The sequence below is a fragment of the Hippocampus bargibanti genome, linkage group LG04 (genome assembly GCF_051943395.1).
Source record: "Hippocampus bargibanti isolate YZ-2025 linkage group LG04, ASM5194339v1, whole genome shotgun sequence".
NCBI classification, from domain to species: Eukaryota; Metazoa; Chordata; class Actinopteri; order Syngnathiformes; family Syngnathidae; genus Hippocampus; species Hippocampus bargibanti.
The window spans coordinates 25782896-25851790 of NC_142737.1; the positions used below are offsets into that span (position 1 = coordinate 25782896).

The 68895-nt window shown below is 42.6% G+C and overlaps 9 protein-coding genes across 13 annotated transcripts in view; 7 read left to right on the top strand and 2 right to left on the bottom strand.

The window, feature by feature from the left end:
- The window catches only part of LOC148899548 (SMAD family member 2), an 11357-nt gene extending 10505 nt beyond the window's left edge, over positions 1-852 (top strand). Inside the window, exon 11 of the mRNA XM_088994879.1 lies at positions 1-852. This exon is cut by the window's left edge and continues 1051 nt beyond it. The gene's annotated coding sequence lies outside the window, so the exon portion shown is untranslated.
- A 244-nt stretch (positions 853-1096) lies between these two features.
- On the top strand, positions 1097-4147 carry LOC148899549 (immediate early response 3-interacting protein 1). The gene is made up of 3 exons (XM_088994881.1): positions 1097-1234; positions 2314-2415; positions 2496-4147. Exons 1-3 carry the CDS (start codon positions 1144-1146, stop codon positions 2549-2551), a joined length of 249 nt encoding a protein of 82 aa, XP_088851007.1. The 5' UTR covers positions 1097-1143; the 3' UTR covers positions 2552-4147.
- Positions 4148-11833: 7686 nt separating this feature from the next.
- Positions 11834-15783, top strand: LOC148899550 (uncharacterized). The gene is made up of 5 exons (XM_088994880.1): positions 11834-12591; positions 12670-12833; positions 13559-13786; positions 14403-14603; positions 14727-15783. The coding sequence occupies exons 1-5, from the start codon at positions 12347-12349 to the stop codon at positions 14906-14908; spliced, it is 1020 nt and encodes a 339-aa protein (XP_088851006.1). The 5' UTR covers positions 11834-12346; the 3' UTR covers positions 14909-15783.
- Positions 15784-19284: 3501 nt separating this feature from the next.
- Positions 19285-24348, top strand: LOC148899551 (uncharacterized). 2 transcript variants are annotated; one of them, XM_088995549.1, is made up of 2 exons: positions 19285-19478; positions 21917-24348. In XM_088995549.1, the coding sequence occupies exons 1-2, from the start codon at positions 19340-19342 to the stop codon at positions 22585-22587; spliced, it is 810 nt and encodes a 269-aa protein (XP_088851675.1). In that variant the 5' UTR covers positions 19285-19339; the 3' UTR covers positions 22588-24348. The 2 variants fall into 2 exon arrangements, with proteins under 2 accessions (XP_088851675.1, XP_088851676.1); XM_088995550.1 differs by lacking the exon at positions 19285-19478 and adding an exon at positions 21695-21831.
- Positions 24349-26820: 2472 nt separating this feature from the next.
- On the top strand, positions 26821-38004 carry susd1 (sushi domain containing 1). 3 transcript variants are annotated; one of them, XR_016114756.1, is made up of 17 exons: positions 26821-27067; positions 27164-27322; positions 29161-29316; positions 29495-29647; positions 29765-29941; positions 32396-32575; positions 32658-32837; positions 32952-33131; positions 33795-33974; positions 34771-34935; positions 35061-35155; positions 35312-35498; positions 36007-36100; positions 36530-36785; positions 36861-37304; positions 37520-37613; positions 37891-38004. XR_016114756.1 is itself a non-coding variant. In XM_088994883.1 (17 exons), the coding sequence occupies exons 1-17, from the start codon at positions 27013-27015 to the stop codon at positions 37907-37909; spliced, it is 2370 nt and encodes a 789-aa protein (XP_088851009.1). In that variant the 5' UTR covers positions 26821-27012; the 3' UTR covers positions 37910-38004. The 3 variants fall into 3 exon arrangements, 2 of the variants coding, with proteins under 2 accessions (XP_088851009.1, XP_088851010.1); XM_088994883.1 differs by having other exon boundaries at positions 36861-36900; XM_088994884.1 differs by having other exon boundaries at positions 33795-33941; positions 36861-36900.
- A 4774-nt stretch (positions 38005-42778) lies between these two features.
- On the top strand, positions 42779-50910 carry zbtb26 (zinc finger and BTB domain containing 26). 2 transcript variants are annotated; one of them, XR_016114757.1, is made up of 3 exons: positions 42779-42928; positions 46825-48315; positions 49087-50910. XR_016114757.1 is itself a non-coding variant. In XM_088994885.1 (2 exons), the coding sequence occupies exon 2, from the start codon at positions 46842-46844 to the stop codon at positions 48159-48161; it is 1320 nt and encodes a 439-aa protein (XP_088851011.1). In that variant the 5' UTR covers positions 42779-42928; positions 46825-46841; the 3' UTR covers positions 48162-50910. The 2 variants fall into 2 exon arrangements, 1 of the variants encoding a protein (XP_088851011.1); XM_088994885.1 differs by having other exon boundaries at positions 46825-50910.
- Positions 50911-52641: 1731 nt separating this feature from the next.
- On the top strand, positions 52642-54807 carry gucd1 (guanylyl cyclase domain containing 1). The gene is made up of 7 exons (XM_088994891.1): positions 52642-52729; positions 52833-52951; positions 53056-53140; positions 53605-53770; positions 53860-53951; positions 54247-54488; positions 54667-54807. Exons 2-7 carry the CDS (start codon positions 52945-52947, stop codon positions 54756-54758), a joined length of 684 nt encoding a protein of 227 aa, XP_088851017.1. The 5' UTR covers positions 52642-52729; positions 52833-52944; the 3' UTR covers positions 54759-54807.
- Positions 54808-54848: 41 nt separating this feature from the next.
- Positions 54849-61993, bottom strand: upb1 (ureidopropionase, beta). Its single transcript, XM_088994890.1, has 10 exons — positions 61837-61993; positions 61257-61428; positions 61096-61183; positions 60920-61014; positions 58471-58629; positions 58228-58397; positions 57414-57495; positions 57250-57292; positions 56970-57124; positions 54849-56790 (listed from the first exon to the last, which is right to left on the bottom strand). The coding sequence occupies exons 1-10, from the start codon at positions 61938-61940 to the stop codon at positions 56707-56709; spliced, it is 1152 nt and encodes a 383-aa protein (XP_088851016.1). The 5' UTR covers positions 61941-61993; the 3' UTR covers positions 54849-56706.
- Positions 61994-68698: 6705 nt separating this feature from the next.
- adora2aa (adenosine A2a receptor a) overlaps positions 68699-68895 on the bottom strand; it is an 8780-nt gene continuing 8583 nt past the window's right edge. Inside the window, exon 2 of the mRNA XM_088995551.1 lies at positions 68699-68895. This exon is cut by the window's right edge and continues 1260 nt beyond it. The gene's annotated coding sequence lies outside the window, so the exon portion shown is untranslated.

Here is a 68895-nt window from a genome sequence, read left to right on the forward strand (position 1 = left end):
GTATTCTCATGTATTTTTATATATATAAATCTACTTAATGTTGTCATTCACACTTTCTATTAAAATGATGTTTAAAAAACAAAAACCGCTGTCAGCGAAACTGGCCTGGAGGTCTTGGAACATTCCTGTACGTGGCCCAATTTGTTCAGATGGAATTCATTTCCATTTGCAGCTCCTTGTCTCAGTGGGGGGAGTGTTTCCAACTAAGCAATGGCCCTCCCTTCAGCTCTTCACAAAGACCATGATCATAGCCTTTGCTTTGCCACCTTGAACTGTCTGCTAGCTTTCAAAGTGTTCTCAAAACATGGGACATGACTTCTTTCTTCCCAAAGAAAAGTGCTCATGTGCCGCTCAGTGGGCCCAGTGGTGTTAAGTGTACTGTATTTGTTCTGTCTATAAAATATAGTAATACAATACTTATTTGCGCTTCCCTTTTTGTCAGTATGTATGCCTCTGGTGCAAGTTTAACATGTCCCACCCTCCCTTTGATGTATTTGTGTTCACTTTGAGGCACAAGCGATTGTACTTAAAATGTAACTAGTGAGGTTTGGATTTTGGGAAATCAACCAATGTATTAGGAGGATCCAGTGTTAAATCATTTTATCTTTGGCCTACAACATATGAATGTGAAAACCTACCTTACAAAAAAACTGGTGTGGACCCTTCGTACAAACCCATAACAGTAGTACAGTATGTGTGTACAGTATCTAAAAGTTGTCTTTTTGCAGTCAATACGTATATGTTGCAATTTTACCAGTAAGAGGCGGTATTGAGTATTTTTCCCCTCTGGCCACAAGCTTCTCAGGAGTGGGACATATTATGCAGACTAAATAAAGATTTTTATTCTCTTGATTCGTGTTTACGCGTAGTTATATCTTTGGGTTTCTGATAGTAGAACAATATTTGAAAACATTTTAACTAGGTTGTATGTTTTTGTCGTGCCGGAGTCACTTAACAATCTACAGGATAATTAAATGTATAGACCGAATAGCTTTGATGCAAGACTTGCTTTGTACAGTTGTCCAAAATGCGCAATTTTCATGAAACGGAAATTTTAACCCGGCTTGGGTTTTCCCTCGGAGGACACCGTAGGTTAGTTACGTCAAACGTCAATAGCTTTTAGCCCCTTGTCCATTGAATAACATGGCGTTTACGCTTTACTCGCTCATCCAAGCAGCAATTCTCTGTGTGAACGCCGTGGCTGTATTGCACGAAGAACGGTTTTTGAGCAGAAGTAAGTTATGATGACTCTACGTCACATTTATGTTGTGAAATGTTTGTTTTGTTGTCAACACATTTAATGTTAGCAACCTAGCTAAGATGGGGAGGCAAAGCTGTTTAACCCAGCTGCTCAAACAGAATAACGAACCAAAAGTGCGTTGTACTCGTGAGAGAGTCTGACACGTTTAGCGGCGCCCAATGTAAAAAAAAAACTACATAAAATCGCCACAACGCTATCTGGACATCTACTTACGACCACGAAAGCTTCTTAAAGTGTAAACGATCAGACCAACGTTTGTGTTGACTCCGCTCGTGTCACCAACATGTATGCGGACATTTCAACGTGTCACCCTCCAACCTGTAAAAGTATTAGAACGATCAACCACAAATTGAGCAATTTATGGACGTCAAGTGGTTTCTTCTATTTAGAAAAAGCATAATACCAGAACACATTAATCATTCTACACCCAAAAAAAAGTATATAGACGTGTACATTTATGCACAGTTTAACTGATGCAGCAAGATCGCCCCATCAGGATGTCGGATTTTGGTTCGTTAAATTTTTCATCTAGTCTCAAGTAAAAGAATCTCAAGTAGAAGCTTAAATTCGCTAAATCAAAGTAACTCTTTGCGTCCATAAAATTCACAACATTGGGGCGATCGTGATATTTTTCAGAGGTTGACGTGGACGTATAGATGTCCAAATGCGTTTTTCTGGTGATTAATTAGAATGAAAAAAAATTTCTGGCATTACGAGATTATGAATTGTCTCTAAAGGGAACATCTTCGGAGATAAATTCTTAACGTACATTAAATCCCAAAGTTGGGGGTAATTGTTCTGCTATTTTAAGAGGTTGAAATGGACATAGGTAGATGTGTCCAAAATGACGATTGATCAGTTTCTGACTGGAAAAGTTTTTAACCTAAGGTAAGTGTTTCTCTATTTTGTTCCCATTAATTCCCTAATGAGTGCAAGGAATATGTACTTTGAATTTACTGTAGTCATAAAATATTGGATTCTTGCTTGACAACATTTACGCTTGAGTAAAATAGACCAATGTGAGAATAATACAATGCACTGTATGTGTGTAGTTGGATGGGGAGTGGACCATGGTGTTGGAGGATTTGGTGACGAACCAGGCATCAAAGCTCAGATGATGACCCTGATTCGCTCTGTGCGTACTGTCATGAGAGGTGAGTGAAAACCACATCTTGCTAAGAAACTGTTCAAGATTGAATGTTCATTGATACATGATTTTTCCATGCCATTGCAGTGCCTTTGATTGCAGTGAATTCCGTGTGTATCGTTTTGTTGCTGCTGTTTGGATGAAGAAAATTATTGGACAAAGCTGAAGGAACCAGTTGCCTCCATCTTCACACTCTGAAGAAGCTGTGGACTTATAGAATATATAAAGTCCATAGGCTATCAATGAGCATTTTTTTTTAATTATCATGTCATAAAACTTTTTCTGTGTTTAAACACGAATGAAATATTAGTAGTCGGGGTTATAACGATCCCATCACATGGTTTTCGTTGATTGGCAATCAGGACAAAAAAGGGCTTTCTGAGATAATGTTATCGGTCACAAAGTGACTAAATAACCTAAAGCTATTAAATACATCTTCATCCCGACTAGTAATATCATTTTATGTTATGCAATAATATGTTTAATTTTTGGGGTGTGTAGTGGTCAGAGTTGCACTAAGAGCACACACACTGAGTGTCCTTTATGCTGCAGCAGAACCTAAACAAAGACACATTCTCACAATATACTAACGCTTGCAGTAAGCTAAAAGATACTTAAAAACAGCCCAATGTTCCTTTGTTTGCTATAAATCCACCTAACAGAGCAGTACTAGAATGGTGAGCATGACAGACAAAAGAGCAATTATTACTAAACTTCAAAAAGTTTAATGAGTTTACATTATTTAGCGACAAGCAACCTTGTTCTCCACCGGTTGCATGCAACAAGGTCATAAATTTAATACTGTAGTGTCATTTGTTGTTACACACCTACCAAAAAAATGGTGTCGCTGTGCAGTTTTGTCGTTTTAGCCTGTGCAGGCCAAGAAAACAATTAAATTGTTGAATTTTTTCAATTGCATGAATCAAATGCACCCAAACTGCGAACTTTTTCATTCTATAATAATGCTTAAATCTATAGGCTGGGGCTCTGCAATTTGCGCTCTGGAACTGCGTGCGGCTCTTCAGCGCCGCTCCTTGGCTTCTGGAGGCAATGTTTGCAAACTTTTGAACTTAGACTACTGGCAAAGAATCGGAGTCTCGAAGGCCGAAAGAAGCCGTTACCGGGGAGCTACGATATTTAACACGCTGCAAAAGTGCGCCCCATGACTTGTTTATCGTGTGTCAGTGGGTTCGTCTGCACGCGTGCAGTAACGGGAGGCTGGTTGATAGAAAAATAGTCTTGAGCACTCCTGCTCTACAGCATGCATTTCAGCAATAAAATAAAATAATAATAATCATGAAGGCTCAGCGTTTATTTGCAACCAACGTAGTCATTTATGTGTGCGTGTGTTTACTTGTGTACGTTATATGTATATATGTATTGCTTTCTTTTTTAGGCTTTTATTTTTATTTTTGCATCCCCAGACATTTAGTTTATTTGGTCCAATACGGCTTTTTAAACATTTTGGTTTGCCGATCCCTGGTTTAGGCCATTCCAGAAATTGATGGCATTGTGTCATCGGGAAATAAAATGTTTAAGTACGCTGTACAATGACATAAAAATGCATTTTTGTACATCATCCTGCACATTGATAGTTAATGTGCTTAATATTAGCATTGTACTCGTATAAATGTTATAACTGTAGTTTAATGTATTTGTATTTTACACTAAACACGCATGAAAAGTTCCAGTCCAGAAAATAATGACTGAAAATAAAAATGTCTCTGATCGACATCGCATGTTGACTTGTTCAATGTGTGTATCAATTATGTATTTTTTTTTTTTTTTTTTGCTTTATTTTTAGAGTTGCAAAAAGCATTCGTTTCATGGATTGGCCCATATAATGTAACTATATAATTACCGTACTGTGGCGGGCACTGGGACCGGGCATCTCACCCAGCAGGTGTACGGGAGGGGGTGGGTTTATGTCACATATATTTCACTGCAGTTTCGGTTTTACTTACTTTCTCCTTGTTAGCAGTTGGAATAAAGACGTACTCCAATCGACCGTGTGTTCTCATTCCTCAACTGCTACACTGGTGACCCCGACGTTCGAAATGTTCATGACAGCAGACGAAGAGATATCTTCCACGGCCATGCCGCCACGACCGGTGCCTCAGCTCGCAGCTGCCGCCTACGCCGCGAAGCTGCCCGAGTTTTGGAGTAGCGACCCGGCTTCGTGGTTCCAACATGTGGAAGCGCTTTTCCACCTACGAGGCGTCACGACAGATGAGCCGAAATATTATCTGGTCGTGGCGTCTCTCAACGAACAGACGACTCGTCGTGTGCTGCCTCTCTTGCGTGCACCTCCACCGAGCGAAAAATACGCAGCGCTCAAACACCTGCTGCTCCGACGGTTCACGTTGTCGGCCTCTGAGAGAGCAGACAGGCTTCTTTCTCTTCCCGGACTCGGCGACGGAACAGCAGTGAACCTGATGGACAAAATGTTGTCGCTACTGGGTTCGGATGACGGCGGATTCCTGTTCCCCCACGTGTTCCTTCGCCAGCTACCGGCCTCTGTGCGCGCCGTGCTAGCCAACTCGACGTGCCTAGCCACCGGCGACTACCGAGGTTTGGCTGAAGAAGCGGACCGGGTGCTGCTGGCGACACGGAGGTTCGCCGTGCAAAGCGTGACGGCCGAACCCCTCGGCGGAGCGGCAGCGAACATCGACCCGACCCTAGTAGCCGGAGTGGTCACGCGGAAGCGACACGAGAAAGCCCTCTGTTTTTTCCACCAGTGGTTTGGCGCCAAGGCCCGACGCTGCACACCACCCTGCACCTACGAGGCTCCGGGAAACGCCAGCGCCGGCACCCAATAGCGGCCGTGGGTGCCGGCAACGAAAGCGAGCTGCTTTTTATCACAGACTCCTCGTCAGGTAGACGTTTTCTGGTGGACAGCGGGGCACAAGTAAGCCTGCTGACGCCCACGGCCTCGGACAAGACGGCAGGTGGATGTGGGCCTCCCCTGCGCGCAGCTAACGGCTCGCCCATCGCCAGCTTTGGCACCAGGTCGGTAACTGTGTGTTTCCACGAACGAAAATTCGAGTGGGACTTTATTGTGGCCTCGATTACAGTTCCGATAATCGGCGCGGATTTTTTATGCGCTCATGGACTGCTTGTGGACATTGCTAACCGTCGTTTGATCGACGCCATCTCTTTCGCCACTTTCCCATGTGAGGCTGGAGGGCTTGGAGCGTTGACGCACGCAAATTATTTAACGTCAGGTAACGTTTATGAACGCCTGCTGACCGATTATCCGTCGTTAACCACACCCGCCTTTTCCAATGCCGATACAAAACACGGGGTACAACATTTCATTCCCACGGTTGGCCCGGCAGTTTTTGCCCGCGCTCGTCGCCTCGACGCGGCAAAATTGGCAATGGCGAAAGGGGAGTTCGCGACGATGGAGCGCTTGGGCATCGTGAGGCGTTCCAACAGCCCGTGGGCCTAACCATTGCACATGGTGCCCAAAAGTGACGGTTCTTGGCGGCCGTGCGGTGATTTTCGTCGGCTTAATAATGTAACCACACACGACCGTTACCCAATTCCGCACATCCAGGACTTTTCCGCACGTTTGGCCGGAGCCGTGATCTTTTCCAAAGTTGATCTCGTTCGCGGTTATCACCAGGTTCCGGTACAGGCAGAAGATGTGCCAAAAACTGCAGTAATAACCCCTTTTGGCCTCTTTGAATTCCTCCGTATGCCTTTTGGCCTGAAGGGGGCGGCACAGACCTTTCAGAGACTGATGGACTCAGTCTTGCGAGGCCTAGATTTTGTGTTCGTCTACCTCGACGACATTCTTGTGGCCAGCCCTTCACCAGAGGAACACCTGTCGCACTTAAGGATGGTTTTCAAGCGTCTTGATGCGCACGGCCTTATCGTTAACCCTGTAAACCAATTTGGTTTGCCCAAGATCGATTTCTTGGGGCACCGCATTTCTCCACAGGGTGCCATCCCCTTACCCGCCCTAAGTGCAGGCTGTGGTGAATTTCCCCCGCCCAGCCACAGTTAAAGCTTTGCAGGAGTTTTTGGGCATGATAAATTTTTACAACCGGTTTCTTCCTCACGCAGCCGACCTCCTACAACCCCTCTACGGCGCCTTGAGAAAAAAGAAGGCTAATGACCCCGTCGAGTGGGCCCCGCAACGAGTGCAGTCCTTTGAACGAGCCAAGGAGGCTCTTGCGGGTGCAACTCTTCTGGTCCACCCGATATCAACCGCACAGGTGGCCTTGACTACCGACGCGTCTGATGTTGCCGTAGGAGCGGTGGTTGAGCAGCTTGTGGAGAACGAATGGCAGCCCCTTGCATTTTTCAGTCGGAAGCTGCAAGATAACGAACGCAAGCACAGTGTTTTCGACAGAGAGTTGTTAGCACTCTATCTTGCAACGCGCCATTTTCGTTTCCTCCTCGAGGGGCGCCGGTTCACCGCCTACGTAGATCATAAACCCCTTACATTCGCCATGTCCAAGGTGACCGAACCGTGGTCGGCCCGACAGCAACGGCATCTAGCGGCTATTTCCGAATTCACAACAGACATTCGGCATGTGGCCGGCAAATGTAACCCTGTGGCCGATTGCCTGTCACGCACGATCGTTTGTCCAGTCCAGCTCGAGGTGGATTTCGCAGAGATGGCCACGGCCCAATCTGAGGATCCGGACATCCACGAACTCAAGGCAGCAGGCACGGACCTGAAACTGGAGGAGGTGGCAGTGTGTGAAGGGGGTCCCGCTCTCCTCTGCGATGTGTCTACGGGTCGCACTCGTCCCGTGGTTCCGCAGGAGTGGCGTCGGCGAATTTTTGATTCAATTCATTCCCTTTCACACCCTGCCGTCCGGGCGTCAGTCAAACTACTAGGGGCCAAGTTTGTCTGGCCTGGGTTAAGAAAGGACGTCAGGAAGTGGGCAGCTGCATGCGTGGCATGTCAGCGCGCCAAAGTCCACAGGCACACCCGGGCGAACCTAGAAACTTTTCCGATTCCGGCCAGGAGATTTGACCACGTCCATGTGGACCTGGTCGGGCCCCTCCCTCCTTCGCAGGGTTGCACACATCTCCTCACTATGGTCGATCGGACCACTAGGTGGCCGGAAGCTGTCCCCCTGTCCTCCACAACCTCGACAGAACATTGCCCGCGCATTTCTGTCATCCTGGGTCGCACGTTTCGGCACGCCGTCCGATATCACTTCGGACAGAGGCCCCCAGTTTGTGTCCGAGCTCTGGTCGGCCATGGCGCAGTCCTTGGGTGTGCAGGTACACCGCACTATGGTAACGGGATGTGTGAACGTTTCCACCGGTCACTTAAAGCCGCGCTACGGGCCGCACTATCGGACGGTAACTGGGTTGACCGGCTTCCGTGGGTCCTGCTCGGGTTACGTTCAGCTCCTAAAGAAGACCTTAACGCCGCTCCGGCAGAGTTAGTACTCGGTCAGCCACTCCGCATCCCTGGTGAATTCCTGCCTGAAGTTTCGGGTGCACCTTCTTTCCCCCTTTTGCCAGGGGAACCCCTGGCTCCAGCACCATTTCACCACGGCGTCCCCAAAATATTCGTTCCGTCTGCTCTCAGGTCAGCCCGTTTCGTCTTCGTGCGTCATGATGCAGGCGAGGACGTTTCGCCGGCCCAGGTCCCACGTCGCGGACGCCCTCCAAAACCTCCAGCCTCTCCGCGGCATGCCAGGGTTGAGTGTCGTTCCCCCACTCAGTTCTCACCCGGATCACCTGCCCGAGCAATTTCACCTTTACCACCGAACGACGGACTGCATAGTCGTTGTGGCAGGCTGGTCAAGCCCCCTGCAAGATTTTCGCCTTGACTGTCCTTCTGGATGTTCTGGGGGGGGCTGTGTGGCGGGCATTGGGACCGGGCATCTCACCCAGCAGGTGTACGGGAGGGGGCGGGTTTATGTCACATATATTTCACTGCAGTTTCGGTTTTACTTACTTTCTCCTTGTTAGCAGTTGGAATAAAGACGTACTCCAATCGACCGTGTGTTCTCATTCCTCAACTGCTACAGTACTACATTACCGTACAATTACCTACATACTTCTGTTGAAACATTTATACGTGTTCATTTAAAAGTTAATTTGAGACAATTCATATTCATTGTGTCTTTATGTGTTGCTGGCGTTTCAATTGATCCTGAAAACTAAAGACTCGGACTTGGATGCCTCAAAAAAGGATATTGGTGTATCGCTATTCTTCTTCTTATCTTTCGGCTTTTGCTGTGGCGACCTCAAGGGGTCGCCACAGCGAATCAGTGTCCTGATCTTCAGAAGTTTGATTCGCATGTTTGTTTTGGCCAAGCTTTTACGTCGGATGCCCTTCCTGACACAACCCTATGTATTTATCCGGGCTTGTGACAGGCACAATAAGACACTGGCTTGTGTCCACTTTTGGCTACAGAACAAGCAACTCTATGAATTTAATAAAGATGAAGATTGTAGCCGTTGAGGAATGAGCACACACGATTAAATGTGGAGACGTGTTTATTCCAACGGCTAACAAGTGGATCTGAACTGAACAGCAAAAGCAGTGCAATACATGCAACATGAACTGCCCCCTCCCCTGCACCTGCTGGGTGAGATGCCTGGTCCTAGTGCCCGCCACACAGCCCCCCCCAGAACACCCAGAAGGAAGGTCAAGGTGAAAATTTTGCAGGGGGCTTAACCAGCCTGCCCCAACGAGTACGCAGTCCGTCATTAGGTGGTGTAGGTGATTCGGGCGAGACCTCAGTGGGGGAACGACACTCAACCCTGGCATGCCGCGGTGAGGCTGGAGGTTTCGGAGGGCGTCCGCGACGTGGGGCCTGGGCAGGCGAAACGTCCTCGCCTGCAACTAAATGAGCCGGTTTGAGCCTGTCTATTGAAATGCCCTCCCTCCGCCCACCCATATCGAGCACAAAACTCTTTTCACCGTGTTCGAGCACTCTAAACGGGCCGTCGTAAGGCGGTCGGAGGGGAGAGCGGTGGGCATCGTGACGCACAAAGACGAAACGGGCTGACCTAAGAGCAGACGGAACAAATATTTTGGGGACGCAGTGGTGAATTGGTGCTGGAGTCAGGGGCTCTGCTGGCAAAAGGGGGAATGAAGGTGCACCCGAAGCTTCAGGCAGAAATTCACCAGGAACGCGGAGTGGTTGACCGAGCACTAACTCTGCGGGGGCGGCGTTAAGGTCTTCTTTCGGGGCCGAACGTAACCCGAGCAGGACCCACGGAAGCTGGTCGACCCAGTTACCGTCCGACAGCGCGGCCCGTAGCGCGGCTTTCAGTGACCGGTGGAAGCGTTCGCACACCCCGTTAGCCTGCGGGTGGTAGGCCATAGTGCGGTGTACCTGCACACCCAAGGACTGCGCCATGGCCGACCAGAGCTCGGACACAAACTGGGGGCCTCTGTCCGAAGTAATATCGGATGGCGTGCCGAAACGTGCGACCCAGGACGACAGAAATGCGCGAGCAATATCTGCCGAGGTCGTGGAGGACAGGGGGACTGCTTCCGGCCACCTAGTGGTTCGATCGACCATGGTGAGGAGATGTGTGCAACCCTGCGAAGGAGGGAGGGGCCCGACCAGATCCACATGGACGTGGTCGAATCTCCTGTCCGGAATTGGAAAAGTTTCCAGGTTTGCTCGGGTGTGCCTGTGGACTTTGGCGCGCTGACATGCCACGCATGCAGCTGCCCACTTCCTGACGTCCTTCCGTAACCCAGGCCAGACAAACTTGGCCCCAATAAGTTTGACTGACGCCCGGACGCCAGGGTGTGAGAGGGAATGAATAGAATTAAAAATTCGCCGACGCCACTCCTGCGGAACCACGGGATGAGTGCGACCCGTAGACACATCGCAGAGGAGAGCGGGACCCCCTTCACACAGTGCCACCTTCTCAAGTTTCAGGGCTGTGCCTGCTGCCTTGAGTTCGTGGATGTCCGGATCCTCAGATTGGGCGGTGGCCATCTCTGAAAAATCCACCCCGAGCTGGACTGGACACACAATCGCGCGTGACAGGCAATCGGCCACAGGGTTACATTTGCCGGCCACGTGCTGAATGTCTGTTGTGAATTCAGAAATGGCCGCCAAATGCCGTTGCTGTCGGGCCGACCACGGTTCAGTCACCTTTGACATGGCGAATGTGAGTGGTTTGTGATCCACATATGCGGTAAACCGGCGCCCCTCGAGGAGGAAACGAAAATGGCGCGTTGCAAGATAGAGTGCTAACAACTCTCTGTCGAAAACACTGTACTTGCGTTCGTTATCTTGCAGTTTCCGACTGAAAAATGCAAGGGGCTGCCATTCGTTCTCCACAAGCTGCTCAACCACCGCCCCTACGGCAACATCAGACGCGTCGGTAGTCAAAGCTACCTGTGCGGTTGAGATTGGGTGGACCAGAAGAGTTGCACCCGCAAGAGCTTCCTTGGCCCGTTGGAAGGATTGTGCTCGTTGCGGTGCCCACTCGACGGGGTAGTTAGCCTTCTTTTTTCTCAAGGCGCCGTAGAGGGGTTGTAGGAGGTCGGCTGCGTGAGGAAGAAACCGGTTGTAAAAATTGATCATTCCCAAAAACTCCTGCAGAGCCTTAACTGTGGCCGGGCGGGGGAAATCCACCACTGCTTGTACTTTGGCGGGTAAGGGGATGGCGCCCTGTGGAGAAATGCGATGCCCCAAGAAATCGATCTTGGACAGACCAAATTGGCACTTAACAGGGTTGACTATAAGGCCGTGCGAATCAAGGCACTTGAAAACTTCGGTTAAGTGCGACAGGTGTTCCTCCGGTGAAGGGCTGGCCACATGTCGTCTAGATAGACAAATACAAAATCAAGACCTCGCAAGACTGAGTCCATCAGTCTCTGAAAGGTCTGTGCCGCCCCCTTCAGGCCAAAAGGCATACGGAGGAATTCAAAAAGGCCAAAAGGGGTTATTACTGCAGTTTTTGGCACATCTTCTGCCCGTACCGGAACCTGGTGATAACCGCGAACGAGGTCAACTTTGGAAAAGATCACGGCTCCGGCCAAACGTGCGGAAAAGTCCTGGATGTGCGGAATTGGGTAACGATCGTGTGTGGTTACATTATTAAGCCGACGAAAATCACCGCACGGCCGCCAAGAACCGTCACTTTTGGGGACCATGTGCAATGGTGAGGGCACATGGTCCAAGCGCTCCATCGTCGCGAACTCCCCTTTCGCCATTGCCAATTTTGCGCGTCGAGGCGACGAGGGCGGGCAAAAACTGGCGGGCCAACCGTGGGAATGAAATGCTCTACCCCGTGTTTAGTATCGGCATTGGAAAAGGCGGGTGTGGTTAACGACGGATAATCGGTCAGCAGGCATTCATAAACGTTACCCGATGTTAAATAATTTGCATGCGTTAACGCCCCGAGCCCTCCGGCCTCGCACGGAAAAGTGGCGAAAGAGATGGCGTCAATCAAACGACGGTTGGCAAAGTCCACAAGAAGTCCGTGAGCACATAAAAAAATCGGCGCCAATTATGGGAACTGTGATCACGTCAGGGTCACCAGTGTAGCCGTTGAGGAATGAGCACACACGATTAAATGTGGAGACGTGTTTATTCCAACGGCTAACAAGTGGATCTGAACTGAACAGCAAAAGCAGTGCAATACATGCAACATGAACTGCCCCTTCCCCTGCACCTGTTGGGTGAGATGCCTGGTCCTAGTGCCCGCCCTTGTTAAAAGTAAAAGGCTCCCAAACACAAAATGGTCACAGCAGCATTCAAACAAAGTTGTGAATTAGTCTGAGCGAATCGACGCAAAGGTTTCGGGTGATTTTACAATTTTGGTTAACATTTTAAATCCATCCGAATAAGATGTTTTCTCTTCTGTTTGGTTTGTCCCACTGCGTTTGCCGTCTTCCAGCCATATAAACACAACGAACTTCCTGTGACTTCAAAACAACGGATGCAACATTTGATTGCTTCTGTGTTCAGCTAAATACAAAAAAAATGACAAACGTTCAAAATTGTATTCTAGCGTTGCTATCTACATGCGCGATATATTTTGCGTATGTGCACATCTACTGTTCTCGCAAACTACTGAAAACAAATGCACTCAGCTGCGAGAGACTTCCAAAGCTGTCATATCTGTTTCTCAAATACCTGACCAACGCTCTTATATGGAGAAAGGGCTGCCTGTACCAACCACGCAGAAAGAAGAAATGCGACGTGTTTTACGCCGTCAACAACTGCAGGTGATTCTAATTGGCCTATACCGACATTCTTCAGAGTAGCGAGAGACAGTTTAACCCCCCCTCCCCTTTTCTTCTTAGAATAGACACTGTGCTTTTGAAGAGGTTTTGCAGTGCTGCGGGTTATGGTTGGGACTATCCAGACACTGAATACAGAGACATTCCTCTCTGCTTTCCCGACGTCCTGTGCTGCACTCTTCTGCTTATGGCAATTACTGATCACAACTTCCGGCTCAGCCCACTTGGTAATTGAATAAGTCCAGAATCAATTCTTGCAGAAATGTAAAACTGAAAATAAAACGTTTCGAAAACTAACCGTCTGAACATTTATTACATTTATTTATTGACCATCTTCAATGCTAGTACACTCATTTGCTTCACAAGTTGAACTTCAGCATACTACCATGCCCCCCCCCCCAAAAAAAAAAAAAAAAAAAAAAACAAGAACAACATAGACATAGTATTATATTGCTGTGTCTTCATTCTGGTCACCCATGACCTATCTATCAGCGATAGCAAAATAAAGGGACCCACGCCTTAACCTTTGGTCACCAGGCAACCTGTTCAACCAACTGAGCCGCAGTTGCTTTCCTACGAGTATTGCGTGATTACCAGTAGGGAAAACTGCAGCTTGTTGCCATCTAACACCTGCTTCTGTCAAGAACCCAGAAACACGTTGGCCCCTCCTAGGTGACTGAGGCACAGTTCATTGAGCACACTGACCGGTGACAGAGGTTTAGTGTCTTTTTGGTGATAAAACCATGCTTGTCTCATAGGGTCATCGACATGTAACTGCTGTGATGCATATTATTGTGCACTAATCAATATGTGTGCTAGTACAAAGAGTTGAATTATAGATTCCTCATAAATGTGTTTTTCACTCAAATTTTTGTACATGTTGGTATTATTACAGGGTATTGAGGCTCTTCGATTCACAGATTTCATAACATTCTTTGAATAACTTTTCCAGGTCTGGTATGTGTGCGCCAGACCATCAAAACGCATCAGCCAGTCGATGAATTGAAGAAAGGTCCCTTCACGTTGCAAATTCAAGTCCTCGTGTACAGAACTGTGGATGTCGGTGTGGAGGTGGATATCTTGCTGTCTGCCATTTCCCGTTCCAAGAAACTTGTGTGGGAGAGCATCTTAACATTGCTGTCCAAGAACAAGTGTCATCAGACCAACAAGGAAAATGAGGGTAAGTGACTAACACTCTAATTAGAAACATTGTCTTCACAATATGATTATCAGAAGGCAAAAACCTTCGTTGGAAGTATTGTAAACTAGTGGCTTCCTCATAGTTCTGTGGATTGTGTTACAAATCTCTTCTTTGGCTTTCCTGTGTGGTGACTGCATGTTCTCTCCATCATTGCATGGGTTTACTGTGGCTACTAAAACATCCGAACGTGATTAAAAAGTATCATTGCAAAACGTAACTTTGCCATCGCTGGTGAATTGGTTATAGGATGTCATATAGAAGGTGGAGAATGTCAACATAATCCCTGTTTCGTTCAATTTTTCATTATGCAGCCCTTTGGGAAAAAAAAACACGGATATTGGATAGCAGATAAAGAATGTTGAGTAAAGAGAAATCTGAATCATATGCATCAATTTAAAAAAAATCAAAGAGAATTGAGCTGATATGATTTTGCAGCCAGGCATAATTGGAATCGCGTCCTTCAGTTAATTGTGATGTCACAGATCTCCTTCAACTCTGAAGAAGTAAAACTTTGTTTGTGGAAAAAAAAGTCACCACTCTGCATTCACTTTTGACCGACTGCATGGAATCCTTTTGTGTGCTCTTGTATTGGCAGATCAAAATTCTGAAACCATGCTCCCGCCTGTGCGACAAGTGGATCTCAGGGTTCCTTTGAGTGCTGGCCCACCAGATGCTTGGTCTTTCTTTGACCATTGGTTCCTCTACCTCCCAACTTGTCTGTTTGGCTTCAAGTTGCGCCCCATCTCAAGTCTGTGGATGTTGTCTGTCTGCCTGGCTGAAATAGAGAAGCACAACGGTAATCTCTGATCCATGCGTTTGTGGTTAAATTCCAAGTGTTGGATGATCTCGTGTAACATTGCAAAATTGTAATGGATTTATAGCACTCAATGTTTTTTTTGTTTTGTTTTCTCGTCGCCAGGGGTTGCAGCCATCACATCTCCCTTGAACATCATGGCGCAATTTAAGGATCGTTTATTGGCACCAAGCAAAGTGACTGTTTCGTTTTGGAATTGTCGGCCAGCGACCAAAGATATCGGGTTCCAAATGCAGCAACGCGGGGGTAGCAAGTGTCATGTAATGGGATGGATATTGCGAACCTGACTGACGCAGGAAGCAGTCAATTGTTGGAAATTTTACTATGCCCTGCTTCGTGTGTTATGTGCAGTGTTGGACTGTCAGGGCCTGCAAGGTTTTCTTTGCAGGACTAAAATGTCTGAATCACAGACTGGTGTTAATCATATTTTGTCCATGAATTATTATCAAATAATTCCAAATTGTCTTTCAGCATTCTTTCATTGCTTTTCTCCTGTTGTGCCGCTTCCAGATGTGTGCTTTCGTATTTAAGCATTTCAGTCTTTAATTGTTACCAGGATCAGAAATCTACTTGGACACCTTCAAAATCAGTTCCGTGGGCCCTGTCGCATCAAATGTGTCGATCAAACTGTTGCTCGAACCAATTAAACTTCGAGTTGGTGACACAAAAGCCTTCTCGCTGGTGCGGGGAAGCGGCAGAGTTTTTCCAAATTATGATTGGCTAGTCACTAGTCATAGTATTAGTAGCCGCTAGTGATAAGCGCATACTGGCCAGAGCTAGCACACCTTATTGGTAGCGATCTGCATAAGCAAATGTATTGTTGCGTTGATTTAATAGCGGTTTTGTCAACCCACAATGTCTGAAGGAGGAGAAGAAATAGATTTGGTTGGAGATTTACTTCAAGACGGGCTTTTCAAGAAAAAAAACACATCATGAAGAAAGGTTGGACAGCTCTGAAGCTAGCAAGGCCGTCCGCCATTTTCAGTCCACTAACTACGAGCGTCCAGTCCACTAACTACCCCTGGCTCACAAGCGCAGAGACACACAGGGTGTGTTTATTATTTGCCACATTTATTATGCCTGTAATACGACAGGGCAGGCTCAACTTTCAGCCTGTACGACAGTAATTATTTCTTGAGGAAAGAAAGGAGGATGGATTTTGTGCCCAAATAAATATATCTATATTTTTTGGGAGTAAAATGTGTCTATTTGTAACTAACATTGCAATTTTATGAGGTTATTATTGATGCTTCGCCATCGTGTTGGTTCAATCTTCTCTGCGCTGTGAAAGAGCGACTTGTGACCCCATATCATGAATCTACACATTCATGGTAAAAACTCGAACAGTTTAATGATAGTACAGTGAGACCTCAACTTACGAACACCTTATCTTACGAACTTTTCATCTTACGAACATCAAATTTATGAAAATTAAACCTTATAATAAGCACTATTTTCATAATACACACCCACCACGGCTGGTCCATCAAGCACACGACCTTCGGATCTGGCGGAGTGATCTTCGGCGGAAGCACACGACCGAACAGCGCTCTAGCCGGCGCTACTTCCCACACCCCCTCTCATTGAATGCACACGTCGATCGCCTACTTGGAGCTTTTTGATGATAATTTTACTATGATGGGACCGAAAAAAAAAACACCACAGGCTCGTGTTCAGCCCAAGAAGACACAAAATAAAATCACCGTCGCTGAGAAGGAGATAATTGAAAAACACGAACGAGGTGTGCATTTGTGTGATTTAGTGGCCGACCACGGCTATGCTAAGTCAACCATTGCTACCATTCTCTGCAACAGAAAAGCCATCAAAGGTGCGTCTGTTGCAAAAGGTGTTTCCGTGCTCTCAAAGCGACGGTCTCGGGCAATCGAAGAAGTTGAAAAACTTCTGTTAATTTGGATTAACGAAAAGCAGCTATCCGGCGACAGCGTGAGTAAAGCTATTTTATGCGAGAAAGCACAGCTAATTCACGCCGATATCGCCATGTTCCAACCTGGAAGTTCGGCGCTTATTGAGGATTTTAAAGCCAGTAACGGATGGTTCGAGAACATCTGAGGAGGAGATGGCTGCAGCATCAAGTGAGCTCATAAAGGCAATGTTGGCAAAGTGGAATGATGTGCAGGCTTTTACCGAACAGTTCCATTCAGAAAAGACTGTGGCTATGACAATCATCAACATGATGAACAATAATGTGATGCCTCAGCTTCGTAAGACCTTACAAGTCAGAAAACAACAGGTGTCAATTAAGAGGTTTTTAATCAGCAAAAATGATGAGTCTCCAAAGAAAAAAGAGAAGCCACACCAGAGGTTAAGTTACCAACAGTCCTTATGGAAGGTGACTCTCCTTCCATAAGCCATCAACGACCATCAAAAAGGTAAATAAAACTTTATTTTACAGCACAGTTTATTTCTTTAATTACAGTCCTCGTGTAATGTGCCTTTTTCCAAACAGCAATTCCCTTTGACCTTCGACCTCCAACGCCATTCCATCAAGCTATCAATGACCATCACAAATGTAAATAAAGTGACTTTATGATACAATGCAGTGTATTTCTTTCATTACAATACAATAGCACATTTATTATACATAGAATAAGCTATGTTGTGTGTAGTTTTAAAGGACAACCGATGTCACCGGACAAGTTGTGTCCATAATTTGTAAAATGGCTTCAAATGACTTCTACTGAGTGTATTTTACAAAGATTCCATCGCATATAGCTATATTTTACGTTTTAAGACTCCCGCTGAACATTCAGGAAGTCTTGTTTTTGAGTTGGTGACGAGTCCTCACGTTACGTCATGAAAGGACCCCCCCCGACCCCCCGACCGACCAAAAGACACATTGTAGCAGTCCTTCATCACGTCAATGTATTTTGCTGTACTGTTTAGGTTTACAAAACCTTGATGTTACATCCAAAAGCCGCCAGCAGAGGGAGTCCAAGCTCCATGAAAGGAATCTATCAGCCTGTGGAAACGGGCTGATTCATTCCTCACGGGAGCTGGTCGCCATTTTTGAGTGCGACATTCCCCCCTGCCCGTTTGCCTCAAAATGACACGGAATAAATTCTTTAATCGATTGCAAACATGTATGCTTTCCTCTTCAGACCTATTTGAATCATATTCATAACTGGATGTGTAACAAGAAAGCATATTATCCGAATCTGAAGCCATTGTTTTGATTCTCCCGCAATGCAAGACGTCTTGGCGTGGCGTCACGAACTGGAGGCGGGACTTTCTGAAAATGCCCAATTCACAGCTCAATTTTTTTGCAGATTTTGGACACTTTAAGTCATTTTTATTGGTGTTTTGCATTTGAATAAAAATATAATACTGCGTGTTTTGGGTATTTTAGATGCCATAAAACGTTTTTCTGATGTCAGTTAAAAAACAAAAAAGTGACGTTGGTTGTCCTTTAAGGCTTATTTAGTTGAAAATTATATTTTATGGGGACCTGGGTGAGCAGCGGCAGCCATCCGCACCAGCTTTCACTCAACCCGGCCGGATAAAGGTTATATTGTCATAAAACAGTTATTAGGGGTTGGATTTATTCAGACGTATTGCACAACTGAAGGCCTGAGTGTGAAATGCACGGCTCATTCTATGTCTTGATTGAGTACTCTCCACCGTACACCTTCTTGGGACTTTGAGCCAGAACCGGCATGGTGAAAAGGCAAGTTTGGACTTCATTGGATCTTACAGCATGTGCGTCACAATGTCGTGGCCAGTGAGAGTATATTGTTTTGTTTTGTTTTGTTTTGTTTTGTTTTTTGCTTGTCAGTGCTTGCATGCTCCAACAGGAACCACCGGACATGGAGACTATCACATTTTATCATGCACAGGCTTACTTTAATGTAAGCCTCGTTCTCTGTGGGATTGAAGGCATTTCAATATTTGATCACTCTCATAATGTTGTTTGCATTTTTCATGTATGTAAGAAACCCTCTTTATTTATTGAATAACCTTCACTGTGTGCAAAAACAAAGAGGCCGAAACAGATATGAACTCTGTCTCGTGATATACGAGTGGCTAATTTGCTGCCCATCGGAAGTCCAGCTGTATTACGGATTTAAAAGCATATAACAGAGCAGACAAAACTTGAGAAAAGTGCTCCATGGGTTTATTTTGGAGCCTACGCAATTGTGGTGGATGTATTTGATATGTCAACGTGGAGAGTATTGTTGGTGTTATCCCAATATGAACATTTGCAGTGTTTCACTTGAGGGTCACAGATTGGTGACATCTGTTACAAGTGGAAAATAGGCAACTATTGTTCGACACACTAAATTAGACCAGGCAAATGTATTTTTCCCTCAGGCCTGTTTGTTTCAAAAAATATGTTTTTTTTACCGTTTGGCCCAAATTTATTCTCACAGGGTATATTGCAGAAACAAAGTATCAGTGGAACTACAGCGTGTGTGTGATTGTATATTTCATTCATCCATCATTTGGTCTTTCTTTTTTTTCCCTCAGTGAAAATTTCCATTTCAATTGAATTGTGCAACTTTCTCTGTGCCGTGATTTTAATTTGAATAACACAGACGTTGTGATTGTTAAAGAAAGGCATTGCATGTGTATTTTTGTACTGTATTGTTTGTGACTGACACGATCAGTCATTCGTGAATGATTGGAGCATCGTGCGATTACAAATTGGGAGAGTCGTGTATGAGATGAAGTGAGGGCGGGCACAGACGATCTCCCTTTGCATGCTTGAGAATGTGATGTTTGTTATTTGCGCTGTAAGTGCTCCACACCACACACCACATGCACTCCTGTGCCATGTGATATGTTTTTTTAATTTAATCTTCAGGCAAAAAAACTGCAAGGAAGGACTGGTTGGCAAAGGTAAGGAGTGGCAATGCTTTTTAAATTTTGGTGATATCTCCACAAATGTTTCAACTTTTGTCACCTTGATTTATCAAGATCATATCCTAAATTGTTTTTAAAAATGTATATGATAAACTATCTCATATTTGTACATTGCTTGTGGGTTTTTTTAAGTGTTAGAATTTTTTTTTTGAGAAACATGGTTATGCTGGTTCATAAAAAATGTTAAAGTTGTAATAAATTCATCAACTTTTCGTTTGGGCTACAGAGCCTCAAGATGCTAATCATGGTGCTTCAAAATATCATTTGCTAGATTTATTACGATGAAAGGAAAGTGGGAGACAGGCAGATAATGTTACACCTTGCTGCTTTCAAAGCTTCCTCAATTTATTCCCAAAACAAACAGATTTGGAGAGTTAATTCATTGTGTGTGTTGAAATTATTTTTAGTTTCCAGCTATTATTGCACAGCCATAACCACAAGATGGACATGAGCAATCTTGAACATGTACATGGTTGTCATCATTTATTCATTGAGTCCCGATTCTGTCATGCCCGCGAGTCAGTCAAGTGAAAGAAGGTCAGTGCTGTGCTCTGTCACAGAATGCTACGTTTTTACACCATTGAAAGTGGCCTTGTGTCAAACGTGAAGCACAAAAACACATACAGCATTATGTTTGCATGTCATGGCTGGAATAAGTGTCTCCATTATTTCTCACTTTGCTCGCTAGAGTTCAACTCTCTACATGTTTTAAAGAGGACGTCCTAAGGGAGCCAAGTTATTTTTGCTTTGCAAGAGTACCAGTATCATTAACGTATTTATTTTGAGAGGCCAGTCGTAAATGACATTTTGTTCTCCTTCTAATTTCCTTAGATTAGAGATTGCGTGCATTCATAAAATAACACAAAATATGCTCAAGGCTCTTGAGGTTAATTCCAGATAGTGTTAATTCCTCACAAAAATCAATGTGTTAAAGTCATGATAAAGGTTAGCAATTTCATATTCTGGAGTTTGGATCAGAATGAAACGGCAATATATTATAATGAGATGTGTGGCCCGGTAGTCGAGTGGACCTCCCTGTGTGGAGTTTGCATGTTCTCCCTGGGCCCGCATGTGTTTTCTCCGGTTTCCTCCCACATTCCAAAAACATGCATGGCAGTCGGATTGAACACTTCAAATAGTCCCTTGGTGCGAGTGAGAGAGTAACTGTTATTTGTCTTTGTGTGCCCTGCGATTGGCTGGCAACCAACTCAGGGTGTCCCCGCCTAGTGCCCGAAGACGGCTGGGATAGGCTCCAGCACCCCCCGCGACCCTAATGAGGAATAAGCGGCATGGAAAATGGATGGATGGCTGTGTTGCTCCAACATTGACTAAGATAAATGTCATTTTAAAAAGACGTCCATTTGCACTTCAAAATGTAATCAGTAGGCGATGTAAAAATAACCGAATTGTCTTATGTCGCATCATCAACATGAACAGTTGAAAATGTCTTTCGAAAGAATTTTTTTTTTACACAACTCTTGAATCTCATTGAGTTGTATTAGTGTACGTGTTGAGAAAATCATGTATTTTGTGTTGGAAAGATGAGGTAAGTAATTTAGTGTTTTCTGTATCCAACGACCTGAAAAAAATATGCAAGTTAGACATTTGGCAAACCAATGTCAATGATTAGTTGATACATTTTTAACCATCACTCCACGTTTACCAAAGTAATTGCATATCGTTAGCAGTATTTCTGCTCCTTTGCTCAGCGTGAGAAATGGGACAATTGATCTCTGTGTCTGGTATAAACTTCTGTTGGCCCGTAACATTACCTGAAGTCCAGAGAGTAAATGTGAAATTTATAATAATTAAGTGGGCAATTGTACAAAATTAATATAGGTGTGGACAGACATAAAAGAGTAGCTCAAGTGTAAAACGTACATTTTCTGACATACTCCGAGACAGCTACTCTACGAGTAACACTTTGAGGACTTCATTTCATGTCTTAAACAGGGGTGACTACAATTTTATTGTTTAAAATGTCAGACGTTCGTCTATCCATCCATCCTTTCTCCAGACCGCTTAATCCTCATAGGGTCGCTGGAGCCTATCCCAGCCGTCTTCGGGACACCTTGAATTGGTTGCCAGCCAATCACAGGGCACACAAAGACAACCCAACTCACATATCTCGGGGTACATTTTGAGTGTTCAATCAGCCTGCCATGCATGTTTTTGGAATATGGAAGGAAACCAGAGGACCTGGAGAAAACCCACACGGGCCCAGGGAGAACATGATAACTCCACACAGGGAGACCGGACCAGGATTTGAACATTCAACCTCTGCACTGTGAAGCCAGCGTGCTCATCACTCAACTACCAGGCCACCCTTGTTCGTTTTTTTCATTAATTTCATTAATTCACCATTAATCCCAGCCGTTTGTTGTGTTACTTATTAATTTTCTGACTTTCTTCAGGGTTCAGTCCATTTTTTTCCATGAAGACGATCGGAAAAGCGCAGTCTCCCAGCAACCCCTCGTCTTCGCCACGAGGGTGCAGCAGTGTGCAAGTGTACCATGACGACCAGAAAGTGGTTTTCAAAATGCATTCTGAAAATGGCCACGCTGCAGGCAATGGCTCTCACCCCATAAAAGAGCAGACCACAAACAGACTAAATACATCCTGGAACAGCACTGAGCAAAATTTCAGTATGAGGGATACCAACGCTCAAAGGATCTCCACGTGGACTGTCAATTCCAGCACACAGGTCTATTCAGGTCCAGAAGACAATTCAACTGACCCACCGGAGACCCTGACCGCGACCTCCACTCTGAACTTTGTTAACGGACACACCTTGGATGAACAAGGAGATAATCACAGCCTTTATGGGGTGAAAATGATTTATCTGAAGGAGTTTGTGCTGATCGATGACGATGATGATGGCGACATGTCCCTTAGAGAGAAAACGGTGAATAACTTGACTGTCATGGATGGGAAAGCCGCCGACCTGGTGTGTGGAAGATTAGTTAACGCTTCCAGCATTCAGGGGTCCCAATCGAAGGGCGAATCTTTGCCCTCTGAAGATCCGCTTTCTGAGCATATGACTACACCGCAAAATCAACCATGCTGTTACTGTGCCATTTTATGACTGACTCAGGAGTTGTACTGAAGTTATCCAAAGTGAACATGGTTCAAGCAATCTGGTCAAATTGCCGGAAAAGGGCCCAACTTTTGCGACACACAAAACTTTGTAATGCGGTTTAAATAAAAATGTCACCTTTGTTCTAACCACAATGAATCTCTCCCCAGGTTTCTCTGGTGGAATACAAAAAAGTTTTATAAGCTGGTAATAAAAAAGAAAAACTGGCATTGTTGTACATCTTACAGTGAAAATTTCAAATGCACCCAGAATTAAATACATTTTGTATATCTTCCATTTTTACATCTTTGATGCTTAAGATTTGCATGTTCATGTGATATTCGGATGATGACTTTTGTGTGACCTTTTGTGCATAACAGGTATAATCATATTTGTATGCAGAAAGGAGAGTCACTCATACAAAACAAATGAAGCATTGATGACATTATGTACACTAGAAGGGTGATCATTGCGTCGTTCTCAATTGACTAGTAGTAACCAGTGAAGGCTATGTCAGTCATCGCATGGTACTGTTTTTACTCATTCATAAAACTCCCACCAAGCATCACTTGAGAAAATTGTCACTTTATTAACATCACGTCAGTCACACCCTTGTTGCATGTCACGCCCATATACTGCTGCAAACTGGTAAAGAGAACAGTTTCCCATGTTGTTCCGTTTATTTCTAACTTAACTTTTAAAACATACAAACGATTGCATAGAATGTAAGACAAGATGTTTTGTTTTGCTGTGACGGAGTCTCTCGGACTTGCTCCAGAATGGGTGATAGAGAAAGACTCTAGAAACGGAGGAGCGATCCACCAGAACAGCGACGCGAGGCCGGGTGCCTTCGGACGGCGATGGGTTTTCTATGGGTCTTCTGGTTTCCTCCAACATTCCAAAACATGCATGGCTGACTGATTGAACACTCTTAAGTTGTCACTAGGTATGAGAGTGAGAGTGACTGTTGTTTGTCTCTGTGTGCCCTGTGATCGACTGGCAACCAATTCAGGGTGTCCCCCACCTCGTGCCCGAAGACGGCTGGAATAGACACCAGCACCTCCCTCGGCCCTAATGAGGATAAAGCGGGGGTTATCATTGTTCATCAAAACTTCTCAATTTACTACAAGTGCAATTGAAGAAAATGTTTTATTAACGAATAGGGCAAAGCCACAGGATTCGGTTCTGCCCAAGCCTTCCTGTGTGGGATTTGCATTTTATCCTTGTGCCTGCGTGGGTTTTCTCCGGGTACTCTGGTTTCCTCCCACATTCCAAAATCATGCATGGCAGGCTGTTTGAACACTAAATTGTAACTGTGTGCCCTGCGATTAGCTGGCAACTGGTTCAAGGTGTCCCCCACCAACTGCCCGAAGACAGCCTGGATAGGCTCCAGCGCACCTGAAAATGGATGGATAGAAAACTGTGAAATCATGCCACATGTTACTCCAGTCATTCATTCATTTTCCGATGTGCTTTATCCTCACAAAGGTCACGGGGGGGGGGAGATGCTGGAGCACCGGAGTGGGTATTGAACCCGGTACCTCTTCAATGTGAAGTTGACATGTAACAATGACATTAACAATGTCAAAATAAAAGCCTTGCTTTTTAGTTGTGTGTCGTTCAAATCGTTTTTTCCTGTGGCCGAGATTGTCAATACATTGTCTTTGTAATGAGGCGTGTTTTGGCCATGAGGCACAAAATCCAAAAAGTACCCCAATATGTAACGTTCGGGGAATGTTTGATGTCTTGTTTTTTTGTCCTTTGCTGTGAACTGCAAATTTCCCCATTGTGGGACGATTAAAGGTTTTCTGATTCTGATTCTAATTCTGATTCTGATTCTGAACATTGGATCGCCGAGCCGTCTATATTCTTTTTTTTTTTAATACCGTGCTCTGTTTGAGCTTGTTAACTTTTGATGTGGGCTCAGTTTTGTTTTATTCATACAGTATATGAGGCGGGCCAACAAAAACTATGCACTCAAAGGGCACTAATGGAGTTGACATTCACTTCCTTCTTTTTGACCTGTGAGCATGTGAATGTCTATCTGTATACGTGCCGAGATGTACTAACGACCAGTTCAGGTTGTCGTTTGCCTTTTACCCAGAATCGGTTGTAATAAGATCCAGCTCCCATGAACCTGATTGAGAACAGGATAAGATGCATAGAAAATGGCACACTGGATGGCAACCTTGGTTCATGCAATTGCAGACTTTTTTTCCATTCAAATTCTTAGAATATATCAGTGCAATGAAACACAGAGTCATTAATCTCATCTTTTTTTTAATGATGGCTGAAATAATAGACCATATTCTGCAAGATGGTAGTAGGACATGATGTGTGTGATGAAGTCTCTTACTTGAAAGGTACACGTAACAAGGCAACCATCGTACAGTAGATGATTCATGAACATTTCTGTCAGTGTTGTTGGGTGGTTATTTATATACTCTCAAAGTTTTGGAGACTGTAGGCTTAATCAGTCTTGAGCAGGAGGTTCTGAAATGAGGGACTGGCGTACTGGTTTGAGTGACAGACACCAGTTAGGAAAACTCAACTGAATGGGGAGATAGCAGTTTGCGCGACTTATCTCCCCTTCCCACTGCACATCACCAGACACCCCCTGCCCCCCTCAAAACCCCTGTCAATATAACACACTCTAATGGCTTGATGCATCCATTTATGATCAAGTCTAATGACAGAGTTTCGGGTGTATCTTTAAAGGACAACCGACACCATTTTTTTGTTTCCTAACTGACATCAGAAAAACGTTTGATAGCATCTAAAATACCCAAAACACGCAGGCTGATATTTTTAGTCAAATGAAAAACACCAATAAAAATGACTTAAAGTGTCCAAAAAGTACTTCAAAATGAACCCGGAAATAGCCAGTTTCAGAAGGTCCCGCCCCCTCGTTCGTGACGTCACGCCAAGACGTCTTGCATTGCTGGAGAATCAAAACAACGGCTTCAGATTCGGAGAAGATGCTTTCTTGTTACTCATCCAGTTACGAATATGATTCTGTCACGATCTGGTTGACGACCAACGGGTGGCGCTGTCAGCCCCGCCTGCACCAGCACAGGTGCTGGTTGTCCTGATCAGTGGCAGACTGCCACGTTCTGGTTGGCGACCAACGGGTAGTGCTGTCGGCCCCGCCCTCAGTTGCTCAGGTGTTGGTCGTCTTCATTAGTGGCAGTTAAAAGGACTCCCAGCATGACCATTCGGTGTCGGGTACACCGAATGGTATGTATTGTAGTGTAAATGTGTTTGCTTCACCCTGTCAAGTTTACTTCATCTTGGCAGACTTTTATTCTTGGGTTTTCTTTGATACTTTGTTTACTTCTGTTTATATGATTTTGATGTTTTAGATTTGGTTCCTGCTGACTTTATTTTAATACAATTTCTCAAATACAACCTGCTGCTCTCTCCTGCCTGCTTTTTGGGATCCACAACCACCATCACCACCTTGTAAACCGTGACGGATTCAAATAGTTCTGAAAAGGAAAGCATATATGTTTACAATCAATGAAAGAAGTCCTTCCGTGTCATTTTGAGGCGTCTGGACTGAAATGTAGAATCCCAGAAAATGCACAAGATGGCGCCCAAGCTCAGTTGGAAATGGGCTGATTTGTATGCTGGTAATTTGTGTCAGCTCGTATCAAATAGTAGTCTTGATGCAACACACAACGATTCACCATCGTGGTATTTGTGTGTTTTCTTTCTAATTTCGCCATCAACACGGATCAGACCAAACAAAGTACCCAAAATGCATTGTGTGTCTCTTTCTCGGTCAGTGACAATACCTACCGTGACGTCACGGTACGTATCATCACCAACACAAAAACAAAACTTCCTGAATATTCAGCGCAAGTCTTAAAACGTAAAATATAGCTATATGCGGTGGAATCTTTGTAAAATACGCTCATTAGAAGTCATTTGAAGTGATTTTACAAATTATGGGCACAACTTGTCTGGAGACGTCGGTTGTCCTTTAAGTTACCAATTCAAAATATCACTTTAACTGCACTTACTATACATATATTTTCATTATTTATGTCTTGAGCAGGTTTTTTTTCAGTCATCCTTTTCATGTTTAAAGTTTTGCAGTTTAATAGCAGTGGTTTGAATGGTTTCCTAAATGATGTCACATTACATTTTCACATTCTGAGAATTAGCCTGTTATCAAGTTCCACACCAGGGGTGTGCAAGATGACGTGATTGTATCTCATGTGAAGTGCAACTGAATACAGTATGTGTGAGCATATCGTATTGGATTCAACTAAGAGTACAACTGGCAACTTTTAAGATCGCCGACTTTATCTCAGTTCTGCAGTGTCCGAAGGGCACTTGCAGGTCAAAGGTTGAAAATGAAAGAAGTGGGAAAGAGGAGGATACTTTCTCATGAAATGAAGACAGCAGCAGGGGGTCGTTAAGCAGAAGATGGACAAGAGAAGCACGACTGCATTTGTGATTCTTCTTTGTGGTGCATGTTCGGGTGAGCATATTTGTACAAAACTGCTGTTTTTGAGGATTGTGTGATGTCCCATAAAAAGTAGTCCCACTGGCTCTAACAAAAGAATGTGAATGACAGGCGCTCTCTCTCACTCAGTGGCGCCAGCGGCTGCAAATGCTCCAGATGTGTGCTCCAGCTGCCACGTTAATGCCACATGTGATGACAAGGCTGATAATTCTGGAAAAGTTTGTAACTGCAAGTATGGCTTTGTAGGAAATGGCAGATCCTTTTGCCAAGGTAGGAACTACCTCTTCTTTTTGTGTTTCTGTTTTGTGTTTTGTTTTTTGTGTTTCGAGATCCACTCGCGCACAAGGTTCAAAGCTTTCGATTGGCTGAGGTCATTTGAAATATTGTTGAATTTACAGTCAGAAAATATCTTTCTTTCACACTTTCAAAATGTGCCAGTTAAATGAGCAAAGCACATATAGTGCAATCATAAATCACCTATATTATTACATTGCAAAATTTTCACTGCTATCATATACATCTATAATCCGATAAGATGAAAATGACATGCAATCAAGTTCTTACTGCTTTCCACCTTTGCAAGAATTTTTGACATTCTGTATACAGTTAACCATATGTACAGTACATTGGTTTGGAGTCCTCTTAACATATTTATATCATTTTTACAAATATGATATCATTGTAATGTGGACACATAATCATGTTAGAGAATTATAAAATCAAATGAAAGAAATGTATCACAAGAAACGTCACCTATTCAGTATAATAAATTGGCATCCTCAGAGATCGTGAAATTATAATTTGCCTTAACATAGATCAACAATTTAATGTGGTTAAATTCTACGGCACTGAAAACCAAAACCACAATAATGAATGAATAAATGAATGAATAAACGTGAATGACAACAGGGACAAACACAGTCAAGTGGACTGACGGACAGGAATATGGCTAAATCATTGATTTATCTCTTTATTTAAATTGGCGTTTTCATGTTTATTGTGTTTGTTAAGTCATTATAAGTGCCTTGCACGCTGGGTCCGCGAGGACAGTAACTTCATATGTGCCGTATGTCATGCATATTAGCATATTTGGCAATAAAGCTGACTTTGACTTTGACTTTATCTTTGTGTTGTCATATTATTATTATTTTTGTTCTCTTTGACTTCAAGATGGCGCCACGTGAGTGGCTGCCTTTCCAGCAGTTCATGGATTTTGTTTTGCTACTTCTTTCATTCATTTCATCTTCCTTTCACAACTTTGCTGCTGCGAAATGTAAATTTCTCCACTGAATAACTCCACTAATAAAGGTAAATCCAATCCAATCAAAAGGCTTTAGTTCAAACATAATAGTCCATCAATCCATCCATTATTCAAACCGCCAATCCTCACAAGGGTCAAAGGTGTGCTGGAAACCGTACCAGCAGTCTGAGAGCAGTTGTCAGATCTCCCAGGCAAGTGTAACGCAGATGTAATGTGTCCAAGAGCTTCATCGTGGCGTGGAGTCGAGCAAGTCATGCTGTGGTCTCCGTCCCATGCTATGCGAGTCTGTGTGTGTGTCTATAGTATAGATAATAATTTAAGTGTGCATGTAATACACAGGTGTAAAAGTCAAGGCCCATGGGCCAAATCTGGTCTGCCACATCATTTTATTCGGCCCGCGAAAGCAAATCAAGCATGTCAAGTAGCATTATGCTTGCTAAAGTCCGAACCAAAATGTAAAATTGTCCCATGTAAACCACAATAACAGTCAAAAATATTTACTTCTCAATTGAAAAGTAGTTATTCATGAATTTGTTGTGCACTCAATATGTAATATCTGGAGTTGATATTACATATAGAGCGCACAACAAATTAATGCAGAAACGTTCTAATGGGTTCCTCAGTTTCTTAACGGTCCCCGAGAGAAAACCGTAACTACAATGTGGCCCGCGGCAAAAAATAAGTTTGACACCTTTGATGTAATAAATGTTTATCAACACCACTTTGAAGTGTCACATTCTACAACATCAGTCAAAGTTTTTATTTTTGTTTTACCTCCTGTACTTGATCTCACTAAATGGTGCAGTTGTAACTGACACTAATGCCCATTTGGTTTTGTTACATCTAGATAAGGACGAGTGTCAGTTAGGAGTCACTAAGATCTGTGGGCAGCACACAAGATGCCACAATACATACGGTAGCTACTACTGCACCTGTCTTCCTGGATACACGGCTTCTAATAACATGACAGTCTTCATTCCTAATGATGGGACACATTGCCAAGGTAAATTCGTTGATGTTAAACTATGAAGTGAAAAGTCAACTTTATATGTCGCATTCACAGTTTTCAATGTCAGAAGTTAAATTCTGCACTTCAGTAATCCCCTTTCTACATTCAACTAATATCACAGATCAGGCCGTACCATGTTGAGTAACATGCTTGTTTCCTATTGGCTATGGAGACATAGATGAGTGCAGCGTGGTGGGGATTTGTGGAGAAGGAGCTCAATGCAGGAACCTGGATGGCAGTTTTGACTGCAGCTGCAAACTGGGATATCAAATCCACAATGGGACTGAACCATTTCACCTTTACAAAGTCCGGGCTTCGTGTCAAGGTCAAATTGCATTTTTCAAACTTGTTGAAAAATAATGTGTGCAAGGGTGTCAATTATGAGCCCATGTGACCGCAAGAGTTGAAAGTGTGTTTCACGACAGCGTATCTCCCAATTCAGTGGTGGACTGTGGCCAGCCAACATCACAGGACTTGGTATTGTTGTCAGCAACAGGAACAACATTTGCTAGTGTGGCCATATTTGAGTGTGACGAAGGCTTTCTGTGGAGAAGTGGAAACAACACCTCAATATGTAGCGCTGACGGATTGTGGCGTGGGCTCTCTATGATCTGTGAAGGTAAGGAAGCACGTGCAACAGAGCCAATTCACAATTTCTATTGGCTCTATTGCGAGCAAACACCCACGTTTTTTTTTTGTGTGTATTTTTTTGTGCCCCAACACACACCACCACCACCTTCCTTCACTCACGCATGCTATGGAATCAGAGTTCAAGGATGGACCCCGAGGTGCTGTACCAATGTTACTCGGGCTATCATATCATTGGTCCCCAGTGTCTTCACCTGCACCATTGCAAGGCAGTGGGAGGGCGCGTTTATGCTTTGCCAAGGCACACTAGTTTGTTCTTCTTGTGACTCTAAAGCCTGTTCCTCTCTGGCCGTTGTATGAAATGCAGTGGTGAGCCATTCATTTCACACCTAGGCCTTCAGTAGTGCTATGTCTGAATCAATCCAACCTTTACTAACTATTCTACGGGCTCTACAACGTTTACTGCAGCTACAGCTGCGACTTGTATAAAAAGTGTGGTGTGATTTACTGCAAGTCCACTCGAGGGTAATGTTACCCAGGAAATAACCTCTCCGCAACTGCTAGAAGGCCCTGATGTCACCAACTCAAAATCTGATTGATTAAAGCAACAGTTTTCGCATAGTGAAGAGGACATTGCAGCAGCAGAATTGCAAGAAATGTAAAACGTCTTATTGAGATAGTCATGTGATCTATGTTTTGTTTTGATGTCTTGACAAGATGATGCCTAATGTGACCATGTTCTCCCTTTTCTAACTGATCAAAAAAACAAACAAAAAAAAGCAACAGTTTGATCAACACATGAGATGCGACAGGGCCCGCAGAACTGATTGTGAAGGCGTCCAGGTAGATTTCTGACCCTGGTAACAAATGATGGCTGAAATGTGATTGGTTAAATGCTTAAATACGAAAACACAAATCTGGAAGCAGCACAACAGAGGAAAAAAATGAAAGCTGAAAGACAATTTGGAATTATTTACCGGTAATAAGAATTCATTGACAAAATATAATTAACATCAGTCTGTGATTTTTAGGCCAGTAGAGAAAGCCTTGCAGGCCCTGACCATCCGCCACTGATGAAATGCTCCAAAATAATCTCAAATCAGCTGTTCCTCTCTGGCCGTAGTATCAAATGCTCAAACAACCTCAAATCAGCTGAGTACGATTCTGCAAATGTAAATTTAGCAAGGTCACTGTGTTTTATTCTAAGCAGCATGTGGACTCAGTGGATGGGGCAAGGGTAGGTACACAAGTTCCATCGCTATTTGTTGAAGATTGATGGCCTGAACTGTACCACCAACTGCACCATGAAGCATAACTCGAGGACGTGTATCCCAAGCCCTCCGTTTTGCAAAAGTGATTTATATGGTTAAGACGGACAGAACTGTGTTATATTCTTGGGCCGTTTTTGGTTGTTTTTAGTTCCTTTCAATACAACAGTCAATTTCACAAGCAGGAAATTATTTTCCCCCTTTGAGTCACTCGAGTGATTGGAACATCTAAACCCCCCAGAGTCCAAATGATGTTCCCATCAGTTTGTGATCCACCAGAACGAGGAAGAGGCAAGATAACAAACACATTGACAAACAAGTAAAACTGGGAAAACAGTTTAGCTTTGGAAAAGTCTGTGGATGGTCTCTTCCTCTTCTTCTTTTCCTTTCGGCTTTTCCCTTCAAGGGATCGCCACAGCGAATCAGTGTCCTCCATCTTCAGAGGTTTGATTCTCGTGTTTGTTTTGGCCAAGCTTTTACGTCGGATGCCTTTCCTGACCCAACCCTCTGTATTTTGCCGGGCTTGGGACCTGCACAAGAAGATTAATGTCCCCTTGTGGCTACAGAACAAGCAACTCGCTCAGTAAAAGGCTCTGAAACACAAATGGTCGTCTCTTAAAATATATATTTTTTTATATTGCTTTGGCGCCATCTATTGTCATTTTGGCACCAAATACCTGTTGAAGTGAATTGAGGGACTTTGTTTTGACAAAAGTAGTACTGTACATGTATATCCACCATCTTGTGGCCCCAATAGGAAATGGCAGTACAGTAAACATGTTTGGGAATAGGGAATTGGGAATTACTCGCAGATGATGGATTTATCTTTTTTTTTAATTTAACTCAGCAATGTTTTTTGGACAAAACTCTATATATACTGTATATGGGCAGCACGGCGACCACCTGGTTTGAATGTCTTCTTCACAGCTGTGAGTGTTAGTGTTAATTTAGTTTCCGGCCTTTCAGCTTGTATGTTCCTTCCGCGCTGGCGTGGAAACATGCATTTTCTCGTCATAATTATGCATGGCTAAAATTGAGGGCATCCCACTCAACATTTGATGGCATTGGCTCCATCTCAAACGCAGCACAACACCCTAATGGAGTCAAGTGACATAAAACAGACCAAAAAAAAAAACATAATTTAGGATGTTGTGTTTCAGGGTTTTATTTATGGTCTCAATGTAACTAAATGTGTGTCACTGCCTGAATCTTCCAAGAGATATCATGCGGAAAACCTCATACAGTGCCAAACACTGGACATATGTGGAATGGCAGTTCCACCCTCGGAAGTGTGGTTAACTACCATTGTAAACAAGGATTTAATCACAGTGAGGGCAAAGCTGTATCACTGTGTGCATCTAATGGTACCTGGACAAAGCCAAACATTTCATGCAAAGGTAATCTCGCAGATTTACACGAATTGGTCTGGCACACAGAAATGATGTCACATTCAAGAAATGTCATTGTTCATCTCCATAGAAGTTGACTGTGGCACTCCTCCTGACATCTCACATTCACTCCTGTTATGGAACAGCAGCTCCACTGTGGGCTCTCAAGTTGCTTATCAGTGTCAATCTGGATATTACAGCATTGGAGAAATAAATAAAATTGTATGTACTGAGGCTGGAAAATGGGACAAGCCCTCTCTACACTGCCAAGGTGATAATGCAGTCAACGGTGATTCCTAATCAGTATTAAGATGTGATTGCTATGTCGGTTTTTGGCTTAACTCCTGACATACAGTATAATGAGTTGCCATCTTCTTTGTTCTAGAAATAAAATGTCAGGAGCCCATTTTCAAACCACACACTAAAAGACTGTGGGATGGGACGTCACACGTTGGCAGCGTGGTTATTTACAAATGTGATGAAGGATATGACACAAAGGGTGTGAGGAACTTCTCGGCGTGTGGAAAGAATGGACTGTGGGAGGAAATTGACCTTTGGTGTGAAGGTGCAATGTTTGAAGACTGAATGCGTTTATTTGTTTCTTGGAGTTGAGTTTTGTAACAACAACTATTTATTTCCAAATTAAATATGACAACAGTTGCACATTAACTCATTCCCTGCCAGACGTGCAAAAATTGTTCACTCCAGTGCAAGGGTTTTTGTCATTGTCACTCACATTGCAGGACCCAGAATATTGAGTTTTCGGACTACATAAACATTCCATGCAGCGTAAGAAACCTCATACTTTCTTCTTTCATCAGAAAAAAAGAGTAAATTATATGGGTCTGGAGTTATATGCACTTTAAATGAGGGTGGCTGTCCAAAACACAATGCAATACATAAATGTATTGATTTATATAGCGCTTTAACAACAGCTGAACCTGCAACAAAGCGCTAACATGGAAAAAGTGAAATGCTGACCCCGAGTGGATGGGAAATAAACATTGCCAGAGGTCTGGCCAGTGATGTATCTGCACCGCTGCAAAAATAAAATAAAATCAAAAATGAACACATTCGGGAATGGTGCTCGACTTCATATTTTCAATTCCTGAATGAATTCCTGAATGGCAGTGAATGAGTTAATGTCAGTTGGGTGTTTCTCAAGTCATGAGGGTTGAAGCTAGATGCCAGATACGCGTTTGTCTCATTAATTGTTGTCTGTGTGCAGAAATGACATGTGGCCCCCCACAAACACTTCCCCATACTAACCTCTTGTGGGACCACTCCACTAGTCCTGGCAGTGTTGTGGTGTATGAGTGCGTGGATGGATATTACCAGGAGAGTGGAGATAATATTTCCACATGTCAAACATCAGGCGAGTGGGCCAACATATCATTACATTGCAAAGGTATAGGAATTAAATTTAGTGTCCTATGCAGTATCTATTTATCGAGTGCTGGGGTGTCCAAAGTCGGTCCTCAAGGGCCACTGGCCTTCCTGTTTTCCAGCTCTCCCAAGTGCAACGCATGCACCTGATTCAAATCATCCAGACTGTTTTGATGCTACTTCAGAGCTGCTTAATGACGTGATCATCTGAATGAGGCGTGTTGCAGCCGGGAGAGATGGGAAACATGCAGGACAGTGGCCCTCCAGGCATGCCTGATCAAGTGCATTTTTTGCGATAAATTTTAAGTATTCGCAAAGTAAAGGCAAGTTAAAAACCCTTTTTTATTGATTGGGTTGTATATTGATAGGGTTGGAGTTTTCCCAGGGTGTAATCAGAAAATGCATCATCAGCTGTGCTCAGCTGTGATCAGTTTTCACATCTCACATCTAGGTAAACAATTCAAAAGTATAAGTGAAATGTTTCTCTTTCTAGTGATTTTTCTTTGATTGGTTGGTGTGGATATTTTTAGTCGACAATTTTGTCACGTGAAGTGGCTTTTTTTTTGCAGAAAAACATCAAAAACTAACAAAAAAGATAGTATTTTGTAGCATTCAGATTCATATTGTTGAACCAAGAGACAATTTCACAAATTGTATGCAGAACAGAACAGTGTTCGCGAGCGTTACAAATACACTTTTTGTTTCATCTACTTCCATTATTCTGATGCTGCACGGAGAACAGCAATTCACTCACTCTGTTGTAATTTTCTTTATTTTTGCTGCAAGTTGTGATTAATGAGTGTCATTTTTTTTCCCAGCAAAATGTGGCCCGGTCCCCTTTCTTGCCCACTCAGAGGTGGTCTTGCATAACAGAAGTGTCGTGATCCATCGCTGTGTGAATGGCTATCACAGCTGGAGAGGCAGCAATGTCTCCCTGTGCAGCAGCTCTGGCGTGTGGCAAAAAGCGACGCTCCAATGCATTGGTGAGCTATTTATGTGGTGTTTGGTTTGCAAAGTTCAACAAAGGATAGGACATGCGCTACCGTTTAAGTTAGAGCAACACTTCAAAGGGGAAGTAAAACTGTGATTGTTCTGACATTGCTCACAGAAATCAAGCCGCCCATCCATCAACTGTTTGTTTTGAATGAAAAATGTTTGCATTGGAGTGCAGAGAAATATGATGAGGAAACAGAAATTTACCAGGTAATGCAAAAGAGTGTAAACATGGCTAATAATTTGGTTATCTCGGATACAGTAAATACAGTAACGCCCACCTCTGCCCCCTTCCCCAACAATCGTTTCAGAAAATGCTTTTGCTTCTTTTGCCAAAACAAATGAATTGTAACCTTTCCATCATAGGTGATCTACACAGGATCCAGAGACTACGAGCGGGCCTTTTTTGACAAAAGGAAACAGCTTCTGAGTTCGAAGGCAGATTTAGTGGAGGCCTGTCTCGACCTGCTTCCAGCCACAAACTACAGCATCTTAATCACTGCATTGTCTGCTGGATTCATTGCCACCATTACTATTAACACCAGTTTAACAGGTATCGCTGAAATGGCTGTAACACTGAATTCTGATTCCACCTTACATATAAGCCATGCTGTACACACCGTAGACTTAGTTTATGACTTGGATTTGTTTAAGTTTGAACTCACCTTTTTTGTATCAAGTGGAAGGCCTAAAAAGGAACAGAAAAGGAGACAGAAACAAGTGTTTACAATGTCTTTCCAACAGGTGACTTAATCTGCTAAGGCAGAGTATGTGTAACTTTCATCTTGTCCACTGTGGAGATGGACGGATGGATGGATGGGTGGATGGACGGACGGACGGACGGATGGGTGGACGGACCGACGGGCGGACAGATGGACGGGAGGGTGGACGGACAGACGGACGGGTGGACGGCCCGACGGGCGGACAGATGGGCTAACAAATTCTTGTGCTTTTATGCATGGCTGGACTATTTGTTTTGAAACTGGAAACACTGTAGCAAGAACTAGTGATTTCCAAAAGATGAGATCTGACCATATTCATACACAATGGCATCTTCACAGCACCTGCAGTACCAGATGTCCACTACAGCGAATATGAGACTCCAGTACCGACTCTGATGTTTCACCGATCACCCAGTACTCTTGACCCAATAAGGTAAAAACAAACAAACAAAAAAACTCAGACAGACCTGAACGGCACATGGTTGTTTTTTTAGTCAATTCAATTTCAACATTTATGATAATGTCTCCAATAAAACATGAATAGCCTCTCCTTACCTCGACCAGCCACAACATAATGAGACTTGCACAATCTCATGAGAACAGGATCTGAAATATTTTCTCAATATATTATGCAATTTTGAATGACTCTCCCCAGCAGCTCCATACCAATGAAAACCACACCCACAATAATGAACATATTGTTGAATTAATATTACTCATTCTTTGTCAAGAATATTTGATACCGCATTTGAGATACGTCTCAAGATCGTGTGCAAGCAGTCATCTTGTGTCTGAACAGTGTATGTAGATCGATTTTAGATACCTAATACAAACTGTTGTTTTCAATCTTTTCATTGGACAGTTTTTACCAAGTGTTCATCCTGCCCGTCGAAGGAATTCTGGTGTTTGATTGTTCGTCTCCAGTGAATGAAGAAACTTGGGATGAAAGTGGTTCCACACAGGGACACATTGCAGCACAGATGCACAGTACCCATGTTGGAAGGGAGTTTAATTTTACTGTGGGTGATGGTCACTATTATGGAGGATTTTTCAATGTGCCTCTCAAGAAAGGCCGAAGCTACTACATCATCTTGCGTACTGTCAGTCTGTGGAAAAAGGTGACTGCAACTGTTGTCCAAAATGAGAATATGTTGACTCAGGGAATCAAAATTATTTCATTTTCTTTTTTGTAGGATTCAAAAAGTTCCTGTGTCCTGTGGGCTAAAGTTACAGGTAGCAATAGTTATGACTTAGTTATGAAAAAGTCTGGGATGATGAGTGAGCTATTAACACAAAATTTCATTTGACGGCACTTTTCAAAATGATTTCTCCCCCTAATGGTCACAGGGGGAGTTAACATAGCCGTCTTCAGAAATGGGCGGGGGACACTTTGAACCGGTTCCCAGCCAATCGCAGTGCACACACACAGACGAACAACCATCCACGCTCACACTCAAAACCTCGGGACAATTTTTAGTGTTCAATCAGGCTGCCATGCATGTTTTGGGAATATGGGAGGAAACCGGAGGACCCGGAGAAAACCCACGCGGGACTGGGAGACCATGCACATAGGGAGGCCAGAGCAAGACATTAATGCTCGGACTCTGCGGTCAATGGGCTAACCACTAGTTCACCAGGTACCCTCTCCAATTTAAATGTAATCAAATTAATGGGAAAAGTTTTTTTCCCACTCCCACACTCATATCACATATCACACACATATCGTAAATATCCATCATAGCAGTTGTAAGTTTTTTTTAATATATATAATTATGAACAAAGCTGCGGTGTTTGGTGCTCAGAAGAGTTCGCTGAAATCCAAATAACTGTATAGCCTGTTATGTTTTTATAGGCACATCCTATATTGTGAAGATTTCCTCGTTGTGTGCCGCTGCCTCAGTTGGACTACTTGCCTTCGCGGTTATGCTTGGATGCACTTACACTTGGTAAGCATGGTGAGCATGAAAGGTTTTGACCTCATAAGAGTTTTCATGTTGTAGATGAATTACATATGCTGGGCAGGGTTCGCTTCTTTGTTTTTTATTAAAAACATACTATGAACAACCATTGGGGATTTCAAGTTCTGATATCCACTGAACTACAATCACATAAATTGTGTGATAGTTTGTTAGTTCTTTTTGTTTCTGTTTGTTTTGCTGGAATAAGGATGACTATTTTTTCTATGAAGTTAATCACCTTAATCAATTTTTCATTCTTTTCCAGGTTTGTCAAGAAAAAATGACTCATTTTGTGCACATTGTAATTACTTCAATTGGTTTTGGATTTTGCTTAGTATTCAGTTTGGTGAATAAAATAATAGTTTTCATTCACTTGTAACTATGCATTGTTTTTGCTTTTCATACAAGTTCAAATTAAGACATTTAATACACATACATAAACCCTCTCAGAATTCTACTTTTCTCATTCCTTCACTCTATATCAGTGGTTCTTAACTTGGGTTCGATCGAACCCGACGGGTCTCAGGGGTTCGGTGGATCCTCCGCCACAGAGGTCCACCCCTCAGTCTAGACTGCAGTTAGTAGGCACAGTCATTGAAAGAAGGGTTCGATGAATGAGCATATGAAACTGGTGGGGTTCCGTGCCTCCAACAAGATTATGAACCACTGCTCTATATTTTAATGAAGCTATGATTGACAACCTTATCGCTGATATATTTTCAAGCACTCATTTCCTTTCAATGTTGACATTACAAACTGAATATGGGAAGGACAATACAACTAGATTTGCATGATTCTGTAATCCATTCATTAACGACTTTTAAAAACTAAATTGCACATTGTGGTTACAGTAACTCCTATCTAAAATCCACAAAACCCAAGATAATATTCAATACATACAGTAAAAACGTAATAACATTGTTTTGACACTGTGTTTCAAACATTTTGTTCTTGTTTGTGTAAAAACCGAGCATGACAATCTCGCCCCGTAGTTGCACAAGCTGAATGAAACACTTACCGTCTTGCAGTAGTGATGGGAATTCCGGCTCTTTTTAGAAAGTCGGTTCTTTTGGATCAGACACCAATCGAGGTATGGAAGTGTCTGGGAGAGGTGGCAGTGGTGTTCCTGACTGGGTTATTCAACAAGATCTTAGATGGTGAGCAGATGCCTGAAGAATGGAAACGAAGCGTACTGGTGCCCATTTTTAAGAACAAGGGAGATATGCAGAGTTGTAGTAACTACAGAGGAATAAAGTTGATGAGCCATACAATGAAACTATGGCAAAGAGTAGTTGAAGCTAGACTAAGAGCAGCGGTGAACATTTGTGAGCAGCAGTATGGCTTCATGACAAAAAAGAGTACGACTGATGCAGTGTTTGCTTTAAGAATGCTGATAGAGAAGTACAGAGAAGGTCAGAAGGAATTGGTGGAGAAAGCGTATGACAGGGTGCCCAGATAAGAGCTGTCATATTGCATGAGGAAGTGTGGAGTGAGAGAAAAGTATGTCAGAGCGGTGCAAGACATGTATCCTTACTGTAAGACATTTGTGAGGTGTGCTGTCGGTGTGATGCAGGAATTCAAGGCCGAGGTGGGACTTCACAAGGGGTCAGCTCTGAGCCCCTTCTTATTCGCTATGGTGAAGGATAGGCTGACAGACGATGTTAGACAAGAATCTCCTTGGACCATGATGTTTGCAGATGACATTGTGATCTCTAGTGAGAACAGGGAACAGGTGGCGGAGAAACTAGAGATGTGGAGATATGCCCCGGAAAGGAGAGGAATGAAGGTCAGTCGCAGCAAGACGGAATATTTGTGTGTGAATGAGAGGGATCTAAGTGCAAGAGTGATGCTACAGGGAGAATAGATAAAGAAGGTGGTTGATTTTAAGTACTTCTGGTCAACTGTCCAGAGCAATGGAGTGTGAGAAAGACGTGAAGAAGTGTGGAGAAAAATGTCAAGTGTTGTGTTAGATCGAAGAATTTTTGCTGAGATGAAAGGAAAGGTGGATAAAACTGTGGTGAGACCAGCCATGTTGTTTGGACTGGAGATAGTGCCACTGAAGAAAAAAAAGGGGGGGGGGGGTTAAACATTAAAGAGACAGGCGGACAGAGAGAGTGAGAAAACACACACACACGAAAGGGAGAGGACAGAGCTTGAAACAAAACAAAAAAACAAAATAAAAAAAACAAGTGAAATGGTGAGAAAATGGATAGAAAACTGTGAAATTTGGACCCATTCAACTTTGATAGTTCAAAAGCAGAGTGTAGACTGGAAGGTTAAAATATCCCATCAATCAGGCTCCACAAATAACCTGCACAAGTCATCTGTACACTTGATGCAAAAAGCTATTAACCCAGCTAAACCGATCACAATTGATGAAGAACTAGATACAATTATCACAGAGAAAGCACCTACAAGGGACCATTCCTCAAGATGGTGAAAGAAACCTATGTTCCTCATCAAGTGTTTAATGCTGAGGAAACCGGACACTCCATTCCATCAATACATTAATGACCATCACAAAGATAAATAAAATGACTTTATTGGACAGTACAGTTTATTTCTTTAATCATAGTACTATAGCACATTTATTATACATAAAATATGGTATATTTTGTGTAATTTTAAGGCTTAGAAAATTAGAAAGTAGAAAATTATGTTTTATGGGGACCTGGGAACAGATTATTCTTATTTTAATGGTTTCCTATGGGAAATTAATTTTTGGGATACACACTTTTGACCTTACACACTCTGTCTGGGAACCAATTAAGTTCGTAAGCCAAGGTCCCACTGTATTTGAGGGACAACTCATATTAGAGGCTTTGGAGAGAAAGTCAGAGAGGCCAGACATAGATGGTTTGGTCATGTCAAGAGGAGAGAGTGACTATATTTGGATAAGGATGCTGAGCCTTGAACTGCCTGATAGGAGACCGAAAGGAAGGTTGAAGAGGAGTTTTGTGGATTTTGTCAGAGGACATGAAGGTAGCTGCATGGTGTGAGGGAAGAGGATGCACAAAACAGGGTTAGAAGAAGGACACTTATTCGCTGTGGCGAACCCTGAAGGAAAAAAACGAAAGGAAAAGAAGATAAAGCCTCGACTACAACCCTTGAAGGTGCGGGGAACGGGTGCCTCACCAAAATGTTTTAAAACGCGTGCGCTTAACTGAGAACAGTGCGATAGAAATAAATCAAGTTGAACTCAATTGCTGCCGCTCGTCCCCCACGCACTTTTCAGAGCAATGCGAGCCCAGTCACAGTGGAGGTATCAGGGTCACCTGAAAACAGTGCTTTCTTGGTATCATTTCAACAACGCTTTTGGAAGTTTGGATGGATGGATGGATGGAGGGATTGAGGGATTTGCCTTTATTAGTCTCGCAGTGTTTTGAAACACAGTTTAGAAAGGGGGAAAATGCGCATGGCCGTTGCAATTTACCCAAGGTGCATATGACCACCTACACAGTGGGATTTCCCAAACACCCGTAAAAACACTCATTTATGACACCAAATGTGAAAAAACATACATTAGCGCGTTGTTGTATTTTGTCATCCGTTTGACACACCAAAATCAGAACAGCCGGAAGTCAAGCAAACACTGCGCCCTGTGTCCATATTCTATGATTGAAAACGAGTGATTGGATTGGATTGGATATGCCTTTATTAGTCTCACAGTGGAGACATTTACATTTCACAGCAGCAAAGTGATGAAAGGAATGAAAGTAGAAAAACGAAATACATGAGCTGCTGGAAAGGCAGCCACTCTCGCGGCGCCGTCTTGAAGTCAAAAGAACAAAAAAAAAAACTAAATAACAAATAATATGACAGCATAGAGACAATATGACAAAACAAAGACACAGAGAGACATTCATTCTTCAGGACTTGCTGTACCCTCTTTGTGATGACATGAAACAGCTCTCCATTTTGCGTTTCAACATTACCTCAGCCATTTTAAGAGCGAGAAGTGTTCACTTCAGTAGACACAATCTGTAGATACAATAATCTGATGAAAAGATTGACCTTTTGAAAAAGGACAACAGGGGACTGCGACACCTGTTACGCACCCTTCATATTTTTCCTTTAGCGGAAGCACAAACCGATTAGCTCATACTGGCTTGTTTTCCCAAGGCACACAGTTTCATATTAGGGTTATACACACCCCGCGATTGACTCGTGACGCGTGAGACAAGTTGACTAAGTACTGTACTTGCGTATTTGACGCTCTTTTGTACTTCCGTGTGTTCCTCTTGTTCCGGTGTCTGAGTTACGTTGATTTGTTGGGAGAAATATAAGCCATTGGAATTTTGAATGTCACAAAATAGGCGGGAAAAAGGAAGTACACTTTAGACATGCGCATGTTTAGTTTCCATATTTCTATTTGCAAGGTCTTATTTTGTTTATTTATTTATTTATTTATTTATTTATTTATTTATTTATTTGTTTGTTTGTTTGTTTGTTTGTTTGTTTTACTTGCACATTCAACTAATTGGAGTTATCATTTTCCGATGTCTGAGAAGCGTTTATTTGTCTGATGGAATATAAACCATGTGTTTTTAAATCCCAAAAGAGAAAGGGAAGTACCGGACCCATTTTGTGTGTGTGTGTGTGTGTGTGTGTGTGTGTGTGTGTGTGTGTGTGTGTGTGTGTGTGTGTGTGTGTGTGTGTGTGTGTGTGTGTGTGTGTGTGTGTGCGTGTGTGTGTGTGTGTGTGTGTGTGTGTGTGGCATGCGTGCGTGCGTGTGTGTGCGTGTGTGCGCGCGCGCGCGTGTGGGTGTGCGTGCGTGTGTGTGCGTGTGTGTGTGTGTGTGTGTGTGTGTGTGCGTGTGTGTGTATGTGCGCGCGTGTGTCTGTGTGCGCGTGTGTGTGTGCGTGTGTGTAACCCCCCCGTCTTTTACCACGGATTTTCACCAATCACGTGCGGCTTCAACCGAAGAGGGAATTAAGTCAGTTGCTCAAGCGGTTCCCTATGAAGGGCCGGTTCTAAGAACAACTTAGTTAGCGAACGACACATCAACAATGTGCAGTAATTGTACTTCTCTGAATGAATCTACAGTACAGTATATCAACATTTGTACTTGAATCTGCAGTACAGTACTGTATTTCAGTACTGTACTTGTGCTTTGCAGAATCAATCTGCGGTCGTGTACAATTACACTCCAATGCAAGGGGAGGCGGTGTGCTCTTTTTAACGTTGAGAGCAAAACATTTTGGGTCTCAAGCGATCTAATGATAACCGGAACGGAGAAGACTGGCCAGGAAGAAGCCGCCCACTACGGTTTTGTTTTCGAGACGACAACCTCTAACACCACGGTGAGTGTATCTGTATCATTTAAGCGTTCAACGCAATAGAAGTTAGCCACCTAGCCGTTGGCATTACGGTCTTCTGTGATGCAAAAACAGGTTAGGTTGAACGCTCAAGAGGCAGAAGACCACGGGCACTCTTCATTGTTAGCAGTCGCGTCACATCGTGTCTTTGACGGCGAGTCACTTTGTTAAACAAGCTATCTTTCCAAATTCACACAGGGAACATGTCCACAGTTGCAAATATTATGTGGGTATTACATTAAGGTAACGTTGTAATAACATCGCCAATCGTGATTTGTGGCACACGACTGTAGTTCTTCAACGTCTTTTCCTACAGTATATTCAATAAACTGTCACAACATTTATTTCTAAACGTCCTCATACTCCTTTGAATTTCCTATGTAATTTCCACAGGACATTGGTAGTTTGCTTGCAGAAAATGTTGTGCCTAATTTTAACGCCGCTTGCAAGTGACATGAAAACAGATCTATTTGAGTACACAGAGGATTCACGTTTCTTATCTCCCCACGCCCCTGGTCCGCTGTAAAATTTCAGGCGTTAACCAGTCCGCAGTTAGAAAAAGGTTGGTGACCACTGCTGTAATAGCATGCTGCAGTGTCTTACATTAAAAATAATCTGAAACAATAATATTTTTATTTTGGGAGTTTTATTCATTGATTTTATTTTTATTTAATCCGTCATCAATTGCTTCTGGAGCTTTATAAGAATAAGAATACAGTGGGACCTCGGTTTCCGAACACCTTGCCTTACGAACTTTTCGGTTTGCAAACGTTAAATTAAACCTTGGCATACACACTACTTTTCGGGATACATACGGAGCGCCGCCCCACCACGGCTGGCGGAGTAATTTTCGGCGAAGGAACACCAAACCACACGACCGAACAGCGCCAAAGCCGGCCTACCTTTCCACACCTCCTTTCTCTGAGTGCACACGTCGATTGTCTTCAAGGATTTATCACGGATACTTTTGCTGTTGTGGAACCGAGAAAGACCCCGCCATAGGCTCGTGTTCAGCCGAAGAAGACACAAAAACAAAATTACAGTCGAGGAGAAGAAGGAGATCATTGAGAAATACGAACGATGTGTGCGTTTGTCTGACTTCAGTAGCAATATGCTAAGTCCACCATTGCTACCATCCTTCGCAACAAAGAAGCTATTAAAGGTGCGTGTATTGCTAAAGGTCTTTCCGTGCTGTCAAAGCAACGGTCTGGGCAATAGAAGAGGTTGAACAACTTCTGTTAATTTGGATTAACGAAAAGCAGTTAGCCGGCGACAGCGTGAATAAAGCAATTACAGTAAAGTCTTGTTATATCGATATCGGTTATATCGATAGTACTGCTTATTACGATACTATTTCTATGAACGCAAGGAGAAAATTTACATGCCGCAGGATCGGATATATCGATAGTCCGGTTATATCGATATTTTTTCCGACTCCCGAGAATATCGATATAACGAGACTTTACTGTATATCCGAGAATGCACGGCAAATTCACTCTGATATCGTCATGCAGCAACCTGGAAGTTTGCCGTTTATTGATGATTTTAAAGCTAGCAACGGATGGTTCGAGAACTTTAACCGCCGTACAGGGATTCACTGCGTTATTCGTCATGGTAAGGCAGCCAGTTCTGACAGTAAAGCTGCCGAAGCCGAAGAGGGATCATTCCTCGAAATGGTGAAAGAAGAATGCTACGTTCCTCAGCAAGTATTTAATGCAGATGAGACCGGCCTTTTTTGGAAAAAGATGCCTAACCGGACTTTTGTAACACAGGAAGTCTGAACCCCATTCCATCAAGCCATCAACGACCATTACAAAGGTAAATAAAACGACTTTATAATATAGTATGTAGGGGGTTAGAAACGACCTCTGTTATTGTATGTTAGTCGATTAGACTACCAAGTCAGGAGAGGGCGCTACGCGCCTGTGAATGGAACAGAGGAAGGCGATGTAGGCTCAGCTCACGCATGCGCAGTTGTCATAAATGCCGTTGTGTGAAGCTGATTAACACGGTTGTCTCGTGTCGTCTTTCCTCGTCGTTCACAGGTATTCAAAATAATAAGTGTTAGACATTCTCAAGATGTTAAAGTAATTGGGGACTTATTGGGCGATGCTAGATATGAAACCTTGTTTGTGGCTTTGATGAATATTTTGTGGCTTTGATGAATTTGGATTTTTGGATGTCAATTGTAGTTCCCAGTACAACACACACGAGCGGGCAGACGTGCATAAGCATGTGCGAATGTGGAGGATATATACAATGTATAGATGTTGAATGTATAGATCTACACATGAATGTATTCTGATATTGAAATTGCTGAATTGATGTTTTGATGAGTTGTCATAAATGCCGTTGTGTGAAGCTGATTAACACGGTTGTCTCGTGTCGTCTTTCCTCGTCGTTCACAGTGCTACCTGCCTGTGACGCATTTGAACCGACTCAGGTACCTCCTAGGCCTGAGGCCGGTTACAAGTACAGTTTATTTCTTTAATTACAGTCCTTATGGAATGTGACTCCTTCCAAACAGCAATTCCCTCCGACCTGCCACCCCATTCCATCAAGCCATTAACAACCATCACAAAGGTAAATAAAACGACTTTATTATACAGTGCAGTGTATTTCTTTCATTACAATACAATAGCATATTTATTATACATAGAATAAGGTATATTGTTTGTAGTTTTAAGGCTTATTTAGTTGAAAATTGTATTTTATGGAGACCTGGGAACGAATTATTCTCATTTTAATAGTTTCCTATGGGAAATTAATTTTTGGGATACACACTTTTCGCCTTACACACTCTGTCTGGGAACCAATTAAGTGCATAAGCCAAGGTCCCACTGTAATAATAATAATAATACTAATAATAATAATGATGACGACGAAAACAACAATAAAAACAATCACAACAATAACAATAGTAATATATTTCATTCATAAGCGACTTTCAAAACTCAAGGACACTTTACAGTCACAGGATATTTCTTCTGCGGGTGAGCAGTGGCAGCCACACGCGCCAGCGTTCACTCAATGTTGAACGATAATCAGTCTGGCTGTAGGGAAGCACAAAATTAGCTTGAGCGGGTACCACTCAATTTCGAATGCAGGAAAAACGCTGTATTATTTTACGAGAAACCTTAGCTATACAGATTAATATTAGTCTGGTGACCCAGTGATGAGCACGCCGACTTCACAGTACAGAGGTCATGAGTTCAAATCCCGGTCCGGACTTCCTTTGTGGAGTTTGCATATCCTCCCAGGGTGCGCGTGGGTTTTCTCCGGGTCCTCCGGTTTCCTCCCACATTCCAAAAACATGCATGGCAGGCTGATTGAACACTTCAAATTATCCCTGAGGTGTGAGTGTGGTTGTTTGTTTGTCTTGTGTGCTCTGTGATTGGCTGACAATCAAATCAGGGTGTCTCCTGCCTAGTGCCTAAAGATGGTTGGGAAAGGCTCCGGCACCTCCCTTGACCCTAGTGAGGATAAAGCGGTGAAGAAGATGAACGAATGAATGAATGAATTAATTAATTAATTAACGAACGGACGAACAAATTCATTCATTCTTTCATTAATGAGGCCTTGTGTGGGGAATATTTTACTTCACAATCATTAAGATTGGTCAAGGCTGCAAATAAATTTGAAATGTTTTGAGAAACACATTTCTCACATTGATATTTTTGAGTGTTCTATGTAGCATTTTGAAGAAAAAATACATGTATTCCATTTTGGAATGAGGCTGCAACATAACAAAATTCAGCTATAGTGAAGCACTGTGAATACTATGCGTATCTCATTAATATTTGATTCGACTTGTATCTGTTCTCACAATCACATTTCATTGCATCTAAAATGCTGACAATGCTGTTCATGCTTGTCAACAGGTGCATCGTAGCTCACGATGGCCCAGAACCAGGTTATCCTGCAGTTCCACTTTGCCACATTTGGCGACTCCATGCTGCAGAAGATGAACTTCCTTCGGCACCAGCGGCGCTTCTGTGATGTTACTGTCCGCATCAATCAAATTAAAGTGTCAGGTCATAAAGTGGTGTTTGCTGCCGGTTCGTCTTTCTTAAGAGACCAGTTCATCCTTCAGCAGGACTCCAATGAAGTGGAGATCTCAATGATCCAGGAGGCAAAGGTTGGCCAGCAGCTGCTGCTGTCCTGCTACACGGGCCAACTTGAGTTTCCTGAACTAGAGCTGGTCAATTACCTGACAGTGGCCAGCTTCCTCCAAATGGGCCATATTGTTGAGCAGTGCACTCAAGCACTCAACAAGTTCATCAAGCCACAGGCTCCTCGCAGGCTGGAAGATGGTGAGATGAGAAGAGTCAGCAGGGAGGAAGATTTGAGAGAACAGGAGAACTGCTCAGTGCAGACAATACAGAAGGTAGAGCACATCGAGGATGACACAAGTACTGAGGATGATGATGATGATGATGACGACGATGTCATTATACAGCCCAGAACCCCTCCTCAAATCACCGATGCACATCCCATGCACGATGTGGGAGAGAGTGACATAAGCGTAGTCAAGGTGGAGTCAATGGAATCGACCATTCCCAGCAGCTCTTTAGCGGGCCTGCGCTCCCCTGAGCCCCAACATTCCCTCATCAATTCCACCGTGGACAGTCGTGGAAGCGACATGACGGCACCCCCGAGCATGCCGGACGACACCTTCGGTCCAACTTCTCCATCCACCCCTGCAGAAAAACCCAGCAGTCACCAGCGGAACTATGACAAACCACTGCAGTGGTACCACCAGTGTCCAAAGTGCAGCCGCGTTTTCCGGCAGCTGGAAAAATACGCCAACCACCTCAAGATGCACAAGCTCTTTATGTGCCTCCTGTGTGGCAAGACCTTCACGCAGAAGGGCAACCTGCATCGACACATGCGGGTTCACGCCGGCATCAAACCCTTCCAGTGTAAGATCTGTGGAAAGACCTTCACTCAGAAGTGCTCTTTACTGGATCACCTCAACCTGCACAGCGGTGACAAGCCTCACCGCTGTAACTACTGTGACATGATGTTCGCTCACAAGCCTGTTCTCCGCAAGCACCTCAAACAGATCCACGGCAAGAACAGCTTCGACAACGCAAATGAAGGCAACCTACATGATGGTGGGCCTGAAGAGAACGACACCCCTGGGCCCTTTTTCATTCACTCAAACAATTATGAGACGGACTTAAAGGAGACATACTATGGAAACTTGACGTTGTAATGTCTGGACACGCGGTTGGGCAATGCCTAGTCATCAAGTGTGGAAACCTATTTCTTCATATGTGTCTGTCAGTGAGCTGTTCTTCACCTCCGCCCCGCTGTTAGGAAAAAGAAGGGACATCGATGTATTCGACAACCCCACACCAAGCTTCTCGGTTAGTGAAATGATTAGCTGCACTACACAAATGGAAGCTGAGTGAACTCAAAATTTGAAGGCAACAAACTGCTATAAAAAAATTATATTTGGTCAGGTTTCAAATGTGAAAATTGGTTTTCAACAACAAGAAAATAAGAGTTTACAGAAGTCATTGTGCCTTGAACTGTCCCCCACCTTAAAAACACAACATAGGTTTAAAAATAAACATCTCAGCATGCTTGCTATTTGTTCCGTGTTGCCATAAATGTCCACAATCTGTATTTGATGATTGGTCCAACTTAAATTACTGCAGGATACAGACCACCGAACTGCATTCGACCCGCTCCTAAAATGAGCCAATTTCTCCATGGCCTGAAAAGTTGTAAAACGTATTCATAATCTTTGATTATTGGGTTACTTTGATGTTATACCCCTGGGAATCTTGGAATCGTGGACAAATGCATAATGCGACTCCTTTATGACAACATTTGAGACATTGTCTTGTTGAGACGGGACAAAAGAAAAGAAATGTAAACGAGTATCGTAAAGCTGCGGGGTTGGTCAGCATGAAGTTTTGCAAGCAAAAAAAAAAAAACGAGCAGACTTACTACAAACGTTATTAAGGTACGGCTGTAGCATGGACCAAGGAAAAATATTTAATTTTGGGGTGTGTGTGAAACTTTTTGTCCTGTTTCTCTGCCACAAGTCAATTCTGCATTTGTACATTTACAGCCATTTTAGACATGTTTAATTTATCCATCCATTTTCTGTCCCGCTTATTCCTCATTAGGGTCGCGGGGTTTTGCTGGAGCCTGTACCAGCTGTCTTCGGGCACGAGGCGGAAGACACCCTGAATTGGTTGCCAGCCAATCACAGGGCAGCAAAAACTGTCACACTCACACCTAGGGACAATTTGGAGTGTTCAATCAACCTGCCATGCATGTTTTTGGAATGTGGGAGAAAACCGCAGGGCCCAGAGAAAACCCATGCGGGCCCGGGGAGAACATGCAAACGCCACACAGTGAGGCCGGAGCAGGACACGAACTGGCGACTTCTGCACTGTGTGTTTGATCTAATGGATTCAAAACACCAGGTCACCTGACGCGCAGGAAATGTAATACATGAACACGACTGACCCCCCCGCCCCCAATAAATAAATAATATAACAGTACAGCTCACGTATTACACGTATGCACAGCTGAACTTTAACTGCTTGCTCCTCATATTTACTGTATATGGTCATGCTCTTACAATTTCCTTTTGGTTGGGGTGAGGGTCAAAACCTAATATTGCAAATGTCTCGTTTGAAAAGCAAGCCTAGATGGGGTGTGAATTTGAGTTTTGACAATTTACATCTCCAATGCAAGCCTTTTCATCGACTTTGTCTGTTTGCCTGCTCCGGCCTCACTGTGTGGAGTTTTCATGCTTTAGCTGCGTGGTTTTTCAAGGACAGAATAAGTTTTGGCTAACTTTATGTGGACAAGGTACATTTTACTCACACTGTACATTGTGGCAACCATAAAACCTCTCAAATTGACACTCAAATTCAGTTGGGGACAGAACACTGGCAGTTTTGCAATGCTGCTCCAATGCCAATTGGCGTCGGTATGATTTTGGGTTTATTTTGTACATGTGGTGCTGCCCATTTTAGCTGCATATTTAGTATGGCTGTCGTGCACATTGGGTCATTGTGTTGCTTTAATTACTTTGTCTTTTTGCACTTCTTTGTTTGGGGGTTTAAGTTAAAAAAATCAGTTTCCACCTATGGTGTTGTTGACTGCTGTCTGAGTACAGCTTGTTGTCTGCAACTGTGATAGATAGCTATTATGCCAAAAAAAATGGATGCCTTCTTTTTATTTGAAAAATTCAGACAAGAGAAATGTTTTTCATTGTTGTTATCAAGTGACTGAAACTTGTAAAAAGGGATGCTGCTGACATTATATCACTCAAGAAAAAAGACTGGTTAAACTTGTGTATGTCCTAGTGGTTGGTGATTGAGGCTTCTTCATAGAAAGTAAATAGTGGTTGATATTTCACTATCACTATCATGTATCACTGTGGACTTTAATCATATTGTAGATGCATTCATTTTGCACTTGAACTCGCAGTACTGAAACAAAACCTTAAACGTATCATTGTGAGATCTATCTATATCTATCTATCTATCTATCTATCTATCTATCTATCTATCTATCTATCTATCTATCTATCTATCTATCTATCTATCTATCTATCTATCTATCTATCTATCTATCTATCTATCTATCTAGCTATCCGTGTCTGTTTGTCCGTATGTATGTCCGTCCGTCCGTGTGTATGTATGTACAGTATGTATCTATATCTATCCAGACATGCGTACATATGTAGCATTTTATGTGTACAAGTATGTTCAAACAATAAATACCAGGCAGCATTTTTTTTATTTAAATAAAAATAACATGTTGGTCTTTTATTGTAAAAAAAACCCATCCCCCAAAAGAAAATCATTACGAAACTGTATCACAAGTTATGATTCTAGTTACAGTATGGTATGTCATCCCTTCTACTAATTGTTCATGTAAATTGTAATTGTTGTTGAATATAATGGCAATAAATATTGCAGTTGTTACATTCATTCATTCATTCGATCATTTTCCGAATAGCTTTATCCTCACTCGCGTCGGTATCGCAGGGCATACAGAAATGAACAAACATTCGCGCTCACACTCAAACCGAAGGACAACTTAGTGTTCAATCAGGTTGCCATGTCTGTTTTTGGGAAGTGGGAGGAAACCGGACGACCCAGAGATAGCCCGAAAAGAACGTCCAAACTCCACACAGGAAGGCCGGAACTGGAATAGAACCCACAACCACTGCACTGTGAAGTCAATGTGCCAATGGTTACCAACCACTTCCCTGCAGTTATTTCTTTTAGAAGAATTAACTGTTAAATATGATTTTATGTTATGTCACTTGTACATCCCTGTACACAAGGCATGGTTTACTCGACCAGTGTTTCCCAGTGGAACACTGAAGTGGTATGAGAGCAGGGGTCCTGTGGCCCATTTGGAGAGTTGATTGGGCTGAGGAGGAGGGAAAAAATCCTCCTGGCTGGCTCGCCAATAAAGAGTTTGATGGTTCTCTTTATTTGTAAGTAGGTTTGTTGTCAGATCTCCCAGGCAGGTGACGCGCAGAGCTTGATCGTGGCGTGGAGTCGAGCAAGTCGTGCTGTGAAACTCCGTGCGATGCTGAGCAGGTCTCTGCGAGCGGTGTGTCTGTCTGGGTCTGAGTCCGAGATGAGTCTGAGATGATTCTGCCCCGTGGTTCGCCCAATCTCTCTGTCCCGCGACAGCTCCTTTTATACAATTTTCAAGCCTGTGCTATGCGTCAGGGTGAGACGCACATCAAGGAGATCAAGGAATTGAAAGACATGAAAGGGTTGAAAAGCGCACTTCAAAATCATACACACGTGTGACGCCACAGACCCATCGGAATACTGTACATCTAATTTCATTTATTTTTTCCAATAATTTGTATTAGAAATACCTGTATGTATTTATTAACTTATGTATGTCAGTGATGTACCCCCATATTAACTTCTTTTAGAATGCAGAAAGTAAACTCGTGTATGTGTCTGTTCCTATTCATAAACAGAACACAATTTAACTAAGTACATTTGAGTACATCGAAACAAAGATAATCATTCATGTTTATTGCGACAGTTTTGATGTTTCTTTTTCTCAACACACACAAACACAAGCAATACTGTACAAGTAAACTGTAGCACTTCAATACAGACTGGTGTAACTCAATTAACTATTGATCAGTAGTCTCATATTCAGTGACTTGCATAGTGCTCAACATAACATGCGGAACTTGTGGCCGTCTTCCTGACTGACGACGTCCCTGAATATATAAATGATGAACCTTTACTGGCCGATATTATCTCAACAATCAATGTTTTACACACAAAAAACATCGCCGGATATGTGGGCAAAAAAATCCGCAAAATACAGTACTTTTCTCAACTGCAGTAGTTGATGCTCAACAAAAAGAAATGTTATCGTGACTAATATTGTGTAATATTGTGTCGTCTTTGTGCTGTCATATTATTTGTTATTTAGTTTTTTTTTGTTGTTCTTTTGACTTAAAGACGGCGCCGCGAGAGCGGCTGCCTTTCCAGCAGCTGATGTATTTCTTTTTTTCATTCGTTTCATCACTTTGCTGCTGTGAAATGTAAATTTCTCCACTGTGAGACTAATAAAGGCAAATCCAATCCAATCCAATCCAATATTCGCTAGATGACAGTATGTGCTAAATTGTCGTTTTAATCCCCCACAAATTGACCGTAGAAGAAGAGCTACGGCGAGTCGCAAACATCTTAACATGTAAAACGCCGTTCTTAATTAGTTTTGTTTTATAAACGTTCATCACGTTTTTTTTTCGTGTTCAATGTAAGTGTGAGTCCGTAAATGAGCCTCGGTGACTAAATAAAAAAAAACTCGCGACGACATATACTGCTAGCTTGGCAGCTAACTAAACTGAGTTCTTTTTTAGACGAAAAATCGAGAATGAGAAATACAACTATTGAAATGCTAGAGGTGTAAACAACACATTTTGATTTGGGAAAGCTGTTGGCATATTTTCCTTCGAAAGAGACCACAGCAGAATGACAGGTGAGTGACATCAGCTGATGTCAACAAACCAACGTAGTTGTAAAGGACCACTACTACCACTTTTCCAATGAATTCAAGAATTGTGCCCTTTATGTTTTTCCCAGATGATGCAGTCCTACTGGATGTACCTGTCATTCAACAATTGTATCACTGGGACTGTGGTTTAGCATGCTCCAGGATGGTACTCAAGTAAGCATTAGATGGTATTGTTGTACATATAATTTCCTGCAAAGGTGAACATGAAGTCGAAGCTTTATCGTAATCTGAACGAATCTTTCACTCGAGCCTTGAAATTGTAGCCACTGATTAAATCAGACATGCCAGATCTTGGTGGCGTGCAACACAAATATTTGCAGCAAAGTTATATTTGCAAAAATAAATAAATAAATAAAATAAGAGTTGATTACACGCACACACACACGCGCGCACTCACACGCACGCACGCACTCACACGCACGCACGCATACACACACGCACGCACGCATACACATACGCACACACACACACACACACACACACACACACACACACACACACACACACACACACACACACACACACACACACACACACACACACACACACACACACACACACACACACACACACACACACACACACACGATTTAGCTGGTATTTTTCTGGCCTGGCAGGTACTTGCACCCTATCACTGATGAGCAGTTTCAGAAAGCATGCTGGGAACTTAAAATGACTGAGAGCGTGTGGACGATTGACTTGGCCTACCTCATGTGCCATCTAGGAATCAAGCATTGCTTTTGCACACAGACGCTGGGAGTTGATAAGGGCTTTAGGAATCAGGTATCTTTCCTCAGAAAAAGATTCCTATCCAAGTTAATCAAGATTCTGACTTCCATCTGGCATTGTATTGTTTGTCCTCTGCATTGCAGTCCTTTTACAGGAAACATTTTGATACGGAGGAAGATCGAGTGAATGAACTTTTCCTTAAAGCTGAGAGCAAAGGCGTGGTTGTGAAAAAATGGTACGTAGTCTATTTCTACGTACAAATGCAAATTGATTTTTTTGGGCCCAGCAGTGCACAGGAATAGTGTTAATTTTTTAGATTGCATGCTGTTGTCACCTTGCTTGAAGTTTTTTTTCCCTTTTCACATTATTCCAGCTTGCACGTTGCATTGATCCAGATGTAAATGCTGGTGTAAATAATTGCTTGGCTCTTTGTGCCCTGCAATGGACTAGCGACCCGTTGCAGGCGTTACTCCACCTAACGTCCAAAGTCGCACAAACTACTCAGTCACTTTGTACTGTTCTTCCCGCAGCTCTGTGACCATTCAGGAAATCGAGTCTCATCTCAAAGAGAACCATGTTGCCATCGTGCTCATCAATGCTGTCATCCTCACATGTGAACTTTGCTCTGCGTCCGTCAAATACTGCTGCTTCCTCCCTGTGGGCCAAAAGTGTTTCTGCAGGAAGCCAGAGTATCAGGGGCACTTTGTCGTGCTGCGCGGCTTCAACAGGACCACTGGCTGCGTCTTGTATAACAACCCTGCATACTCTGACCGTGAGTAATAAATACCACTTGATTTCATTCATGGGCAGGAACACAAATTGTGTTCTAACATTCAAATGTTTCAATCTAAGTGTGTCTACATGTTTAGGAAATGCTTCAACAAAATAAAACATATGATGTTGGTGACAACCAATTAAAACCGGGTGACGTTTTGTGTGTTCCAATATAGGCGTCTGCTGCACCACTGTCAGTAACTTTGAGGAGGCTCGTCGGAGCTACGGGACAGATGAGGACATCCTCTTTATTTTTAAAACCAGCTGATACGGATTTCACGTCACCTCATGCACACGGTGAACTTTGTGAGTAAGTGCATTTGCTGATTTACCGCCATCCCACCACCAGCCCTCAGTGGTGGGAATGAGTCCTGCCTTTCACGTGAAAAGAAGACTTCTACGCCCGCATTTCCTCTGACAACCAACATCACTCAGCCTGTTTAAGGAATGAACTCAATAAGTGATGTTGATTTATTTATTTATTTTATCATGCTTTTTTTGTTTTTGGAGATGAACGGATCATTTTTACTGTAAGGATTTTTGACTCTAGCTTTTCATGAACTTGACAGTATTCCGAGACAATAGATGAATTGTCATACTGATCTTGCTTCATGGTTTTTTGGAAATGGTGGACATTCAGGTTTGAGGATGTCAAGATTATTTTGTGTCATAGATGCATGTTTTGATGAACATTTAATTTTGTTAACTCAGCTTTGTGTCACATTTTGTTTACGATAATTGGATAATTGGAACAGGAAAACTAGTTGGGCTTTGAAATTCTCAGGTCATGAAAATCTGCCTTATGATGATAATGCTGTCAAAAGTGGAGACATTTAACAATATGGAAGGCGGAAGTAGACGCCGAAACACCTACACTGTCTGTAAGTAAAGAATCTGCTTTAAACTAGATATCAAGTAGACAGGATGAACTTAGTACAACGATTTAACAATATGATTAGTGCTAAATATAGATGTAGCAGTGTACGTATAAAACAAATGTCCAATATTTTGTTTCTATGTCTGGATAAAAATCTTCAACACTTCATGATCAACTCAAACTGAGCATGAAAGTACAGTTAGCAATTTAATGGGAGTACTTGCCATTGGGCTTGTATAAAAAAGAATGCATAAATACGTTCATTTGCTTGTGTGGGAAAATTCAGGTGCACCAAACTCAGATTTTATTCTGCCTAAAGGGAAATTGGAATCCACAAAATATTCCATCTCAGAAGCATCTTAAAAAATGATCGTACTTGAGGATCATGAACATACCTGTGTTTTCTCTTCAAATGAGCCTCATGCAGTACAAGGTTTCGAACAGATGGAGCATGTTCTGATCACGAACAAACTTAGTGTCACACCGACTGTTGCGTTCATTGTTAATGAGAGTGAACAGTTTGGCATTATGTTTGAAAATCGTTGCACTATACGTACCACACACAATTCTGTTATTTTGAGTAAACATTTAATCAGAAACATGCGATTCTTGTGACCATTGATTTAAGGAGTCAGTCATAGTTTCAATGCACAAAACTTCCTGTGTCCTTGGATTACTTACTCTTTGAGACAAGACTGTGTATTTTTCATCTGTTTATATGTGAGTCATATTTGTATTGGAAAACCCAAGAAACTACGGAGCCATTCCTATTATCCCCCCAAACATTGTGACAAATTTGTTCAATTACACCATGTTTGCTAATATACTAGCAGTAACATGAGTTGAGTAGGTATACTTTCCAATATTTCCGCTTTCGTTCAAGTCAAATTTTAAACATTTTTTATCTGTCGTTATAAGTAGGAAGACACTGTTTTCCTGTTGGCCAATGCCGAAAAACAAATAAAAAAAAATCAAAAGAAGATGTAAGATATGTCACGCTCTGTAGCATGAGATGCAAAAATTCTGATATTCCAGACTTGTCACTGTGGTCGTGAAACATTCCAGATAACTAATCGTTCAGTATGTCACGCGCCACAGGCACGGTGTGTCAAGATAACTGAAAATGGGCTATGAGGCACTTGAAGTGTTTTGCTACGATAAATCTTTTGGCCCAACATTGAGCTACATTCATGTAGTCTGACCTCAAAATAAGTTGCTCAAAAAGTGTTGGTACTTTAGCACACTGGAGTATATGAGCCTCAATATAAATGGAGCAATGTTGTTGTTGTTGAAATTAGTTGAGAACATCTTGTGTGAGGGATTATTTTTTTGCTTTGATTTATTCCTTCACTATTTTTGGCTGGAAGTCATGTCTGACCGCCTTGGTGAGGGCCTCAGCATACTCAGGGTAACGCCCAGTCATCTACAGAAAAAGACAATTTCATTCCAGAGGATAGTTCCATCCACAGTGGAATGAGACTTTGTTTACAGTAACCATATTACCATATTTCAATAAACATATTCCACCTCAGGTTAGGAAACAAAAAGAGCAATGGCTCAACAATAAGAACCTGGGTGTGAAGCTATCCACTTCCACTTTACCTTGAAACTCCATCTGTCACTAATTTGGCGGTTGAGGTTGAGGTCTAGTTCGACAACCAGTAGTCCATCGCGAGTTCTCGATAGCCCCGGTGTGCGGCTTCCATCAGGGGCAGCCACATAACTGGATCCATAGAAGTGTCCAAAGTCATGATGAGCTGCAGACACCACCCCAAAAAATCAAAGATCTGATGAAAGTTGTGCCAAAACGTTTTCCGATTGATTGCTTTTTTTCAGAAAGTAATATCACCATAAATGCATTGACATTTCGTTCCAATCCTACCTTTTTGTCCATCACCAGATGTAAATTCACTCTTGAAATGCTCCTGCATGATCCAAAAGGTGTTATTGCTCACGTCGTGATTACAAACAAGATTATGAAAAAAAATCACCATATAAAAAAGTCAAACAATCGTTTGACTTTTTTATATGGTGACTCTGACTTACCGTCCCAACTCGATTGATTGCGCAGGTAAAGCAGTGGTTTGCTATAGCTGCGTTTCTGGCCTCAATAGGCCACATGGGCTCACTAGACAAAGAATATAGTGTCAGATTAGAAGACAGCCATGTCATATTGCATAGTAGTATCAGCAGTCAAATTTATGCATGCGACCGGTAATTAACTCATTCTCTGCCGGACATGTGCAAAAATGTGTCCACTCCAGTGTCAGGGTTTTTGTCATTGTCACTGAAATACCAGGACCCACAGAACATTGACTTTTAGGATTACATAAACATTCAATGCAGCGTAAGAAACCTCAGACTATTTTCTTTCAACAGAGAAAAGTGTTAATTCCTAAATTATATGGGTCTGGAGTTATATGAGCTTGAAATGAGGGCGGCTCTCCAAAACACAATGCAATACATACATATTGGTTTATGTAGCGCTTTAACAACAGCTGAAGCTGTAAAAAAAGCACAAACATGGAAAAAAGGGGAAATGCAGCCCCCTTGTGGACAGGAAAATCATTGCCAGAGGTCTGGCCAAGGATTTATCGGCACCCCAGCAAGAAAAACCAAAACCCGAACTAATTCGGGATTGGCGCTCTACGTTATATTTTCAATTCCTGAATACATTCGGGAATGGCAGTGAATGAGTTAGTTCACCCGCCCACAATCTCTGAATGCAAAACTCTTGCAGGAAAGTTTTGAAAATATGATTCAAATACTCGCTTAATTGCTTCATCAGATCAGATGAATACGGTTATTTTTAGGAGGACAAACACCCTCTCCTTAAATCAAGCTGTCCACCAATACTTACCTTAAGGCACCAACAGTCGCAGAAGGGTTAAAGATGATCTCAGCACCATTCAGACTGTACATGAACCAGTTCAGGGGGTGGTGGCGTCCATAGCAGATATTGATGGCGATCTTCCCAAATTGTGTTTGGAATACCGTATGGCCACTGTCACCTTCCATATAATATGTCGACTGAGAGCAAAGAAAAAAGACGGTTCATGACAAAATCGAGACGGGGTCATGAAGTCTACACAGACATGCTGACCTCGTTAAAGTCTCCAATTCTGGGAATGTGGTTCTTCCTGCTCTTCCCGAGTACTTTTCCAGAGTTGGATATCACCACCGCTGTGTTCCACAGAGTGTTGTGCATTTCGTCCCGCTCCAAAATTGGAGACACGATAACCATGTTGTATTTTTGTGCCAACTGGTGGGAGAATATCATATTGTTATAATGCTTGTGAATTCTACAGGGATGGGCAAATGTTACAATTCACCATCAGATGGCAGACATCACATGATAGTGTTTCTACTTAGCATTTTCCCATCAGAGAAAAAGAGTGTGCACCTGGTGGACGGATAGTAAAAAAGCAAGAAATCATGTCTTCCAGGTCAAATACAAATCCCATTTTGCTTAGAGATGTTATAGGAAATGAAACATTTAAAATAAAGACACCCAAAAAACCTGATAGTGCTCGTCTTCCTAAGAACTGTTGACCGTTCATTTAAAATGCGTGAGACATTTTCAATATCTTGGGTGCGCAGGAAACAAGAAAGAGACAAGGATGGCAGAAAGAAACAAAGTTATTTTGCATTTCGAAACAGTGACCAGACCAGAGCCAGTAAAAGCTAGTTATTTCAAGTTCAAACTGAATATTATTTATATTTTTTGTATGAATGTTCAAAAGAATGTATTATATTTTATAAAATTTAGATGGCGACCACGGCAGATATCGCCCGCGCATTTTTGTCGTCCTGGGTCGTACGTTTCTGCACGCCATCCAATATCACTTCGGACAGGGGCCCGCAGTTTGTGTCCGAGCTTTGGTCGCCCATGGCGCAGTCCTTGGGTGTGCAGGTACACCGCACTATGGCCTACCACCCGCAGGCTAATGGGATGTGTGAACATTTCCACCGGTCACTTAAAGTCACGCTACGGGCCGCGCTAGCGGACGGTAACTGGGTCGACCGGCTTCCGTGGGTCCTGCTCGGGTTACGTTCGGCCCCAAAAGAAGACCTTCACGTGGCTCCGGCAGAGTTAGTGCTCTGCCTGGTGAATTTCTGCCTGAAGCTTCGGGTGCACCTTCGTTCCCCTTTTTGCCAGGAGAGCCTATTATACAGTGCAATGTATTTCTTTCATTACAATAGCACATTTATTATACATAGAATAAGGTATGTTGTGTGTAGTTTTAAGGCTTATTTAGTTGAAAATTATATTTTATGGAGACCTGGGAACGGATTATTCTCATTTTAATGGTTTCCTATGGGAAAAAAACATTGGGATACACACTTTTTACCTTACACAGTCTGGGAACCAATTAAGTTCGTAAGCCAAGGTCTCACTGTATATATATATATATATATATATATATATATATATATATATATATATATATATATATATATATATATATCATCTCTACTACCTTGGGAGGTGTTTCCCATTTTGACCTTGGGGTTTCCAGTCCAGACTCTGCACAGATGTTTCGGTAGACTATGCCAGTCAAGGTGCGTCTGTTGCAAAAGGTGTTTCCGTGCTCTCAAAGCGACGGTCTCGGGCATCGAAGTTGAAAAACTTCTGTTAATTTGGATTCACGAAAAGCAGCTATCCGGCGACAGCGTGAGTAAAGCTATTTTATGCGAGAAGGCACGGCTAATTCACGACGATATTGCCATGCGCCAACCTGGAAGTTCAGCATTTATTGAGGATTTTAAAGCCAGTAACGGATGGATCGAGAACATCTGAGGGCGAGGAGGAGAAGGCAATCTTAGCAAAGCAGAATGATGTGCAGGCTTTTACCGAACAGTTCCATCCAGAAAAGACTGGCTATGTCAATCATCAACATGATGAACGATAATGTGATGCCTCAGCTTCGTAAGACCTTACAAGTCAGAAAGCAACAGGTGTCAATTAAGAGGTTTTTAATCAGCAAAAATGATGAGGAGTATCCAAAGTTTGTGACTTTATGATACAATGCAGTGTATTTCTTTCATTACAATACAATAGCACATTTATTATACATATAATAAGGTATGTTGTGTGTAGTTTTAAGGCTTATTAAGTTACAAACTATATTTTATGGAAACCCGGGAACGGATTATTCCCATTTTAATGGTTTCCTATGGGAAATTTGTTTTTGAGATACACTTTTCGCCTTACACACTCACTGTCTGGGAACCAATTAAGTTCGTAAGTTGAGGTCTCACTGTATATATATATATATATATATATATATATATATATATATATATATATATATATATATATATATATATATATATATATTATAAAATGCAAAAACGCATTTTCTTCTTGTGATATATGGGGAAAAGTAATGAAGCAGATCATTGGAGTGCGATGAGGTTCTGGGAGGTTTTTGTTCATAGAGTATTCGGCTTAGTCACTGTTCAAGTTTGATTGGTGGCTATAGAATGATGATTCAGGGGAGTCCCAATACTTTTGTCTCTCCCTATGTATATAACATCTGTTGAATTACCTCCTGGCAGAAGCGAGTTGTGTTTCCAGTCTCTGCCGATTCTGCAAATTCCGTCCATGGCTCTTTCTCACGGGTGCAGAAAGCAAACGGCATGGCTGCATTCACCAAGATGTCAGTCAAACAGAAATGTTTGCTCATCTTACAAACTCTGCACAATAATCACAGCTTCCACTTACTCCACGTTTCCTGGAAGCAGATAATGTTCACGCCACACATGGCTGCAGCTTCCACTATTTGACCGATCCGGTTGTGCATCGCATTGATCTGTTGGCAAGGACCAGTGTTGTGTTAATTCATTGAAATGTGCATTTGGGTTCTTCCCATCTGCTCGAATGACCTGTTCCAGGACGGGCGATTCCGTGGGCAGAACAATATGGTGCTGAATAAGTCCCACTCGAATCCTCCTGGGCAGCCTAAGCTGTTCCTCGACTGCCTCAAATCTGAAGCCTTTCAGCTCAAAGTCAACTTGGCGTGCAGCCTCCAGGGCACCTGGTGGCAGTTCCAGCTTCCTATCGATAACGTTCCCCATTGGAAATTCAGTATTCAAGTATCACATAGTGCGGTTAGCAATAGCACAAACTACATCATAGCAGCTCTTGCATTGATGAGTTTCAACATTAATGCTTCCATTATAGTGCACCGTACGACAAGGATTTATGGACTTGAACCATTACTGATCTTTGCAGAAGTATCATTGCTTACATCTAAGCTTGGCTATCCAAATACAGACATTGTGACCTCTCATGTATGTCTTGTGAAAACTAGTGGTTTAGTCGAGTACAAAAGGGTGAAGTTCACACCGCAGAACAAACCGATCAAAGTTCACTTGGCTCCTTCGATGAAATAACTGACAGCAACCAGACGAGGCAAAAGAATGTGAATGGAGTAAACGAGAGCAACAAACTATTTTAACTCACGTGATCTCTCTGCCAAATAAGAGGCGTTTGACCTCTTTCAGCTCTGATTTGGGAATGTACGTTTCCAAAGTTCTTTCGAGCGATTCCAATTGGCCTGCAGACATTTTTGCAGATCGTCCGGCTTTTCCAGGATTCAGCTCAGCCAAAACTTTTGTATCATTGTCAGTCCTGCGTCATACATAGCGCGCCTCCTCTCTCTGCTGTTTGCTGAAGTTGCTTATTAACTGAAAAGAAGATTTTTCCCCCATGTGCAGTCACATTCAGATGATTGGAATATGTAAATCTGAATTTTAACCTGACCAACAACTATTAAGATTTTTGCTTAATAAGCGCTTAATATGGACAGCCACCATATACAGGAAATAAAGCAGTCACAAAGATAGTGGAAGGCAGGAGTAAAACTAAGATCAAGTCTGAATCATGCCTAGTCAAATTCTAAATTTTGAGTCGGGTTTTAAAGATGGTCAGCGGGGAAGCTTGCTGAATATTCAGTGGCAGGTCATTCTAGAGAGTGGGACCAGCAACGAAAAAGTCTTGATCCCCTCTGAGCCTCCGTTTAGTTTTTGGCACATATAATAATGTCTGCTCAGCAGACTTGAGGCGTCAGGGAAGGTGTGTAAAGGAGGATTAGGTAGGAGAGGTACGGAGGAGAGAGGCCATTTAAAGTTTTGAAGAGAACTAATACGATCTTGAAAAGACTCGTTGAAATGTCCCAGTATCGGTGATTAGGGGATCAACACGCACACCTCGTTCGTGTTTCTCAATGACCTCCTTCTTCTCCTCGACGGTAATTTTGTTTTGTGTCTTCTTCAGCTGCATTCAGGCCATTTAAAGATTTGAAGAGAAATAATAAGATCTTGAAAAGAACTCTAAAATACAGTGAGACTCTGGCTTACGAACTTAATTGGTTCCCAGACAGAGTGTGTAAGGCAAAAAGTGTGTAACCCATTTTTTTCCCATAGGAAACCATTAAAATATAAATTTCAACTAAATAAGCCTTAAAACTACACACAACATTCTATGTATAATAAATGTGCTATTGTATTGTAATGAAAGAAATACACTGCACTGTATAATAAAGTCACTTTATTTACATTTGTGATGGTCGTTGGTGGCTCTTAATTGACACCTGTTTCTTTCTGACTTGTAAGATCTTACGAAACTGAGGCATCACATTATCATTCATCATGTTGATGATTCTCATAGCCTTTTATGGATGGAACTGTTCAATAAAAGCCTGCACATCAACTCCTGAATGGCCTGCTGCTGATTGTCCTCTAGAAGGCAAATCAAATCTTCTGTGTTCAGGACCTCATTCTCCTTCTTCTCCTCGACGGTGATTTTGTTTTGCGTCTTCTTCAGCTGGCGGAGGTCGGGAGCGGCCCAGCTGTCAACTCGCACGTGACAATTTCAGTGTCATTAGTCACGTGAAAGCATCGACTAAATAACGCCTTTGTGTAAAGCTTTTAGGCGAAGGATGGTAGCAATGGTGAACGGTACCGGGCTCTTTATTTGTTGAATCGTCATAGAAAGTTACTCTCAGGGAAGTGACACACAGCGATGTGTTAGGCTGAGATTCACATGACAGCCGCGGTGTGCACATGTGACGCCACAAACACACACCTCGTTTGTGTTTCTCAGTAACCTCCTTCTTCTCCACGCCTGTTATTTTGTTTTGTGTCTTCTTCGGCTGAACACGAGCCTGTGGTGGCATCTTTTTCGGTCCCATAACGGCAAAAGTATCGTTGAAGACGATCGACGTGTGCACTCATAGAAAGGGGGTGTGGAAAGGTAGGCCGGCTGGGACGCTGTTCGGTCGTCGATTTGTGTTCTTCCGCCAAAGATTACTCCGCCAGCCGTGGTGGGGGGGTGTATCGCGAAAATAGTGCGTATGCCAAAGTTTAATTTTCATAAATGTGACGTTCGTAAACCAAAAAGTTTGTAAGTCAAGGTGTTCGTAAACCGAGGCCCCACTGTATATAGGGAGCCACCCCTGGTATGCCAGAGTAGGAGTTATGTGCTCCCTCTTACGAGTACCAGTTGCATAGCATTTTTTTGCCAGATGCATGGCAAATTGCTCTTTCTCGACACATCCACTGAAAAAATACTACTGTTTGTAATCACTTGACAAATTAAAATTGAGTAAATTCAACTCAACATTTTTTTTCAATGTAAAGAGCCGATACATGTTGATATCACTACACTGTTCTATTATCTGATGAGTCAATGAGTGACCATATATTTATTTATATGGTGTGTATGTATGGTGTGGGGGGGTGCACATGTGTGCGTGTGTGCGTGTGTGTGTGTGTGTGTGTGTGTGTGTGTGTGTGTGCGTGTGCGTGTGCGTGTGCGTGTGCGTGTGTGTGTGTGTGTGTGTGTGTGTGTGTGTGTGCCTTAACAGAGTCAATTCAACACTCCAAAATATTTTGCATGAAAAATTATTTCAGCGTAATAATTTTACAAAATCCGTTCAATGATAATTTCCCTATGTGTTCCTTTCAATTATCCTCCCAATGAAATAAACATTCATTTCGGTTGTTGTCCCTTCGCCTCCTTTGGCAATTAATGTGACACTGCCCTTTTGGAGTTGTTTCTGTACCTTTGATCATCCCCATTTAACTATTTCTTTCCATTTGGGAGGTAAAATAGACGAGAAATTTTTGTTGTTTGTTTTCATGTACAGCCTGAAGTATTTTAATACATTGTTGGGTAAAACCACTTATAATTGCAACATTTAATGGGATGATTTGTTGTTTTTTGGCATTCTGATTGAGTTAAACTCCAGCCAAGAAAAGCAATTTTAGGGTGTTTCGTCATTGTTTTGATACACAACACAGAGTTGAATAGCACTTGCGTGGGAACAACCTGGAATGGTAACCAAACAGATGACATATAAACCGACAATGTATTCACATTCACACGTTCTACTTTGCGCAATGGATCAGGGTCACCTTAATATCATCTATCCATTTTGGAACCATCTAAAAATCATTTCTTGCATTTGGAAAAACTTGCATTGGATTTGTGGAAACACACCAGATTCAAATGACCAGGATCATTATCTTGCTTCTTAATAGCTGATCCTCTGAGCAGGGAGATCTGGAAAACAGGCAGGACATTGGCCCTTAAGGACCAAGTTTGGATATCCAAGGGTGAGCACAACTGCCTCAGAGTTATAAGCTTCAGGAGTCCAATTCTTCCATTATATGTGGAGTTATCTCTGTTCCCCCCAAAATTTGTGACATGTTTCTCTGGGTTTCAACGTGAGGTTTCTCAGGGAGCTCCAATTTTCTCTGGAGCCTTGTTATTGCCTGGCAATCAGTTCAGTGTATACCCGGCCTACCAGCCGAAGACAGCTGGGAAAAGCTACGGTATGCCTGCGACCCTCCTGGGGATAATTAATTTTACTAAATTGGTGGATATTTCAAATACAGTACTGTACTATGAAGTCTCACCATATTAGGTGCAGTTCTCAAATCCTACCAGCAGGTGTCAATGGTGGAAGACGAGAAGGCAAATCTTGCTTGCTTGGCGGGTTCCCCTTTGGACAATGAATAGTTGAACTCAGCAGGGAGTTGAAATAAAACCACGGGCGAGGCTGCAGTTGTTGTTCACAATATGTACGGTATGCACACTATTTCATGACGTGACCCCAGTGAAAACATTGTGCGGAAATGGCGAATAACCAAAAATTGTTCAAGATTGCACAGTTTGCCAATGTTTGTATTGTTTGTATTCATATTAGGATGATATTACAGATTATGACCTGTTGAGGTGGAATCATTTTGCATTTTAGAGTACGTTTATTGAATGTGTCGATCCACTCAGATCTTGTGTAACATACTGTATATACATCTGAATGGTGAACATAGAAGCATAGAAATATGTCCCTAACTTTTAACAACATACCCAGATGAGCACCGCGCCCCGGAATAGAAACTGAGGACAAGGACCCCGGTAGTCTCTGTGGTAAATGTTTAAAAAGTACTTTATCCCCCAGGGGAATATTTCAAACAAAAGTAGGCCCTGACTCTTCTAACCTGATTTCACAAGGGACCTGAAACTAACGCTGGGAAAATAAAGACCTCCAAAGTTAGTCTGACTGACTTAATACGCTTTTCCCAGGATGAGTGGACCACATCTTTCTCATCAGTTCCAAAACTGATATAAGAAATGACCCCAAACACAAGCCCCAATCACAATGAAGTTAATGCACCTAAATAAATCAGAACACAGGACAATGGGAACATATTATGTGGATTGTGCTACCAATAAGATACATGTAATGTTTAAACTGGCAATGTTTTTCTTTGAATGTTTTTTTCTTTAATTTTCACTCAGTTTTAATTTTTCTGCACCACATGCCTCAAAAGATGTGACGGTGACAAGTTTACCACAATGTTACATCACCTTTCCTCATAACATCTCCCAGCGGTGTTTTGGAAATCAAGATAAGAATTGTTGAAGCTCTGCAGATGCAATTCTTTTCCAGTCTTGCTTGATCGACAAAAGAAGTTCCGAACTCAACTGGCTTTTTGTCAGGCTGCCACTTGAGATTCTGTCTGGGCCATATCAGATATTCCGCAACTCATCCAATAAACAATTTAGAACATGAACATGATTGGTGACCAAATCCTGCTTTGATACTTTGCATGTGCTTCAGCAAGTCTACTCAAGGCTGCCACTTTCTCTGCGAGAAGATACACTGCGGTGTCCTTTATGTGGGGAAAAAAAACATCCCATCTCCTGTTTTTTTAAGAATTTACTGTTCTCATCCTCATTTTTTTTCTCTTTACGGTAGGTTTGAAAAAGACATGACTGGGATTGAATGCCACTGGGGGTCACTTCAGAATTATCTGTTGTCAAAAGCTGAGCCTGTGCACTGGAAGCCCATGAGCACACACACAGACACACACGGCACAGCAAAAAAACCATGAGGGCCAAAATAATAAAATAATAATAATAATAATAATAATAATAATAATAATAATAATAATAATAATAATAATAATAATAATAATAATAATAATAACAATAGGGGCGGCCCGGTAGCCGAGTGGTTAGCACACCGGTTTCACAGTGCAGAGGTCTCTGGTTCGCGTCCCGGTCCGGCCTCCCTGTGTGGAGTTTGCATGTTCTCCCCGGACCCGCGTGGGTTTTCTCCGGGTCCTCCGGTTTCCTCCCACACTCCAAAAACATGCATGGCAGGCAGATTGACCACTCCAAATTGTCCCTAGGTGTGAGTGTGAGAGTGACTGTTGTATGTCTTTGTGTGCCCTGCGATTGGCTGGCGACCAATTCAGGGTGTCCCCCGCCTCGTGCCCGAAGACAGCTGAGATAGGCTCCAGCAACCCCCGCGACCCTAATGAGGAATAAGCGGTACGGAAAATGAGATGAGATAATAATAATAATAATAATAAATTTAATTTATAAGTGCCTTTTCAAAGCACCCAAGGACCAATTTACAATTAAAAGAACAATAAACACCAGAACAATAAAACCAAAATAAAATGACAAATAATAAAAGAGCTGATTAAACTAAACTAATTAATTATTCGACGTTAATCTTAAGTAGGAGGCCCAAAAATATCGTCCTGCGGACTTCCAATGGGACGTAAGTTTAAAACGTCCCATGTACAACTTCAGTTGCTCAACAGTTAACATTTTCTTTATAATGTGTCATACATTTTCAACGATCGTCAGGTCTGGACTGCAGGCAGACCAGTTTATGATTCACACTCTTATGGTGACGCTATTATGTCATCGCACGTCAGATTGGGCTTCACTCACAGGGCCACTGTGGCTGTGAGAAACGGTAAATGCATTGGCAGCCAAGCATAATATTAACTCATTCACTGCCAGACGATGTGCAAATATGTGTTCACTCCAGTACCAGGGTTTTTGTCAATTTCACTCAAATTGCAGGACCCACAGAATAATGAGTTTTAGGACTTCAAAAATATTCAATTCAGCATAAGAAACCTTCGTGTAACTGGCGCCAATATTGTCATTGGTTGCCATGACAACAGAATATAAATTATTTGGTCTTGTTGTTTTGTAAAGTTGTTTAATGTTTCTACGTGAATCTTCGTATTTATGTTTTTCTTAAAATCTTCCTCAATACTTTATTCGGAATATTTTATCATGATCACGGCCTTTTCCGTGTCATGTGTTTCAATGTGCGAGAGAAATCGCTAAAAAGAGAAACAGTAACAGAGAAATTGCAAGAGAAATTGCTAGAGAGAGAGCGAGAACGATAAAGTCTACGTAATTAAAGTTTGTCTACTTTCGGTTTACAAGATGCACACGGTACATTATTAATTTGCTTATTTACTGTACGTCTTGTTGAACATATTGTAGTAATGTCAATTGTTGTTTTAAATGCCTTTCAGTTTTCACGGTGTTCCATAATAAACATTTTTGGACATCAGTACAAGGCGTCATCCTTGACTGGGGTAGATACACGTATACTCTCTGCTATTAACCCCAAAAAAAGTTCACTCGTAAGTTATTTGGTCTGCAGTTATCTGAGCTTGAAGTGGGGGCAGCACCCCCTGAAAGAAAACCTTTTTTTTTTTAATCTATCCCAACAAAGTATGTTATAAATATTAATAAAACAATTTATACTCAGAAGTCATGCTAGTAATGTCTTAAAAATTAAGAAATTGTGATACAGAGACTATGATTGTCTGGCACCCTATTCAGAGTGTGGGATGGGCGAAAGCATGCCGGCGACCCTGTGAGGATAAATGGATTACAAAGTGTTTCAATGGATGAATGCATGGATAATGTCGGGAGATGTTTTGACAAAAGGAAAGATGCAAACAAAAAAACTAACAAAAACAAAGGAAAACGGAAGACAACTTGGATTTGCTTTAATGGGCCACAAAAATAAGCATCAAGTCAGATCTGGCTTCCGAGCCTTTGGTTTGACCTATGCATTAGAGGTGTGTTTCCAAATGTTTATTGAGACCAGACACATAACTTGTTGGAAAACTTCACTGTACAACACTGAAAAAAGAAGGCTTCAAAAAGTGGATTCTGTTCAGTGGTACA

What these genes read in the sequence shown, in the direction of transcription:
- LOC148899549 (XM_088994881.1), top strand. Translation starts at nt 1,144, where the DNA reads ATGGCGTTTACGCTTTACTCGCTCATCCAAGCAGCAATTCTCTGTGTG. An exon ending in AGAACGGTTTTTGAGCAGAA is followed by an intron (nt 1,235 to 2,313) that starts GTAAGTTATGAT and finishes GTATGTGTGTAG; the next exon opens with TTGGATGGGGAGTGGACCAT. An exon ending in TGTGCGTACTGTCATGAGAG is followed by an intron (nt 2,416 to 2,495) that starts GTGAGTGAAAAC and finishes ATGCCATTGCAG; the next exon opens with TGCCTTTGATTGCAGTGAAT.
- LOC148899550 (XM_088994880.1), top strand. Translation starts at nt 12,347, where the DNA reads ATGACAAACGTTCAAAATTGTATTCTAGCGTTGCTATCTACATGCGCG. An exon ending in TACGCCGTCAACAACTGCAG is followed by an intron (nt 12,592 to 12,669) that starts GTGATTCTAATT and finishes TTTTCTTCTTAG; the next exon opens with AATAGACACTGTGCTTTTGA. An exon ending in TGAAATAGAGAAGCACAACG is followed by an intron (nt 14,604 to 14,726) that starts GTAATCTCTGAT and finishes TCTCGTCGCCAG; the next exon opens with GGGTTGCAGCCATCACATCT.
- LOC148899551 (XM_088995549.1), top strand. Translation starts at nt 19,340, where the DNA reads ATGCTTGAGAATGTGATGTTTGTTATTTGCGCTGTAAGTGCTCCACAC. An exon ending in GGAAGGACTGGTTGGCAAAG is followed by an intron (nt 19,479 to 21,916) that starts GTAAGGAGTGGC and finishes GACTTTCTTCAG; the next exon opens with GGTTCAGTCCATTTTTTTCC.
- susd1 (XM_088994883.1), top strand. Translation starts at nt 27,013, where the DNA reads ATGGACAAGAGAAGCACGACTGCATTTGTGATTCTTCTTTGTGGTGCA. An exon ending in GCCAAACATTTCATGCAAAG is followed by an intron (nt 32,576 to 32,657) that starts GTAATCTCGCAG and finishes TCATCTCCATAG; the next exon opens with AAGTTGACTGTGGCACTCCT. An exon ending in CCTGTGGGCTAAAGTTACAG is followed by an intron (nt 36,901 to 37,519) that starts GTAGCAATAGTT and finishes ATGTTTTTATAG; the next exon opens with GCACATCCTATATTGTGAAG.
- zbtb26 (XM_088994885.1), top strand. Translation starts at nt 46,842, where the DNA reads ATGGCCCAGAACCAGGTTATCCTGCAGTTCCACTTTGCCACATTTGGC.
- gucd1 (XM_088994891.1), top strand. An exon ending in ATAAGGGCTTTAGGAATCAG is followed by an intron (nt 53,771 to 53,859) that starts GTATCTTTCCTC and finishes TCTGCATTGCAG; the next exon opens with TCCTTTTACAGGAAACATTT. An exon ending in GGCGTGGTTGTGAAAAAATG is followed by an intron (nt 53,952 to 54,246) that starts GTACGTAGTCTA and finishes TTCTTCCCGCAG; the next exon opens with CTCTGTGACCATTCAGGAAA.
- upb1 (XM_088994890.1), bottom strand. Translation starts at nt 61,940, where the DNA reads ATGTCTGCAGGCCAATTGGAATCGCTCGAAAGAACTTTGGAAACGTAC. An exon ending in GAATTGGAGACTTTAACGAG is followed by an intron (nt 58,398 to 58,470) that starts GTCAGCATGTCT and finishes CTTTGCTCTCAG; the next exon opens with TCGACATATTATATGGAAGG. An exon ending in GCGACTGTTGGTGCCTTAAG is followed by an intron (nt 57,496 to 58,227) that starts GTAAGTATTGGT and finishes TTCTTTGTCTAG; the next exon opens with TGAGCCCATGTGGCCTATTG.